The sequence below is a fragment of the Phragmites australis genome, chromosome 24 (genome assembly GCF_958298935.1).
Source record: "Phragmites australis chromosome 24, lpPhrAust1.1, whole genome shotgun sequence".
Taxonomy (NCBI): domain Eukaryota; kingdom Viridiplantae; phylum Streptophyta; class Magnoliopsida; order Poales; family Poaceae; genus Phragmites; species Phragmites australis.
Window position 1 is genome coordinate 13,051,051 of NC_084944.1, and position 72,089 is coordinate 13,123,139.

At 48.1% G+C, this 72,089-nt stretch overlaps 1 protein-coding gene and 1 non-coding gene across 2 annotated transcripts; both read right to left on the reverse strand.

Moving 5' to 3' along the window:
- Nucleotides 1–21,384: 21,384 nt before the first annotated feature.
- LOC133907194 (uncharacterized) lies at nt 21,385–22,239 on the reverse strand. The gene is made up of 2 exons (XM_062349214.1): nt 21,967–22,239; nt 21,385–21,903 (listed from the first exon to the last, which is right to left on the reverse strand). The coding sequence occupies exons 1-2, from the start codon at nt 22,237–22,239 to the stop codon at nt 21,385–21,387; spliced, it is 792 nt and encodes a 263-aa protein (XP_062205198.1).
- LOC133908120 (small nucleolar RNA Z247) lies at nt 21,642–21,780 on the reverse strand. The gene has a single exon (XR_009908091.1). It is a non-coding gene; the product is annotated as a small nucleolar RNA Z247 (small nucleolar RNA).
- Nucleotides 22,240–72,089: the final 49,850 nt, after the last annotated feature.

Consider the following 72,089-nt stretch of genomic DNA (forward strand, 5'->3'; position numbering starts at 1 on the left):
CTCACTGCCCTCGCCGAGCAGGTGAAGAAGCAAGCCGAAGTCTCGGCGCCCGGCGTCGTCCCGACCAGCACGGCCGAGGGACTGAGCTTTGGAGAGCGGCTGCAGATCTTGAAGGATGAGCTCGAGACCGTTAACGCCGAGCAGACCAATGTGAAGCTAATGATGGGAGACATCCTTCGACAGGCACGGAGGTCCGTGAGGTTGGCCGGGCTCGGGCGAGTCTATGTGGGCGAGAAGGGGATGGAGCAAGCGACCATCGGCCACATCGCCCTCGGCTTCAAGGAGATCAGCCAGTGACTCAAGGCTCTTCCCCAGGACGTGCAGGAGTTAGCCGCCTGGGAAGGGTGTGGTCTGGCCCAGGCGGTGGCCGAGCACGTCCTGGCCTGCTACCAGAGCCGGGACCCAAACTTCTCGCTGGAGCCAGCTTGGGAAGGGGTGGTCGAGGCTGAGGAGGAGGCCGCCCGGGAAGCTGTCCGGGGCGTCACCACCGAGGTGGTGGCTTGTTTCATGTGGGAGCCGCCGCCGGAAGCTGGCAGCAGCGGCGAGGAGTCCCCGCCACCTTCTGAGCCCGCTGATTCAGACTCAGATTAGGCTTTTGTAGTTTTCTTTTTCTTTGACTTGATGTTAATATGGGAGTGATCCATCAGAATAGCTGTCCCTCTTTTTGAATATAATGGAAGCCTTTCTTTGGGGTCGCAACTCCAGTGTTCTTTCAGATGCTTGATGAAGTCTCTGTTCTTTTCACTTGATGTCCCGAGGAGTACTTAGTCGGACCGAGCCCGACCTTTCCCTCCCCGAGAACGTAGTCGCCCCGACCACTCATCGCCCGAGTAGTGAGGCCTTCTCACGCGTTCAGCCCCCAAGCCCTCACGAGTCCGCAGTGGCTAAGTCAATTGACAAAGGCACGAACTTCCTTGCTCGGGAGATAGATCGATCCAGCACAGAACACGCCACGACCAGTGAGCACCTTCCCATTTTGCGACCACTCAAACAAGTAGACCGGAGACACGTGTGGGCGGAAATGCGACCAAGAGTTCCCACGGTTTGGTGGTGCCTGGGCTAGTACGGACCGAGCCGAGCATCGACAGCCCGCCCCTAGGGTCTAGGCTCCCAACCGCTCTTTGCTCGAGCGGTGGGATTACCCGAGAACCCCAGAGGCTCGGTAGTGCCCGGGGTACTTTTAAGCGGACCAAGCACCACGACCACCATGAAGGACTTTGGTCAGACAATGCGGTTCGTACGGTACACCTTTCTACTGTCCGTTCTGTCGTTCCAGGAAAAGCGGACACGTGGGTAGGGTTTTTTGCGTGAGGAGACCATCTCGCCGAACGGATTAGAATACGAGGGCCCCGAGGATAACTCGGGAACAGTAGATTACTGAATGTAAATTCGTATGACTTTAACCACTCACCGGACAGCTGTCAGCTTTTCGGCCGACCGATCCAGGAGAGGCATACGCTTTGAGCTCAGGGTGCCCAGGAACTTGGTTCCTTCGGTTGGAGCGCCCGAGCACTGGGGAGCGTGATGGGGAGCCCGGGGCCAGGTGATCCCGACCACTCATGCTCGAGCGGTAGGACCACCCGAGGACCCCTAGGCTCGAGCAGCGACCTGGGCACTGAGGCCCTCGCGGTCGAGCTGCTTTTGCTCTTGATTGTTGATCTGTGATTTGAGAAAATAGAAAGATTCTTTGTTTGGTGTGCTCTGTTAGTACGGTACTCATTATAGACTGCTCTCATTTTTAGCCCGAGACCTCTCGAATACCCAGACCGATAGACTGTACAGGCAGAGGCATAACCCAGAGGTCCTATGGTTCGGTGACGCCCAGGAATGACAGACCAGACCGAGCACCGACAGCCCGCCCCAGGGGCCTAGGCTCCAGACTACTCTTTGCTCGAGCGATAGGATTACCCGAGAACCCAAGGGACTCGGTGATGCCCGGGGTACTACCACGACACCGAACACCACAGCCTACCACGACAGACATAGGTCTGCGAAAACTGCCTGCGCGCATACCGATCGGGATTCTTTTATCAACAGGGAAAATGAGAGGGCAAGTTTTTCTCGCACAATCGAGCATCTCATTAGATAGATTAATCATATGGATTCCAGAAAAAATAAAATTTGAAATAAGAACTGGACATTGATAACATATATATTGACAATTTTTACAAGACTGGGTGACTTACCCGGTTAGTGGTAGCCCCCGGCCAACTTGGGTGGGGGGGAGCCCTAGGCCTGGTTGGCCCGAGCACATACATGCCATCTACGGAAAGAACTTGCGCAGATGCTCGATGTTCCACGCATTGGGGAGCGTCTGCCCGTCCTCTGCAGCCAGCCGAAAGGAGCCTTCTCGCGGGACACCGATCACGGTAAAGGGACCTTCCCACATAGGGGATAGTTTATTCCTTCCTTCGCACGATTGGACGCGTCGGAGAACTAGATCCCCCACCTCGAAAGACCGGGCCCGGATGTGATGCTGATGATAGCGCCGCAGGCTTTGCTGGTAGCGGGCTGCTCGGACGGCGACACGCCGCCGGCGCTCTTCCAAGTAGTTGACATCGTCGCGCCTTCGCTGTTCCTGTTCGCCTTCAATGTAGGCATGCACTTGAGGGGAGCCAAGAGTGAGCTCGGAGTGGTGGACCACCTCAGCGCCGTACACGAGGAAGAAATGAGTCTCCCCGGTAGCACGACTTGGCGTGTTCCGATTAGCCCATAGCACAGCAGGAAGCTCGTCTATCCACCCTTTCCCGTGCTTTGCGAGCACGTTGTAGGTCCGGATTTTGAGCCCCTTCAATATCTCCGCATTGGCGTGCTCGACTTGCCCATTGCTCCGAGGATGAGCGACAGAGGCGAAGCAGAGCTTGATGGCGAGGTCCTTGCAGTAGTCCTCGAACAGGGCACTTGTGAACTAAGTGCCGTTGTCGGTGATGATCCGGTTCGGGACGCCGAAGCGACTGGTGATACCACGGATGAACTGAAGTGCCGTGTTCTTGGTCACCTTGACAACTGGAACCGCCTCCGGCCACTTGGTAAACTTGTCGATGACGACATAGAGCTACTCATAGCCCCCGATTGCTCGGGGGAATGGACCCAAAATGTCCAGCCCCCAGACCACGAAGGGTCATGACAGGGGGATGGTTTGAAGAGCCTGAGCCGGCTGGTGAATCTGCTTTGCGTGGAACTGGCACGCCTTGCAGCGCCAAATCAACTCGGAAGCATCCTGGAGAGCTGTAGGCCAGTAGAAACCTTACCGGAAGGCCTTCCCGACCACCGCACTCGCCCTTGTGGACCTCAGCGAGAAGCTCGCCGCCTTCTGCCCGGGTGATGCATTTCAGGAGGACGCCACCTGCGTCGCGCCGGTAGAGATCCCCATCTACTATGGCATAGCGTTTGGACTGCCGAGCAATTCTTTCGGCAGAGGCATCATCCCCGGGGAGGAACTTTTCTTTCAAGTACCCTCGGATCTCGTCCATCCACGAGGCATCTTGAGAACAGCCAGCAAGCGCAGCGCACTCGTCGGGCGGCGGCACCCTGTCGGGGCTTCCCACTGAGGGCACCGCCGGGGTCCCCTGAACTAAGCTCGGGGTTTCTCCTTCATCCTGTTCGGCAGGCAGGATGGAAGGACTTGTGAGCCTTTCTTCAAGGACTCCGGTAGGGACGTGCGCACGGGAAGAGGCCAGGCAAGAAAGGTCTTCGGCCAGAGCGTTGTCGCGGCGAGAGATGTACCGCAGCTCCAGGCCGTCGAAGTGCCTCTCCAGCTTCCTGACTTCTGCCACGTACACCGCCATTTGAGAATCCGTGCACTGGTATTCTTTCGACACTTGGTTGACCACCAGCTGGGAGTCTCCCTTGACCAGGAGGCGACGAATCCCGAGGCCCACCGCGGCCCGGAGGCCAGCTGTTGTTGCTCCATGTTGTTGGTTGCTCGAAACTGCAGCTGCACGATGTACCGGAGTTCTTCACCCGTTGGGAAGGTGAGAACCACTCCGGCCCCCATGCCTTTCAGCGTGAGGGAACCGTCGAAGTGCACAATCCAGTACCCGGGCGCATCGTGCCCGGGATATGCGGAAATCTCTTCTTGGTCGATCTCGGGAACGGGCGTCCACTCTGCCACGAAGTCAGAGAGCGCCTAGCTTTTGATCGCCTGGTGGCTGACAAAGTGCAGGTCGAACTCCGCCAGCTCCACCGCCCACTTGACGACGCGCCCGGTGCCTTCTCGGTTCCGGAGGATGGGCCCCAGTGGGTACGTGGTAACCACCAAGACCTTGTACGCCTGGAAGTAGTAGCGCAGCTTCCGGGAAGCAACGAGCACGGCGTAGAGCAGCTTCTGGGCTTGAATATATCTTGTCTTGGCGTCTCGGATGACTTCACTGACGAAGTACACCGGTCGCTGTATACAGCGAGCCCGGACTGCGGCTTCACCCGAGGGCCTGTCACAGCCCCCGAGCTCGGCGGCGTGGTCGGGGCTGGCCGGGTGCTCGGGCTCGACTCCCTGGTCGGGAGGAGCCAAGTGCTCGGGCTCGACTCCCTGGTCGGGAGGAGTCGCGAAGACTGGGGAGTCCCTGGGGGCAGCCGGGAGATGGGACCCAACACCTTGCCCTGAGCACTCATCATGCTCTACCACCAGTACCATGCTCACGACCTGAGGAGTGGCCAAGACGTAGAGCAGTAGTGGCTCACCCTCGGAGGGAGCCACCAGTACGGGCGGCGAGGTGAGATATTTCTTCAGATCGCGGAAGGCCTGCTCGGCCTCCGGCGTCCAGTCGAAGCAACCGGTCTTCTTTTGGAGCTTGAAGAGGGGGAGTCCTCGCTCCCCGAGTTTGGAGATGAAGCGCCCGAGGGCCGCCATGCAGCCGGCGAGACGCTGAACTTCCTTGAGTCGAGCCGGGGATCGCATCTGCTCGATGGCCCAGATCTTCTCTGGGTTGGCCTCGATTGATCAACCGGAGACTAAGAAACCGAGGAGCTTGCCCGCAGGTACCCCGAAGACGCACTTCTCGGGATTGAGCTTCAAGCGGGTAGTGCGGAGACTGTTGAAAGTTTCGGCAAGATCTTCAAGCAGGGTGGCGCGGTCTCGGGATTTGACCATGAGATCGTCGATGTAAGCCTCGACGTTGCGGCCAACCTGCGAGTCAAGGGTGATGCGGACAGCGCGCTGGAAAGAAGATCCAGCGTTGCGCAAACCAAATAGCATCGATACATAGCAATAAGTCCCCACTGGAGTGGTAAAAGAAGTTTTTTCTTCATCCTCTATGGCCATGCGAATTTGGTGATAACCAGAGTTTGCATCTAGAAAACATAAAAGATCACATCCCGGGGTTGCATCTACAATCTGGTCTATGCGGGGTAAAGGAAAAGGATCTTTTGGGCAAGCCTTATTTAGGTCGGTGTCGTCCACGCACATGCGCAGCTTGCCGTTGGCCTTCGGGACGATGATTGGGTTCGCCAGCCACTCGGGGTGGAGGACTTCTCGGATGAATCTGGCGTCAAGGAGCTTACTGACTTGCTCCCTGATGAACTCCTGGCGCTCGGGCGCCTGCCACCGGACTTTTTGCTTCACCGGCCGTGCGTCTGGGCGCACAGCTAGGTGGTGCTCGATCACCTCCCTAGGGATCCCGGGCATATCGGATGGCTGCCATTCAAACACATCGACGTTAGCCCAGAGGAAGGCGATGAGCGCGCTTTCCTATTTGCCGCCCAGGTCACCGTCGATTCGGACGACCTGGGAAGCGTCTTCGCCCACCACGACCTCCTTTATAGGAACAGAGGCGTCGGCAGTGAGTCGGGGTTTGAATGAAGAGGGTCCCGGGCCCCCTGGATGACCTTCGACCTCAGCCCGAGCTGAGACCAAGGCCGAGTATAACTGCTCGGCGCAGGAGACGGCGCTGCTGGTCTTGGCGGACACGGAGATGGGGCACGCAGGGCCCGGCATCTTAACCGTGAGGTACGCGTAGTGAGTGGCCACCATGAACCGAGCGAGTGCCGGGCGCCCGAGGATGGCGTTGTAGGGGAGGGGAAGCTCCACGACGTCGAAGATGACGTTCTCCGTCCGGAAGTTATCCCGGCTCCCGAATGTCACGGGCAGCTCGACCTGCCCGAGGGGCAGGGAGTGCCCGGGTGTCACCCCGTAAAAGGGGAGCGACGGCTTTAGGCACCTGGAGGGCACCTGCAGCTTCTCAAAAGCCTCCCTGGAGAGAAGGTTCAGGCCTGCGCCCCCGTCGATTAGCACCCTGCTGACCTTCATGTTGCATATGGTGAGGGACACTACGAGGGGTAGTCGCCCCACGCCTACAGTACTAGCGGGGTGGTCAGCCAGGCTGAACGTGATCGGGGCGTCCGACCACTTCAGGGGCGTTGCGGCCTCTTCGCTCGGGCTCGCCGAGCACACCTCATGCCGCATGGTCTTGATGCAGCGGCGGGAGGAGGGCGTGTACGCGCCTCCGTCGATGAAGGCGACGGTGTGCTCGGGCTCCTGGAAGCCGAGCTCTTGGTTGTCGGGGGCGGTTCTGTCGTCGCCACCCCTGCGGGGCTCCTCGCGGTCCCTCTGGCGCTGCTCCATGAGGCCTTTGACCGTGCGGCACTCCGTGAGGTCATGCCACTTGGTCTGGTGGATCTGGCACCACTTCCCCGGCTCGGGCCTCGCGGGAGCGGGGGTCCTTGCAGGAGCGGGAGCCGGAGAGCCCTCGCGGGCGCGGGCCGTCTGTCGGCGGCCGCCTGGCGTGCTTGCCGGTGGTCGGCTTCCTGGGGCGGCCCATGGGCGGGGCCCTGTGCTGGCTCGACGGGGACAACCTCGTGCCTCCTTCTTTTTTTCTTTTCCCGCCTGTCGGAGCGGGAAGGACCTGGTTGATCGGCGACGGGATGCTCAGGGCGCGGAACATGCCATGTCCGAGCCTCCGCCGCCTTGGCACACTTGTCGGCCAGTGCGAAGAGTTTCGCGGTGGTTTCGACCTCATGCGTGCCCAGCTTCTCGAGCATCCGCTCGTCGCGGACGCCCTGCCGGAACGCGAGAATAATAGCGTGGGGGGTTATCCGCGGGATGGTGTCACGGACCTGGCTGAAAAGTTGTATGAAGCGCCGCAGCGTCTCCCCCTCCTGCTGCTTGACGGCGTGGAGGTCGCACTCCAGGCCGGAGCGCGTGAACGTGCCCTGAATGTTTGCCACAAACTGGTGGCAGAGATCATCCCAGGAGCCGATGGATCCTGGGGGTAAGTTCATAAGCCAAGAGCGGGCAGAGCCCCTCAAGGCGATATGGAAATAGTTGGCCATCACCTTTTCACTGCCGCCAGCCGCTTGGACAGCAGTGGTGTAGATTTGGAGGAACTCGACGGGGTCGATGGACCCATCGTACTTCTCCGGCAGTTCTGGCCGGAACTTGGTGGGCCATTTGACCCGACGGAGCTTGCTGGTGAAGGCACGGCAGCCTGTGCCGTACCCTGCGGCGCGGGCAGCGCCCTTAGGCTGTGAACGCCAGCGAGCCGCGGAGCCCCGTAGGTCGTGGGCCGGCAGGGAGGAGGCCTGGTCCTCGGCTTCGGCCTCATGCCGGGTCTTCCGCTGGCGCTCGAGGGTAACGCGCGCGTCTTCGACGGCCCTCCGCTCGTTGAGGTGTAAACGGAGGTCGTGAGCTCCGGTAGTGGCAAGGGGTGCAGCGCTCCGCTTGGAGGCCCCCCGGCCTACGCGACTGCCACCTGATGATGGGCCAGTCTTGGCTGCGCCGTGGTGGGAGGTAGGCGCGGGAACTCTCGGCCAGCACCTGGCGGTGAGCCGTGCCGACCAAGGTGGCCACCTCCTGGAGCCGGTGGCCTTCCAGGGTTTCCCCGCCGCCTGGACTGGCGGGTGCCTGAGGAGAGCTTGCACCGCAAGCAGCGCGCTCCCAGGACCCCTGGCCTCGCCGAAGGCGAGCCTACGCCGCAACGGCGCCCGGTGCTGTCCAGACGTGGATCTGGCGGCAGGAGTTTTTGCCGCCTACTGTGGGTTAGACGGTGCGCCAGGGACGGCGGCGGCAGCCCTGCTGGGCCCAGCGCCATGGTTCCCCTGGGAGGGGAACGCCGTGCGTGCGGACCGCGGCTGTTGCTGGGAAGCAGCAGCGACTAGGGCCTCCTGCGCGAGGGGCTCCATTTCCTCACTGGAGCTGGAACCGGTGCGCCAGAGACAATGGCCACCCGCCATTTTTTCTGCAGGAGAAAACAAACAAACAAATTGAAGGATGCAACCCCCCTACCTGGCGCGCCAGCTGTCGGAGGGTTAGCTCCTGTAGCAGGGATCCTGAGGGACCCCTTTTTAGAGATTCGGCCGGGGGGATGATTCTGAATATGTTTGCTGGAGAAATAAATGGATATAAATGCGATGGCAGGTGGGATGGAATGATCTAATGCGGAAAAGAGTAAATGCGCTGGGGGGATTTTTAGACAGGTTCGGGCCGCACTGCGCGTTACACCCTACTCCTGTGTGGATGCTATAAATGCCCTGAGAATGTTTCTCAGGAATGTGCTGGTTACAAGAATGTTTGTCTATCCTAGGGCCTCGGGCTTCTTGTTCTTCGGTGGTCACAGCTTCTATGCCTGTACGAAGGTGTTCTTCGATCTCTGAGCAGACGCCAGAGAGTTCGAGCGCTCATCTGTACCAACTCAGACTCAGTCTCGATCTCTGCCTCCTTCTTCTTTTTCTTCGCGCCCGTCGGCTTCTTAAATATCCGCCGGCGGTGGCGTGCTCCGAATGGGAGGGCACGAGTTCCAAGGCGCCATAAATGGAAAAGGCAGTCATTATGGTCTCTGCGCGAAGTGACAGGGGTTGAAAACGCACCCCCCGCCCGGTCTTCAGTCGTCATGATGGCGCTGGCAACGGGCGCCGTGGAGAGGGCCCACCGGGCAGCCGCAGAGCGGCCCGGCGTGCCCGCCCAGTCTTGTTCACCTGCCACAGCAGCACGGTAGACGGAACGCCTCGGGCCTCGTGATGCTATCCCGAGGCACGCCGGATGGTGCGGGATGGGACCCGTGCATTAAATGTCCCCACGCCCTTCTGCCAGAGGATGGCAGGGACTGACACCGAGCGTGGCGGGAGCAATTGGAGGTGACAGGCCACGCGCGCCCTTAAATGCAGCATCGGGCCTTCCACTGGCTGACGCCTCATCGTTGGACCTCTGTGGGGGCCACTGACGGGGGCTTCCTGGGCCGTCGGGGAACCGAGTGCTCGGGGGTCACTGTTCACCTCCCCGGGCACTCTTTCCCGAAAACGCCCTCTCTTGGTCCTCGGGGAACCGAGTGCTCGAGAGTCACTGTTCACCTCCCCGAGCACTCTCTCCCGGATTTGACTGTTCGGGTCCTCGGGGAACCGAGTGCTCGGGGGCCACTGTTTACCTCCCCGAGCACTCTCTTCCCGGTACTCGGCTTTCTTGGTCATCGGGGGGCTTAGGTGCTTGGGGGTCACTGTTCACCTCCCCGAGCACCCCCTTCCTGGTTACTTGGTCTTCGCAGATCATCGGGGAACTTGGGTACTCGGGGACCACTGTTTGTGGCCCCGAGCGCCCTCTCCCGGAACTTAGTCCTTTTTACCTTTGCGGAGATGACCCCCGCGGGAGGGCGCCACGTGGCGGATTGCTGGCCTGGCCTCGAGATTCGGGGACCCCTGGTTCCTAATTCACCGACAACATCATTAGTGTCATGGTTAATTTCGGGGCAATTTACTTTGGAATGTTAGTGTAATTCGTTTAAAGTCAATCGGATGAGAGAAGGTAATTCAGGAGAGAAAAGAATATAAATCACATTGAAAATGTCTTGTTTATCTAACACGTGGGCCCCACCAGAGTGAGCCAACCACCCCTCTCTCTCCCTCATGGGCAGAAACTGCCCCACCCACCCCCTCTCTCTCACTCCCATGCTCCCAACCAGCCCAAGGAGCTGAGAACTCCTTCCCTCCCTCCCTCTCTCAAGCACTCTCTCCCTCTCCCCAAAATTCGACCTCAAGAGAAGGATTTGTGGTAAGCATGTGTTACACATGATCATGAGCTTATAGGCTACCCATCCATCCAATTCATTTTTATTTTTCCGGAAGATTCATGCTGGTTTTGACTCGTTTTGGTGTTCTTCATTGAAGAACGAGGAGCACCGGTGTTCTTCCTCTTTCCAAGTGTTTCCTGTCACATCCCAAAATTTTGATTTTGGGTTGTGAGCATTTTAAAACAATAAAATAGCATTTTTCCTAAAATTTGAAATCTTTTCTAAAATTTTGTTTAGAGTTTAAAATAATTTGTTTTCTATGATGAAAAATGTATTTATAAAATATTAGAATAGGTTAAGGAATTTCAAGGTTGGATAAATCATTGTTCTATTTTTTTTCCAATATTATCCAAAATCTCTATATCAATTTCTTCCATTTTTGACACCCTTTCCCCAAAGCTCCTAAGTTTCGTATTTTTATTTCTTCCTGTTTCCTTCCCTTACCAAACCCCTCCCCCCATCCGTAGATTTTTTTCTCTATTTCCTGGAATATCTAATCTTTCTAAAATTTCGTTGACAAATTTTCAAGCCTAGTTGTTGCTTTCTTTTCCTACTTGTTGTTTGCTATATGGGCAAAGCACATGCAAAATCGCAGAGCAGCAGGAACCAGCCTTGACTGTAGCTTTTACTGGCCCTGCTCCTTTGAAAATCCATCAAGCGCATTGCTGCTATTCCTTTCCTTTCTTTTCCCTCACCATTCTGTTTCCTTTCTCTCTTCTTGCCCCTAGTTAGCTTTCTCCTTCACGACCAAGCAGCAGACTACTTCAGCACGCGAATCAACCATGCCCGAGTTACACAATACTCCTCCAGATGGAAACTCCAACGTACGCTTTCCTGCCCCTCCGTTTCCTTTCCATGCACAATGCCATGCATGGGCATGCGCATGCAATCATGCACCATTGTGATATGGTAGACCAGCACAATGACATCCTTCAATCCCACCCGACACAATGTGCACCCGTGCCATTTAATTGCCAAATTTGAGCATGCTGTTGTCCTCATTCAATTCCCCCATCAATCCCCTCCTTATTCCTCCTCAATTCAAAGTCAAAATTGATGTTTTAATTGCCTTTAATAGCAATTACTCCTGTTACTCGTTACTCCTCGCCAGCCCAGCGCGCGACCTGGCTCCCTTCTCTGGGCCGAAACCAACATCTTGCGTGTGCAGCCCTCTTCTCCCTGTCTCACTGCCACCTGACCCCACCTATCCATCTCTCTCTCTCTCTCTCGGTTTGGTTCGAATCCAAACCGGCTGAGCCGGCTCTGCGTGTGGGCCTGGCTCAAGCCCAGCCAACCCGCGCTGAGCTGCCCAAGTGTTGGCGCTAATCCACACGATTAGCACCTCTCTATCAAACTCTTGACATGGGAATCACTCGAGGTTAGCACACAAACACATACGCACAAGCTCTCTTGCTTTCCTCTGGTGGTCGACACACACTCGAACACATGAACACATGCATACAAAGGAAGAAGCTAGCAAACCACGAAGAACTTGCTCTGGACACACACTAGCACTTGCTACTCACACAAGAACACGTAAGGAAAGATACGCGCGCAGGGACTACATTTTGCTCTACGGCTTCTCTTCCGCTGCGCTGATCACACTGGCATAAATAAGCACTCACACACAAGATAGCTAAGCCCCTGCCGCACGACTCGGCCATCTCTCCAGGACTCCAGGCTCCAGGCCACCGTGCAAATGTGCACATGCATGCATCTACTCCCTACATGCAAGCTTTTGCTCGTTGCCTGCTCCGAACCGAACGGACGTCACCTAACCACACTCACTAAACACTAGTCTAATGACAAGATTATTTCCAACACGTAGCCACCCCGCCTAATCCGCTGCAATTAAAAGGGAGTTGTTGCTAGGATGTCAACCGACGATCATGCACTAAAGCTCGGCATCAATTATACGAAGAAACTGAAGCACGAAGATGGAAACCGACGGCTTGTTTGAGCACCGTGCTTTTTCCCTAAGTTATCCTCGCGAAATCGCCGCCCAGGAATGCTGGCACCAAGCTCACGGTGCCGTCGGAGCACATCGCCATCGCCACTCTTCTGCACAGCTCCCCATCACCCGAGAAGCCGTCAAACGAGGTCGTCGTCCTTCCCCGGTGCTGATCTGCCAATCACCGGAGTCCCACGCCCACTGCAGCGACAAGCCGACAACTCCGTCTCCTCCGACCATGCGCTGCCGCACCCGATCTACGCCACCAACGTCGCTCCGTATCCGATCAAGCTGAGGCCACCTTCGACTACACGCGCTGCTGCAAGCTGAGGGTGAGGCCGCACCTAGGCGTGTCGCGTCCCTGCCGTGCCGCTGCCCCACTGCCGTGCGTCCCCAGCAGCCGCGCGCAGACCTTGGCCCCGTGCCGCTGCGTGTTGCACGCCCTGCCGTCCGATGCTGCCCTTCGGAGGAGATGGCCGAGAAAGTCACCGCCGAGCCCCCCTCCTCTCTGCCGGCTGGCTGATGCACCGCTGGCCGGAGCTCATCGCTGCAGCCATGGCAGCATACATGCTATGCGTGCATGTGTAATATGAAGGTAGAAGAAAGGTATTTTCCAGCATAACCCCCTGCAAGTTTTTATGTATACAAAATAGCCCTCCCACCTCATGAAGTTTCTTAGAAACCCCCTCTCTTTTCTTTCTTTCTTAGTTCCTTTGATTATTCCTTAGAATTCTTTTAAGCTAGCCCCTATATTGTAGCTTTAATTCTGTTTCAGTCCAATCAGCACAAATACAACTTCACCTATCAGATTATTTTCATCGAATTTTGATCCAAATTGCCGTCTCATTTGTTCATGCCACATCTATAGCTATCCACTCAAATATTTATACTCCTAGTCGGTAGTTTGTGGCTATGCAATTGATAGGCATTGTTTAAATAAATAACTTCATATTTGATTGCCTTGACAGATAGGTCCACGTCTAAACCAAGCGGACCCACATGTCATTGCACAATATGAAATTATTGTATTAAAACATTGTATTAGGTTGCATCCTAGCATTTCTTTAGTTGATATCCTTTTGCGGAATTTAGATCTCGCAAATGCTATGTATTGTTTTAGTAGTTAGACTCATGAGCATTGCCATGTAAGATAATAGCTCATGCTTTGAACCCACCTGCTCGTACTTGGGTCCTACGCGTCATGTCTCAATATGGGTCTAAAATACTAAAATAAATAGTATCATGCAGATCATAGGTGTCATCAGTCAACCAGTCCTCCGTCGTTTCCCGTACAAGGATCCAAATCAACCCCGTTTGTCATGATTGATCCATCTTACCGGCATTTCGTGTGATCGATTAATCCTTTTCACTAGGTTCTTCTCCATGCAAACTCATCTACATTTATGCTATCCGTAATATCTAGTCCTATATGTTCATTATCATTTAGGACCCTATAAAATTAAGATATTATTTAACAATTGAATTCACATTAGCATACGATGACATGTGGGCCCCATGTCATCGCATAGCAAATTATGGATTCGATATATTGAACAATATTTTAGCTTTTGGATCTCATTCAACAGTCGATCTGTTAATCTTTTTATCATTGTATACGAACCCTAATTTCTATCGCTTCATTCTTCCCTGTACGATTTCCAATCATTTCAATTCAAATACAAGTTATCATTTCAAATCTTGTTCAGCGAATTTCATTCAATTCCAAGCAGCACTACGTAAATTCGTCTAATCTCGTATCCTATCCAACCATAGAGTTTTTATGATGTGATACCTCTGTTTGATGTATGTTCTTAGTTGTTTGTGTTTTCTCTTTTGTCAATTGTTCCTGCGAGTAGACAACTACGTTCTGAAGTAGTAGGTGGATCTCCAAGAGCAACAATTCAAGGTTCAGTGAGCTACAAGGTCGAGACTTCGAGATATGCCAGAACCGAGTTTACGAAGATAACTGAGCAGCAGCCAGGCAAGTGTCCTTGAACATTTTGCCCTTGTTTTAGGATTCATGTGTAGTTTTATCCTTCAATTGCATGCTTGTCTAAACGGAATCCCACTTTAGGGTTTACTAGTTTTGTATAACAATTCCTTGTCGATGTTGATGGATCATGGGGTAAAATGGGTAGTTTTTGCTAGTGCAATCATAAGTTGGGGAAATGTCAATATTGACTAATGAACTATGTAAGAAGAAATCGGGTAATGATGATCTGGTAGCAACATGGTATAGGGATCCTACAAGATGGTTGGTTCGAGATGGTGCTTTACAACAAGTTTGTGATTGTTCCTGTGTGGGGTCTTAAGGACCGGTTTTTGAACATGTAACCAAGCTAAAACGGTAACCATCCACAGGGCCTATATGGGTACGGCCTGGCCAATTAATTAGCTACCCTCTGATTCTGTGAGCACTATTTGGACGGTTGAGTGGCACAAGAGGGGGCTTCTGCAGCGATGTAATCGTCTGTTAGCGGTGAAATCTCAGTGGGTGCTTACAGGTCGGCGGGAGCTTTGTAAAAGTCTTGTAGTGATCTCCTGGCGCATACCTTAGGAGTTTGTAAGTGCCTGATCAACACGGCAACATGGAGACTGTCACCTGGTAATGCGGGTGATGAAATCACGACCCGTGGGGAAAGATGGGCAAACTCTGCAGAGTATCAAACTGATTGATCAGCCGTGCTCACGGTCAAGAGTGGCTTGGACTTCTTCTTGATTAGTTGGGATCAGGGTTCTGGTATGGATGGTCGGGTAACCAGGTAATGGGATTACCTAGTGGGTTTTGGTAGCCGGATATAGAATATCTGGTGAGTTTGGTAGTCAGATGGAATCTGATGAGCTGTTTCTCTTATTTAAGTTGTGTCTTCACACTTAGTAAATAGGATGCCTGTTTCTTGGCATTATAGGTTAAGGTTGCTTAGTGCAGTAAACCACTGTGTAACCTTTTCTTGACTTAAGCCCCATGTCATGCCTTCCTACACTTGCAGAGTACAAGATGACTCACACTTGCTATTTTCAATAATAAATGTTGCTCAGTTAGAGAAGACCTCATCAAGATCAAGGAAGCTAAAGGCTATATGACGATAGAGCGTCTAAGGTCGCGTTGCCCCCAGTCGATTGCCTGTGGTGTGCCCTGAAGCTATCGTTGGAGTTTCCTCTTGTTCTTCCGCTGCTGTTTAAAAACTCTGGTATATATTTCAATAAAGTTGTTTTGTTCGATATAGAACTATATATCGCTTATTATGTCACCGCATGTATGATGAAATTGATCCTGGCATACATGTAGATTGCACCTGGTGATTCTTTTGAATAACTGGGTGTGACATTTCCTCCATCCCCCGATGGTCACCAATCTCCACAAGCACCGTGGGTAAGTCCATTAAGCTTCTCATGGCAAGAATGCATGATTTGGTTGGTCGATTTTGAGTTTGGAGCTAAAGTTGTGAGTTCTTGAATTCTTGAGCTTTGGAGCTAAAATAAGGATTTAAGTGAGATTTGGGTTAGAAATCGTGTTGCTAGGTTGGTGAGTGAGTTCTAGACTCTATAAACTATCTCAAATATGTCCCCTTTTTGTTTGGAGAGGCTCGTAAATCAAATCGGTCGAGAAATTCCCTTGAAGTAGCCTCTCTAGACAACCCGAATAATTCGGATTAACCCGGAAAGTTCGGGTAAATCCGAAGAAACCCCATTGAATTGTCCTCGGGAACCATGGCAGTTTAGGATCCAAATTGAGTCTAGAACCACTTGTGCAGTACATATGCATGATTATGTAGGATGGATTTAACATGCGAGTAGACTTGGCCGAGGAAAATCATCGCGAAACTCTAAGTCTGCCTAACTCGGATATTCTGGGTACCATCCGAAAGTTCCCGGTTAGTCAAGCTGAATTGGCCGAGGACCCTCGCCTGGAACCTAAACCGGATAATACGCCCAAGCCGGATAGTTCGGATTAACCCAGAGGGTCTGGGTAGTTCGTGGTGCTTTTAATCGAGCGCCTTACTCGGAGCCTCGTCCGAAGTGTCCAGCCCAACCCAGAGTATCCAGACTCGACTCGAAGGTTCTGAGTTAATTAGAAAATGGCTAACCGAGAACCCAACCCGGAGGATAGCTCGGAGGTTCCAGAAACCGGAGTCTTCGACCTCCTGTTACTTTTTTGGCATTGTTTAGATCGTAAGTTTCGTTATTCCTATGTATGTCTATGTTGGGGGTCGTTATTAAGGACCTCCGATGGCCCCTTGGTTTAATTAGCTCATCCTCCCAAAGGTTGAGCATGTTCCCGCCTTCCGAAGCACCGGCCTTCCGGAGCTCAGCCTACCGAAGGTTCGGTCTCCGAGGCTTCGGCCTCCTGGAGCCTCCCCCTTCCGAAGCCTTGGCCTTCCGGAGCTTTGCCTTCTGAAGGCCCGGTCCCCGAGGCTTCGACCTCCCACTGCTCGGGCTAGCTTCCCAGAGGTTCCTGGGTGACGCATCAGTCCTCAGGAAAGATCTGCCAAAAAGCAAGAACCAGTCGTACTTTGCCTGCGAGGAAGTAACCGACATTTAATGCCTAGGCTAGTGGATGCCACTCTGACACCCCAGCATGATGGTACCTATCCTGACATCCCTGGAGGTGCGCCGCTGGGCCGCAATTGGCGATCGGCTTGTCCCCTTCAGGGGGCAGGCACCACGATAATTACCACGGTGGATATTTTTCTCCCGACAGGATAGAAGGTAGTCTTCCGGGATAAGACTCAGTAATTTGGCCAGATCCTGGATATTTATACAGTATGATAACTTGTACGCCAAGCTACGCATGGCCCTATAAATAGGAGGCCATGGTCCTCTGGGCAAGGGGACGGACACAGAGCACGAATCACAGCAAACATGTGATTCTCTCCCCAGATCGATCCATTTTCCTACCATCAATATACTCGTGGTGTTCTTTCCTCTCAAACTTCGTCTCCAAGCTTGAGTCTCCTCCTTAGAAAAAATTCTCGCCGTATTTGCTGGAGCAAGACGAACTCTTGCTCAAGAGTTCATCTTGCTCCAGCAGTCTACACCTTTAGATTGTTGTTATGCGTGTTGTAGCATACATTGTGCATTTCATACCATCAATATACTCGTGATGTTCCTTTCTCTCAAACTTCATCTCCAAGCTTGAGTGTCCTCCTTAGAAAAAATTCTCGCCGTATTTGCTGGAGCAAGATGAACTCTTGCAGCAGTCTTACACCTTTAGGTTGTTATTATGCATGTTGTAGCATACATTGTGCATTTCATTCATGCTCATCATTGCACACGTACTTTTTTAGTGAATGAAAAACCGGAACGTGTCACAACCGTGGTTGAAGACGACGCCGATCTATTGGAATTCTATGAGTGTTGTGCGGGTAGCATTAGGCGGTCACCTGAGCAGCAAGACAAGCATCTAAGCATACTTCTCACAATAATTTAGATCTCGTATGATATAAATTGATAAATATTATTTGTGTATGTTGTGCATAAGTTCGAGTTGTTGTTGGGTTTGGTATGGGTAGAACCTATATTTATGCATTACTTTCCCCATCTTGAGTATTGGAATTCCATATCCTTGTACCCGGGCTTTAACTTGATGATGTCTAATTCAAAGGTTAACTAAATTTCTTAGCCATGCTTAGGTTCTTCGGTAGAAGTCGAGCGGTGAAATGTTTCATCATTCATGAGCATATACCTAATTACTTACACTATGATCACAATGATGGGTTGATGGTGTTGGATGGATGAGTGGTGAGGATGAGTCGAGATGTGGACGATGTTAGGGGTGTTTCTCCTGCCCGGATGTGGAGTTCCCCTAGGTAGGTCGGGAGAGGAACCCAGACACCGTAGACCACTTGCATCGTTTAAGCACTGATCATTGTTGCAGTTGGCTTTAGCACTTTCCGTGCTTACTATATGTCACATATAGGAACGATAAGCTGATTACCCTTATGTTGTGGCTTTTTGATGTGCGGGTCGATGGTGTCGGGTATGTGGCCGGTTGGGTATCCAGTTTGCTTTGAGAGTAATTATGGATGGCCCCCGCACCTATCGGCGTATAATCAAACGGCAAGGGCTTATTGGAAAAGGTTGACATGAGTACCCCTTGTATGGACCTGTGTGGTCATGCAGGTCGTATGGTCCTCAAGTCGTGTAGGTAAAGTAGTACCCCCTGCAGGGCGTAAAAACATTTTGATGCCGTGCTCTCGATCGTAAGCATGCTTTTGTCCATTTGCAGCCATCGTAGAGTTACGAATGTGGATTGATATGGTTGAGATGTTTAGATGGTTCATCACAGATGTTACTACCATGGTTTCCATTTCCGTTATGTTCAGTCGACGTTTATGGACTAGTTTATTACTTTGATCTAGTATTGTTGCTCACACATGTTTATGTCAAATTTCACTTTTGCACGTAAATTTACTTAACCATGTGGTCGTATTCTTGCTAACATCCAAATTCATAATCCTTGGAGTCGGCTATTTATGCGTGCCTATTATGGAGTAAGTCTTGCGAGTACCTTCGTACTTATGTTGCTTTTCGGGTGTTACCGTCGAGGAGGAGTTGGTCTTTGGTTACTTCATGCCCGTCAATGTGAGTGGCGGGAATGAGTAGTGCATCCTTCTCTCAGAGTTCGTGTTTTTGTGATGGAGCCTAAGAGTATATGGCTCCATCCTTCTTTTATTGTATAGTTTTTAGTCTTTCGCTGCGTAGTTTCTTTTGTTGGTTAGAAATTGAGCATGTTTTAGTCTCCTCCTATCTCTCTTTTGCCATAATCTGTAATAACTTTGTGCATGCTTAAGAACTTGTAATATAATGTTAATTACTCGCTCTTTTTTAATTTTTGTTGTGATGTTCCATGTTGGAATGCATGCTTTCCGATCTTGGGCACAAAACACGTGCCGGGACTACTGGAGCAGTGTTCTGATTAATCATTGAGGTCGTGATTAAGAAAATAATCGACTTAATGATTAATTAGAATATTGTTTGGATTGTTCCTCATAGTTCGTTGATGTTGTAATAGCGTAGTTTCTGACGACAAACTGAATTTCTCGTGTGTCTGTTGAGAAAAGGAGTAACAAAGAACGGATTTGAATGCTGCAACTCAATTGTTGCTTTGGTCGTACCCTTTATAGATCACGGTTGCCATACAATTTTTCCTTGATTATAGGGATCACAGTAGTTTGGTACCAACTATACAACTCATACTCTCCTTGATGTACACACTATCTCTAACGTCTAGATCAGCTACGTTAACATCCCCCTCAATCACAACTTCCCTGGAACCAAGTTGAGATTGAACCATAGCTTTCTGAACAAGTCAACGGTAGAGCTTTTGTAAATATATCTTCTAGTTGATCTTTGGATGTGATGAACCTGATGTCTAACGCCTTGCGAGCCACTCGCTCCTGGACAAAATGAAAGTCTACCTCGATGTGTTTTTTCTACCATGGAACACTGGGTTTGCCGACAATTATGTTGCTCCCAGATTATCACACCAAAGTGAAGGCGCACGAGGCATCGATACTCCATGTTCACCAAGGATTGATTGCACCCATACTATCTCAGCAGTAGCATTGGTGAGTGCCTTGTATTCTGATTCAATGCTAGAGCGAGAGACAGTGGCTTGTTTTTTTGCGCTCCATGATATCAGATTGACACCAAGAAAGAATGCAAACCCTCTACTGGATCATCGATCATCAACACATCCAGCCCAGTCTGCGTCAGATAAGCCACTGATCAACATCGAGCCTGAACGATGTATCTTAAGACCATCTACCCGGATATGCTGAAGATAGCAAAGTCTTCGCTTCATCGCACTCCAATGACAATCTATCAATTCCTGAAGATATTGACACACCTTGTTAACTATAAAGGCAATGTCTGGACATGTGATGGTGAGGTGCTGCAAAGCACCAACAACACTACGATATCTTGTAACGTCCGATGGTGACAAAGGATTTCCCAGGTGCTTGGATAGCTTTTTTGAACTGCTCATTGGTGTAGTTGCATGTTTTTGCGTTGAAGCAAATCTTGAACATACTTTTGTTGAGAGAGAGTGACCCCTCTGGATCCGGTCAGACTTCAATGCCAAGGAAATAATGAAGGTAGCCGAGGTGGAGAATGGGAAGACAGTCTCATCAAAGACAACATCTCAAGAGATATACACATGTCCAGTGGGTACATGCAAGCATTTGAAACCCTTGTGCATGTTGCTATAGCTCAAGAAAACACATTGTTGGGATTCGTATGATAGTTTACGGGCATTGTATGAGACGTAAATTGGGCCAACATGCACAACCGAATGCTTTCAGGGATTGATAATCAGGATCTGTGTTAAAGAGTCGTTTGATGGGAGTGTTATTTGAAATGGTTCACGACGGAAGACAATTTAAAAGATAACAAGTTGTAAGAAAGGCCGCATCCCAAAACTGAAGGGGGACACTAGAATGAGCAAGGAGGGCGAGACCATTTTCCACGATATGATGATGTTTTCTTTTAGCCACCCCATTCTGCTGATAGGTGTGAGGACATGACACCCGATGTCGAATGCCAAGGTCCTTGAACATGAATTAAGCTTCTGATACTCACCTCCCGAGTCACTTTGAAAGCAAAGAATTTTCTTGTCAAGTGACTGCTCAACTTGAATACATGTGCAACATCAGATTTTTGTTTGAGGAGATAAAGCCATGTGTAGTGACTATATGAATCAATGAAACTAAAATAATACTTAAAGCCTTGTGCAGATGGAATTGCTGGACCCCAAACATCCGAATAAATCAGTTCAAGAGGAGCAGTAGAAAAAAACTTGAATCGTAAAAACACAATTGACGGCTTTTGGCCAATTGACAAGCATCACACACGGTGGAGCTAATGAGTTTACTTGAGCAAGGCAAATTATTTGATTGAAGAATCTGACTAACAATGGTAAAAGATGGGTGTCGTGAGCGGCGATGCCACTAATTAGCTGAAGGCTTCACGGTGGCGAGAACATGTTTGCATGTGATGGAGTTCTGGATAGGCCGGTTTCACATCTACCGTGTAGAAGAGGGATCCTCGTGGCCCGATCCTTGACAACAACAAAAAAAAGTTAGGATCAAATTCAAAAGAGACATCATTATCATGAGTAAATCGATGAACAGACAAGAGATGTTTGGTGGCTTCTGGAGCATGAAGAATGTTGTTAATCTTGAGTGGCTTATGTGATGTATGTAGCTAAGAATTACCAATATGAATTATAGACATACCAGATCTGTTGGCCGTATGGATTTTCTCCTTTCCTTGGTACCTCTCCCGCACAGTGATATGATCAAGATCATTGGTGATGTGATCTGTCGCTCCTGTGTTGTTGTACCAATTGGTGTCCACGTGGCAGTTGAGATTGTTGCTATAGTTCGCCTTATGATAATCCACCTTGAAAGAATGGTCAAAAATGGTGCCAACACTTGACTACATCATGGCCGACCTTCTTTCAAAGCTAGCACACCTGATGCTCACTCTTTGACTGGTTGGTGTTGAAGCCACGCAAGTTTCCGGAGATGTTTCCATTGGTATGGTGTGTGGGGGCTCGTCCACCACGTCCATGGCCCCTACCCCAGAATTTCTGCAGTTGCCTCCTTGATCGCGGTTCTGGTTGATGCCGCCACGTGCAAAATTGGCCGAGGCTCCATCTCCTAGCGTGAACTTGTTGCACGCGGTCAGTCGTGCTTCAAAGTTGAGGAAGTGCACATAGAAATCACTGAGCACTATGGGATCATTGCGAAGAGTGACCGTCGCCATCAGAGGATCATAGTCACCCTCGAGTCCAGCAAGGAAGTAAGCAATCACCTCTTGATCGATGAGTGGCTTGCTGATAGAAGCCATCATGTCCGCCAGGTTCTGCACCTTCGGGAAATACTCGGCACCCGTCATGTCTCCTTTTTCAAGGTTGGCCAATTGCATGCTGATTTGCATTAACTTGGCATGCAGCTATGAGGAAAACAACTGCTAAAGGGTGCTCTACACTTCATGGGAGGTATGGAGCGGCATCACCTGGGAGAGCACCTCCCTTGTGAGGGACGATAGAAGGAAGCCCAACACAGTTCGATCCCGTTGCACCCACTGGAGATACAAGGGATTAGGCACTTGCGACGTCACGGTGAGCAAGCCGTCAGGACATGGCTCTGTCCCTTCGATGAGGCTAATGTAGCCGCCGGCATAAAGGAAGGGCATGACTTGCGCCTTACAGAGAAGATAATTCTCACGAGTCAGCTTCTCGTTGATGTACTGGCCAAAGTTGAGGGGTGGCAACGGCGAGGAAGCCATTGGTCCGATGGAGATGGCTCCAATGTTGCCGGATGTTACGGCTTCTGAGGTTCCAGATTGTTGTGGCATAGAGGAAGACATGGATAAGATATATGGCTCTGTTACCATGAGAAAAAGAGTAACAAAGAAAGGATTAGAATGCCGCAACTCAATCGTTGCTTTGGTCGGTCCCTTTATAGATCAGGGCTACCGTATCTTTTCTCCTTGATTATAGGGATTACAATAGTTTGTTACCAACTATACAACTCATACGCTCCTTGATGTATGCGTTATCTCTAATGTCCAGATCAGCTACGTTAACATATGTTCATGTCTGAACAAAATTGATGTGGTGAAAAGTGTAAGGAAGATGCAATGGTTTAGAACAGCAGATAGGATAGGCCAATGAATCTGGACGTGAAGTAGCTTAAGTTGATCTCTCCTTTTGCTTTCAGAACAAGTAAATTTCAGTTCTGCCATTTTGACACAGTTACACACAAATTTCCTCAACAAACAAAATGTCTGACAACAACCTGATGTCTGACATCAAAATTTTCTCTCTTTGCTTTCACTTTTACGATGTATGAGCTATTTATTGTATGAATTTTTATGATGTATGAACTATTTGTTGTATGAATTTTTATAATGTATGAACTATTTGTTGTATAAATTTTTATTATGTATAAATTATTTGTTGTATAAAAGCAGTGACCCAAAATTAAAACACTTCACTTCTCCATGACATGGAGCATTCAATTGCTAATATTTATTGTCTGCTACGAATGTTGTAGCAATAATGAGTTCATAATCGTCAGATCAGGACGACGACAAATCTAAGAGCATTTGCTGGACGGGTTGTGATGACTCATTGCGATGCGGTAGAGGAGACACGGATATATGGATAAGGAGATATAAATAGGAATATCAAATAGACTTGCATATATAGGTGTTGGAACTATTGTCGTTACAAATATATAGTTAGTTACAAGATATTATTAAAAGATAGGAGAGTAAAATATAAATGGTAAAATATAGATAGTCTCTTGAAGTGTGAATATATAGAGAAGTAATTTTTTATATGACACTTCATATAAAAATATAAAGGGTACAATTTGGCTGCACCCGTGAAGATGCTCTAAGTTAGTTTATCCCTGCTAGCAGTTACATCGCCGGCTGCTTCTCGGAAAAGCTAACAGCCACGATGCTCCGCCCCTACGAAGACACCAAAAATAGTATAAAAAACACGAAGCTTGCATAGAGCAGAATGCCATCTTATATTCATAAAAACATGTACATTACTCAAAAGATCCTGACGTCTTGCTTTAAACTCGTCGATAAGGGCATTTCTAACTGGTTACTCATATTTGGTCCTTTATTTTTTTTATTTAGGGTTTTTCATTCAGATTTCACTTTTATTTCTCAGTGCATTCCAACTAACCCCTCATATTTGACCCCTATCTTGGAACTCTCTCCCCCCCCAGCTCCTCTCTCTCCAGAGCATCTCTCCCCACGTCAGCCCGACCTCACTCTCTCTCCCCGCTCCTTCTCTCTCCCTGACCTCCCTCTCCCCAAGCTCCCTCTCTCCACGCCTCCACGGCATGGGTGGGCAGGTGCGGGGGCAACGGCGCAGCGCAGGCGGGTGGGTGCGGGGACAACGGTGCAGCACAGGCGGGTGGGTGCGGGGCAGCGCAACAGCGCAGGAGGGGGCCATGCGTGGGCGCGGTGAGCCAGCCGCGGATGAGGGGTCGATAGATGTGAGGGGTGAGGGAGGAGATTTGGGGCTCCTCAAAGAAAAGGGGCCAGATGAGGAGTCGGTTGAAAACAATTTTTGATCCGCAAAGGCAAAGGCATGACCTCGGGGATCCTAGAACTTTTCATAGAAAGTTGGGATGTCCGGCCAGATCTTCGAGTTGATGCGTCGAACTCCGGAGCATCTTCAGGGATGGCGAAGTCATCTTTGACAAAGGTATTGAAATATGTACAAATAGCCCTCTTCCGAAAGCCAAAAGCACCTCTCCAAGCGGCTTGCACACAGAAATCTCGAAAAACGCATGTGCTCTGGTTGAGGGTTGTCCCAGCTTCGCTCCACCAAGAAAGATTACTTGCAACATTGTCGGCGGAGGTAGGTTGATCTGACACCTTCACACCAAGATCCTCTAATGTCCCGGGGAGTCTAGCGACATCCCTTAACATGGTCAAGGTTTCCTTCATGATCTAAATTTCCGTTGTAAAGGGATTTTTATTTTTTTCAACGTTCCAACGGTTTCTCTTCACGATTCTCATCACGAAGGGATTCCCAGGATCATTCCCTTTAGAACGGGATTATCTCTCATTTCCCTTCGCGATTCCACTCGAAGTGAAGCTATTGGAGATGAGAGAAAATAAAGAGAATAGAAACGGGGAAGGGAATCGAGAAAGGAACAAAATGAAGGGAATATAATGGTTTCCCTTCAGGGTCCAGAATCCCTTCACGATGGGATTTTCGTTCCCTTCAGCGCTCTAACGATTTCCCTTCACGGTTCTCATCACAAAGGGATTCCCAAGGTCATTCCCTCCCAAACAGGATTCTCTCTCCTTTCCCTTCACGATTCCCCTCGAAGGGAAGCTGTTGGAGATGAGAGGAAATAAAGGGAATGAGAATGGGGAAGAGAATCGGGAAGGGAACGAAATGAAGGGAATATGGTTGGAGATGGTCGAGCGCTCGGCTAGGTCGTGCGGATGCAACTCCGCGTGTTCAGTTGTCTGGTCGAGCGCTTGAGTCCGACTTTGATCATGCAGCCGGAGCGCTCTGGCCAGGCTCACTAGTAACATATTTTAATTGGTTTGATAAAAAAACCTAAGCCGATATTTAATTAAAATTCTCTAAAAAATCTACTTTTATAAATTCTAGCAATTTTTTATACTCAAATAAATTATTAAAAATTAGGGAAATTTCACTAATATTATTATCATATGATATACTAATTTATAAAAAAATTCAACTCTAGGTTATTTGGTGAAAACGTGAGTTTTTTAATACTCTATTTATATGTATTTGACCATTTCATATGATATTTTCTTTTTAATTCAGTTTAAATTAAAATAAATTCAAACATGCACAAATTCATCCAAAATGCTGCATAATTAATTTTTGTATATTTTAATTTATTTGAATCACATGCAACATATACTCATACGTACAACCAAACACAATCTCTTTTCAACCAAGCTAAACCCATACAACCAACCAAACAAATCCTATTACATATCCCCAGTCTAACTAAACTCAGCCTGACTCACTTGATACGAACCAAACTGAGCCATACAGATAACTAAATGGGCCCTTAGTGCATTCTCTAACTTGAACCCTCTCCAGGGTCCTCTATAGCTCTTCGAGTTTTATTTTTATTTTTATATTTTTTGTCATTAATATTTAAATAAATAGACTCTTGATAGCAATATTTATATAAATAGACGTTTACCGTCCTCTTAAAGGGTTGCAGCCCTTTCAGAGGGTGGTAAGAATGGTAACATAGCACCGGAGGCCTTTACCGCCCTCTCAGTGGGCGGGTAGGCCCCACCCCGAGCGTCCGCCGTGCAGCGCCCCTTACCGTCCTCTGAGAGAGCGGTTAGCCCCACCACGTGGAATTTTTTTAATTTAATTTTTGTGTACGCCAATTTGAAATATCGTGCATATTCATTCGGTGAAAAATGTTAGTTGCGAAAAAAGTGGTCAAAACAGCATCGCAGAGTAGTTTTTTTTTGGAAATTTTGGATCGATGTAAATTTGTCGATATTTGTTTATTTATTTGATGTAAACTTGTATGAGTAATTTTTTTAGTTACGTAATTTTGGGAGGATACAAAATATAATATTTTGAACAATTATAGTTGTGAAGCACTATTAGCATAAAACCCGGCACAAAGGTTATCTACGTTGACAAACATTACATGGGATACGGGGTTTGTCATTGCTGCGCGAATAGATCCTAACCATAAAGACACGACGACAACAAATATTGGCATGTACGGTACGCCTAAATACTAACCTAATAGCGTGCCGCTGCTAATCCTAACATGCTTTAGTGAATAAAAATATGCCAGGTTACAGTAGATGCTCTCTACTAAGTGCACCTAGGATATTTGCCCTTTCTCAGGGTATTGGGGCCACCCGCATTAGCACGACGAACCCTCTCCCGCTTCCTTGCCCTCTCTGCTTCACGTGCTTGAGCCACGGCGAGCGCCTCTGTTGCCTTCATTATGCGCTCATCATTCTGCCACTTCAGTTGTAGTTCGTCTTGTTGTTGCTTGTACTCTCGGCGTTCGTACGCTTCTATCCTCCACCGCATGATCATAACGACCCACCACTTCTGATCTTTATTTTGCTCCATGTCGAGCCATTCCATGAAGTCACAGATAGGTGAAGGAAGCTGGACCAATGAAATAAGATGTGATATTAGTAAAACAGTGCATGAAATCGTATGGAAAGTGCCACATTAGTGATCTATGTCACTATACCGGTGGGTACTTATACGGTCCATATTGAGACTTACCATATTGGTAGTTGACACACATAAATAAGTATAGGCCATAGGTGTAGGGGATGTTCTAGGACTCATGAAGCCTATAAGAGTCACCACAGAAGCACATCGATAGTTCGTCCCCCTGGGATGAAAATCCCTCAATGTTTCTTGGGTGAGCTTGGTGGAGCTGAGAAAGATATTACAGTTGAGAGAGTTGAGGAAGGAGTGGTCTATCCATAAATGAGGGTGGGGTTATTTATGATGGCTGAGGGCTAGTGCATAGACTAAGTGCATGGGCTTGGCTGGGGGATAGAGCATAGGATTCCCTGTGAAAGATAGAAAAGTTGTGGCATTGATGCTAGGTAGAAATTTCCTGTGTCAAGGTAGAGGTTTTGTCATTTAATTTATAATTAAAGTTCTGCTATATGGTCACTTCATGCCTACAGCCTGTGTCAGGATATGCTGTCATTTTATGGTTAAAGTTGAGTCGTGTGGTCACTTCATGTCTAAATCCAGACTCACGACAGAGGTGTTGTCATTTCATGTTTAAAGCTCTGTTGTGATTGGATAGTACATTAATATAATAAACTTACCATCACATTGATTAGACATAAAGTTCATAAATAGTTCATAACATAGTATGTTAATATAAGACAGTAACCATATACCCATCGAACTAAACTAATGAAATGGAAATGTAAACAAAAGAAATAGTCGTGGCTAGCAATTACATAGTTATTAGTAGATAGATATTGAATACCTAGATCATCTCAAGATGGCAGAGGAAAATGGCGACGCAAATTAGCGGAAGATTGTTAGCTGTGCCAGTCAATGCTATCAGGATAAGATGGTTGTCATCTCCGAGGTGGTGAGGCAAAGTTGTAAGGATGGGTACCAGCAAATTCACCATCATTTTTAGGGTTATCAATGTCCTCCGAGGATGAAGGCCTCGAAGGGAGGGGTCGTTGTGGCATGGAATCATCGTCATCATCGTTATCTTGAGCTATCACGGTAGTAGCACGTTGAAGCACCCCTGGTTACCTCTGGTGCTTAAAACTATTATTACCAGTCTCCGGATCAGTCGCTGGTAAACAAGAGTCTTACAATAGATAATACCACAGTCATACAATACAGAGAGTGGTGAGAAGGATCCACCATACCAAAAATACATAAAGGATTCCTGCGATCAATAGAATCCATGTTATTAGAGTGCACAGTAGGAATAGCATGAAGGCATGCCACTCCACAGGCAACTCGGGGGCGGACGCAACCGAGACCTACTTGTCAGCCTCATCGTCTACTTCAGTGAAGTCCATATTGTTCTCTGAAAGCACAAGCAAGAGTGAGGACAAACTTACTCAGCAAGTTCCAACCCTTGCCCTACGGTAGGGGTATAAATACATGCATATGATATCGACAAGGAATAAGATGTAAGGTTAATCTTTGCGGCAATGCTAAGTTTACACATGCAAGGGGGTAGTTTTCATGAAGCATTTTTGTGAAAGCGTCATATCAATATTCTTAAATGAAGAGGGGTTCATTCGTGGTGCAAAGTCATCAAGGCACAAGTTTTAATGTTGCTGGACACCCCGTCCACAACAACCCATGGCACACTGCCAGACCTATTTTTCAAAAACAGGCACACCTTGCCCACACGCTCACTAAGAAAACACATGCAAACCAAACTAGTTACCGTGACCGAACCATAGTTCATCCATGACTGTGGACACGGCTATTCAAATAGTTTAACCTCTACAGAGTGATACACTTTACCCACAAGCTGAGTTTAGCACATACCACCGTTGTGGTAATGCGACTCAACAAAGCCATTTCTCACAACAACATCATCTCACTAGCCGCCTACGGGAGCTAACAAGGGGTTCCTAACCTTTAACTAGGCCTCCTACCGGGTCACCAAGCATGCACCTACTTGCACCTGCTCCATAGTATCCCATTGCACAACTGCCTCTGGACAACAAGTTGACTAGTTGGCAGGGTTTAGACTAAGCCCTGCCACATACAGGGTCGAGTGGCTACACTATGAAAACTAGGTAGGATGTCACATCAACTCAGTCCTTAAACATGACAAGGCAAAATCTCCTCATGGAGTGTGCCACACAAGCAGCTCTCCTCACGAAGACTGCCACACAGGCAGAGCTTCAACTCCTAAGGCGTTCCCAACGGAACCTTAATTTGCCTCAGCTCTAACCAGTTCTCGATTGTTATCAATTTCCAACAAGTTTTCCCATCCCACAACTCAAAGCACTAAGTTTCGTCCATTTCACAAAACTAACAGTGATTACACATGAAGTAACATCAAAGTATACAGTCCTAAGCATAATATTATCAAGGTAATTGTCTTAGCGTAATTAAAGTAGCTGAGACGAATATCCTAAGTTTATCAAGATTATATTCAGGATAGTAACAAAGAGGCTGGCTAATGTATAGTAGGTCATAACTAGATCAACAGTTTAAATTATGCCATTACGTAATACTTTATGCAATTAATCTGTGAAAAACGACTGCTATAGGTTGTGGTGATAAAACGGGGTTCAATATGATCAAAAGGGAAATATATTGAGACTTACCTTTGCTGAAGTTCTCGAGAGGGTCTTGCTTGAAATCTTGCGTTCTCGGCTCCTCCTCCTCCTCGAACTCTTCGATTTCTAGAACACGGCACACATACAACAGTACAACACACAAATAAATATAAATAAACTATAAATAAATTTGAAATAAATAGAAATTGGTATGAATAGATAGAGCTTGAATTTATATGAATATCAATGGAAGAATTGTTGGAATCGGAGTTGAGACGGAGGAGATATGGGCTTCGGAAGTTGGTCGGGAGTTAAATTCAAGAAAAAGAAAAAGGGGGAATATTTCCTAGAATATTCCTTGGAAATTGGATTTTAGGGAAAAAGAGAAATGGCATTGTGCTATGGAACTGTTCATTCAGGCTGAAACTATGTTGGGCTGGGCTCCTTAGGCCACTGGGCTGGCTGATGCTGGGATGTTGTTGGGCCGAGGTAGCCCAACTCGGCCTAGGAGGGGGGTGAAGGCCGGTGGAGACGGCGTTACAGCCGGGCCCATTTTTCGGATTACACACACAAAGAGAGAGGGGATGGTGAGAGATGGCAAGGAGACGGCGGAGGACGACGCCTTGGCTGGGCAGCATGAGCTGCCCACGGCGGTAGCTCTCTGGAGAGCTCACCGACGGCGGCTACAGGCCTCGGATTGGAACAAGATATGGGCCAGGGTGTTTGCCTCGGTACAAAAGAGCTGGTGAGGGGGCATTTCATCGATGTCAATGGCTGGGTCAGTATTAATGCCTCACCGTTGTTGGGAGTGCCGACGATTGATAGGGGAAACACACGGAGAGTGGATGGCTCAAGATTATGGGTTTTGGGAGCATGTGTGTGGTGTGGGGAAGGGGTATCCGTTCTTGGTTTGGCCGATGAGACATTGACAGCGGCCAACGATGGGAGAGGAGGTGCAGCGGCCATGGCAGCATGGTGCAAGCTCAGGAGAGGGGCGAAGACGCTAGACAGAGGGGCTATAGAGGTGGAGTTAGGCTCGGTGAAGCTCTCCATGGGTTCATTTAGTTGGTGGCAGCTCGTGGTCGGCAGATCGATGGTGGTACCATCGGAAGGGAAGCACAGAGAGAATGCGAGAGAGAGAAAGGGAGAGAGAGGAGTATTGCTTGCCTCAGTGAGCTCAGTGAGCAGTGGTGAGCTACGAGGGAGTGCGAGGTGGGGCTTTTATAGCTAGGCGAGGGAGAGTGGCAGCGCCGGCAATCAGGGTCCATGATGGAGCTCGAGTGCGTGCTTGTCAATGGTGATACAGAGCCGGTGGTGTAGCGGTTTAGACTTCACGCTGTGTGAAAAGGACGGGCTCAGAAGTCGAGGAAGCGACAAAGCATTTACTCCATACGTGCTCAACCGGTGGTGCTCTCTGGCACGATCGTTGCGTGTGGTGGTGGTGGCAGAGGAGGGCAGCAAACGATGGTGTGAACCAGCAACTCCGATGGAGGTACGAGGTGGCAGAGTTAAGCGTGCGGTTGGTAGGCGGTGGTTGGAAGGCGGCGCGACTCACCTCAGAGCGCGAGCACAGACTTGGGCACCAGAGGAAGACGAAGGAGAGGGGGATGGGCCGGCTGCACGCATGGCCTATGAGAGAAGAAAACAAAAAGGATGTGGGCCGGAGGGAAAAAGTAAATGGGCTGGCCAAGGGATAAGGAAAAAGGAAAGAGATGCGATGGCTGGGTTTGGGCCCAAGAAGAGAAGAAAAGAAAGGGTTTTAGAATTTTGGTTTGGTATTGATTTGAAAATAATTTTGGAAAGATTTCCTTTTGCAAAGATTTTTCGAAAATGAATTTTGGCTAAAAATTTGGATGTTACAAACTTACCCTACTTAAAAAGAATCTCATCCTCGAGATTTGGGATCTTCCTCGAACAGAAAGGGAAACTTTTTCTTCAGGGCATCCTCTCATTTCCACTTGGCTTCTGCTTCTGTGTGCCTGCTCCATTGTACACGGCACATACGTACTGTCGATCCTTGGGTATGACGGGTGACTATATCCAAGATCTACACCGAAACTTCTTGATACCGGAGATCATCTTGTAGATCCAGCGTTTCCATTGTGACATGCTCTTCTGGTATCCTCAAACACGTCTTCAGCTGGGAGAAATAGAAGACATTGTGTACATCTACCGATTCCTGTGGTAGCTATATTTGGTAGGCTACCGTGCAAATTTTTCTCAGAACTTGGTATGATCCAATATACCGAGGAGCTAACTTTCCACAAACTCGAAACCTCCGTGTTCCTCGTATTGGTGAGACCTTAAGGTACACATACTCTCCAACCTTGAAGTCTAGGTTTCTTCTTCTTTTGTCTGCATAAATCTTCTTACGAGATTGAGCTACCTTCAACTTTTCTCTTATTTCTGCAAGACGGTCTTCTTCTTCCTTGATGAGGGCTGGTCCAAGTAGGGTACGTTCTCGAACTTCTGACCACATTAAAGGCATTCTGCACTTTCTGCTATAAAGAGCTTCAAAAGGGGACATATTTAAGCTGGCTTGATAGCTGTTGTTGTGAGAACTCCGCATAGGACAAGCTTTGCTCCCAATCCTTTCCATAGGTAAGGGCACAAGCTCTCAACATGTCTTCTAGGATCTGATTAACTCTTTATGTTTGGCCATCAGTCTGCGGGTGATAAGCAATGTTGAAGTCTAGCTTACTTCCCATTGCTGCGTGCAAACTCTTCCAAAACCTTGAGGTGAACTGGGTACCTCTATCAGAGACAATCCTGCTAGGGACTCCATGTAACTTTACTAAGTTGTCAATGTATAGCTGAGCTAACTGATCTCCACCATAGTTGGTCCGTACAGGTATGAAGTGAGAAACCTTGGTGAGGCGGTCCACTATTACCCATACTAAGTCATTTCTCTTCTTTGTATTGGGAAACACGACTATGATGTCCATGCCTACTTCGTCCCATTTCCATACAGGAATTAGTAGGGGTTGAAGTAATCGAGTGGGTTTCTAGTGCTCTACCTTGACTCTCTGGCAGGTGTCGCACTGGGCAACAAAATTGGCTATGTATGCCTTCATCCCATTCCACCAGTATTTTCCTCTCAGGTCCATGTACATCTTTGTAGCACCTAGGTGGATGGAATAAGCTGAGTTATGGGCTTCAATCCAGGATTAGTTCCCGGAAATTCCCTTCCTGGGGCACACAAAACCTATCTTTATACCATAAGATTCTTTTTTCATCTACTTTGAAGTTTGGAGCTTTGTCTTCACTGGTGTGTTTACGGATCTTAATCAACTCTTGATCCTTGTGCTGGGCCTATTTGATTTGCTTTCCCAGATCAGGTTGTATGCTCAAGTTATGGAGGAAAGCTTGAGGTACTATCTGCAGGTTTAGCCTTTGAATTTTTTACTGCAGTGGGGCACTCTGGGCCTCTAAGTGATGATAGTAAGCTTTTTGTCTTAAAGCACCTGCCACCACATTAGCTTTGCCTGGATGATAGTGAATTTTCAGGTCATAATCCTTAATCAACTCCAACCATCTTCTTTGCCTTAGGTTCAAGTCTAGTTGAGTGAAAATATATTTCAGACTCTTATGGTCCGTATAGATTTTACACTTGTTCCCAATCAAGTAGTGCCTCCAAATCTTGAGGGCATGCACTACTGCTGCTAGCTCCAGGTCATGGGTCGGGTAGTTCTGCTCTTGGGGTTTGAGCTACTGAGAGGAATAGGCTACTACCCTACCATCCTGCATTAGGACACATCCCAGACCTCGCCTTGATGCATCACAGTACACCACAAAGTCCTAATGGATGTTGGGTAAGACAAGCACTGGGGCAATTGTCATCTTATCCTATAACTCTTGAAAACTCTTATCACATTACTGTGTCCATTCAAACTTGTTTTCTTTCTTCAGAAGCTCAGTCATAGGTCTAGCTATCTTGGAGAACCCTTCAATGAATTGGCGGTAATAACCCGCCAATCCAAGGAAGCTTTTGATCTCAGATACATTGGTTGGTTGTTGCTAGTGGGCGACCGCATCAACCTTCTCAGGGTCTACAACAACTCCTTCTACTATCAGGATATGACCAAAGAAGGCGGCCTTTTCTAACCAGAACTCACATTTACTAATCTTGGCATACAGCTTATGGGCTCTAAGCTTTACCAAAATTACTCTCAGATGTTGTTCATGCTCTTAGGCACTTTTAGAATAGATTAGTATATCATCAATAAATACTACGACAAATCGATCCAACTCTTCCATGAAAACCTTATTCATGAGGTTCATGAAGTATGCTGGTGCATTGGTTAAACCAAAATACATCACTGCGAAGTCATAATGCCCATAACGGGTCACAAAAGCTGTTTTTGGAACATCTAATTCCCTTATCTTCAGCTAGTAATAACCTGATCTTAAGTCTATCTTGGAGAAAAACTTGGCTCCTTTCAGCTTATCAAAGAGATCATCTATTCTCAACAGAGGGTACTTGTTCTTAATGGTCACTTCATTCAAGGATCTGTAGTCCACACACATCCTCATACTTCCATCTTTCTTCTTGTCGAAAAGAACTGGTGATCCCCAGGGTGATGAACTGGGTCTGATGTATCCCTTCTGCTGAAGTTCCCTTAACTGTTCCTTGAGCTCGGCTAGCTCTTCGGCTGCCATACGATAGGACCTTTTGGCTATGGGAGCTGTTCCAGGGATGAGATCAATAATGAACTCAATATCCCGGTTTGGTGGCATACCAGGTAATTCCTTTGGAAAGACATCTAGATATTCGTTTACCACTGGTAGATCCTCTAGGGTCTTAGCCTCCAGGTTATACACTATAGGGTCTGGTTTATACCCTAGTGTATGACAGGTTACTCGTGTCCCTTCATGATTGGTTAGGGTCATTGTCTTAGCTGCACAGTCTATGGTGCCATCATGCTGGGTTCACCAGTACATTCTAAGGATTACGTCTATCCCTTTGGACTTAAGCACCACTAGGTCTGCTAGGAATACTACCCCACTTAGAGTGATCCTTACCTGAGAGCATCCCAACTGACACTTAATGTCTACTCCATGCGATCTAGTTACTAGGGGGTTGCTAAGTAGCACTGCAGATATATTATACGTTGCCACAAAACTTGATGATATGAAAGAGTGTAATGCTCTAGAATCAAACAGTACTATTGCAAGTACAAATTAAACTAAAAACTCACCAAGCACAACTCCAAGTGCATCCTGAGCTTTCTGTGCGTGGATGTGGTTGACGCGCGCTCTTCTGAAGGACTGTTGCCACCTTGCTGGTTGGTTAGGGGCATGGGAGGCTCCACGGCTAGCCCCGAACATTGAAGGTCATGGTCCATTCACAGTGTTGGACTGAACAGATGTTGTCTGCTTGGCCTTGCGGCGGCAGTTGGCGATGAAGTGCCTGGTCTCGCCATAGTTGAAACATGCCTTGCTTGTGTGGGCCACTTGGCCACTATTATTCTACTGAGATCTAACATTGCTCTAACTGCGGTAGGAAGGGTTGGGTTGATCTGATGTAGAGGCTTGAGTCTTGTACTGCATGGTGGACTAAGCCTTTTGGCCGGAGTAAGCAGGACACTTGAACCTCTTAGACATTTTCTGTTGCTGAGCCATGTGAGCAGTGAACTTGCACTTCTTGTCTTTGTACAGTTTCGATCTAGCTTTTTCTAGCAGAATGGTCATGTTCATCAGGGTGTTGAAGTCTGGATAGATGTAGGGAGTCAGTTGTGCCTTTAGGTTAATTCCAGCCCTTTCTTGAACTTGTTTTGCTTCTTCTTGTCGGTGGATACTTCTTTTGGTGCATAAGCTGAGAGCAGAGAGACTAGGTTTGTTGTGTTTAAAACTCTTTTAGAAAGGTTCACAAAGCCTCAGACCTTGCTAGCACACAAGGGAAAACACACTCAAGGGAAAACAAGCACACCACAAGCTTGATTACTTAAGAGAAAAAGGGGTACAATACTGGTGGGTACTATGAGTGACTACGATACATAGGTGGGTGTACATATGTCTACTCATACTAGGATCGAACTAATGTGCTTCATCCCACTTCTTCCGGAGCTATAGGCTTCTAAGGGACCGGTGGGATCTTTGCTCTCGCGTGGGGTAAGGGGAGTGTACTCCTCATCTTCCTCCATGTCGAGGGATTTCTGCGTCAGAAGTAGAGGTTCTTCCTCATCGGTACCTTCATGAGGGGTGGGTGGTGGTGGAAACTTCCCCTTGCTGCTCCCCATGGGATAGAGGGGGGACTCCTTCAAGCACGGGGTATCCTTAATTCCATGCCACGGAGGTGGAGGATTCTTCCACTGGTACGACCAGTGAGGTAGGCCTCACTGATCAGCTTGTTGTGGCACTCTTCTGCTACCTTCGCTGCTTCTTCGACTGCTACGATGTGGCTTCTTTAAATCTTTTTCTTCAAGTATCGAGTGCAGTTAGCCACAGGGCACTCGACCAGACTGAGCTTCCACTTGATACTCGAGGAAGAATCCGTCCACAATCAATTCTTTTGACTATGAGCTAGATCCACTTTACTTGACCGAGCTTAAAACTTGGCAGTACTCGAGTGGGTGCTTATGGAAACCTCTCATACGGGGTAGAGTTAGGGGGCTACTATTGAATATCTAACTATAGGTATATGCTTATAAGGAGTACATCATATACAGATAGGGTATATACGATGCATATTCGGCTACTCCAGATATCATGGAACCGAATCAGCGGTACCTGATACACCCGGAATCAAGGAAGTACATACTAAGAAGGTTACCCAACCTGATACAACCTCTATTCAAAACAGATCTATCTACTTGGACAACAAAGATGACAACTTCCTGTTGACTACGGCTGGATAGGAGTCGGTGCCTCACCCCTATAAAAGGCGAAAAGCTGGGGCATGAAAGACAACAATATAGGAGTTACTCGACAACTTTAGCCCTATGATAGATTAGATCTGTTGGAGCAAGAGATCATTTTGCCCCAGCAAGTACGGTGAGAGTTTCTTCTAAGGAGTAGACTCAAGCTTGGTGACAAAGTTTGAGAGCAAGGAACACCACAAATGTATTGATAGTAGAAAAATAGATCAATCTAGGGGGAGTATCACAGCGTGACTTTATGTTTGTGCACTTCTGTGTCCTGTGTGTTGCCCCTTGTGTTATATTGAACATTCTCCTTGTGACCTGTCCCTGCCCAGATGACCACGATCCCCTATTTATAGGGTGGTACGTAGCTTAGTGTACAAGTTATCATGATGTACAAATATTTAGGACGAAACCGAATTACTGGATCTTATCCTGGATAACTACTTTTTATCCTACATAGAAGATAAATATCTACCATAGTAACTATTATGGTGCCTACCCCATGAGGGGTGAGCCAGTCGCCAATTGTGGCCTGGCGCTGCTCTACCGGGGGTGTCAGGACAAATTTCATCGCATTGGGATGTCAGGATAAGCACCACTTGCACGGGCATTAATCACCCATCACCTCGCGATAGGTCAGTTGCAGGGGGGTGTCCTTTCTTCCCTGATATTATCTCTGGAGACCTACTGCATCTTTAGGCTTCGAAAGGCCGCACAGGCACCAGAGGGGTGGCTCGAAGGGGTCCACAGTCTCCGGGGGTCAGGCCTCTTGCTGAGAGTCCAGAGGCCAAAGGCTCCGAAGGGGCTTGCTGTAGCTCCGAGTTTTGGGAAGGCTACGTACGTACTATAGAGGTGGCCAGAAGGGGCCCGCAGCCTCCGGATGTCGGGCCTCCTGCTGAGGGTCCGGAGACCAAAGACTCTAGAGGGACCTTTGATAGCAATCTTCAACCATTGTCCTTAGGCTGGTCTACTTTCCCCTCAACAGTACCACCAATGTAGAGGAAACTAACTCCATCTTGGTATAGTAACAACAATGCCCGAAGGCAATTCCCTGTCCCTGAGAAGTTTTTTGGCAGGAACCATGGGCGTTGATGGCGAAGCTCAAGGCTGATGGTGCATTGGTGGTGGTGACACGCCCTAGGGTTTATGCTGAGGTCGGAGGTGCAGCCGGCGTCAAAGATCAAAGACGTAATTGCAGAGGAAGCATGCTCCGGAGCCTGTTGAAGTTGGTATATGCGGTATCAGGACCCGAGGCTGTAGGGGCATTGGTGGAGGTGATGCACTCTGGGGTCCATGCCGAGGCTAATTTAGATTCTTCCGATTTCTTTGTTGATGGGTCTTCTTGCCATTTGAGTTTGTCAGAGTAGAGATTACGTGTGGGAACGGGGGACTCCCCACATTTGCATGTTTGAGGACGGCAAGATGGGATGTGTCACTGGTGCGTTTTGACTGGATAATGTGTGGGTTCATTTAGGGTCTTGTGCCCACGCCCCTGGCATACATCAAAAGGAGTCTAGGTCATTAATGTGATGGGACGTTCATGCGAGAAAACGAGGCGTTTCCGTGGGATGTTGCCACATGTCAGCGGAATGACCAGGATATGGCCACGAGCCCCCAGGGATTAATGGGGGACGCCATGGAGTGACACCATGGTTGTTCTGCTTTATGTCCCAGGCGTATGTGGCTACTTGGCCCAGATATAAAGTTGGGGTCATCAGGTTGGATTCACCACTGCCCCACGAGCAAGAACATAACCTTGACTTGAATATGGCATCATCTTCCTCCTCATCCTCTTCAGAGATGTCGATGATCTGGACTACTTCTACTGGGGCTGGGCCATCTCGGTTGCCGACGATGGCGCCGGTGGCCATCTTACTTCCATCCCTGCAAGGTGGACAGCTGCCTGCCACTCCTGCTCAACCCCAGGTTTAGGAGACCGCACCTGTTGAGATCATCGATATTTCCGACGATGATGAGGAGACTGACAGGGATCTCCTGCAGAGGGAGAGCGATGAGGAGGAGCAGGCGTCTGCAGAGAAGCCGGTGGCTTCGGCGGCGAGGGAGGAGGCCCCAATGGTGGCTCCTTTAGTTTCTTCTTTGTCTTCTGATAGCTCGAGGGCCGACTATTGCATCAGCTTCCGCGATGGTAGGCCGCAGATGAGGTGCATACGCCACTCCATGCGCGGCCCCTGTTAGGACCCGTAGGATGCAAAGGCGGCTTTCGGGGGAGCTTCCAGTGAAGTCGTGGGACATCCCCGTCTTGCCATTCGACTATAGCCTTACTGCGGGCCATAGTGGCTTTTGCCACCTTGTACTCTTTCTCCACCTGGTTTGCTCTTTCGAGGTCTATCTCCTCCGTAGCGGCCTTTGTACTGTTGCTTCTTTGTACGCGTTCTCCGGATGCACAAGTTGTTAATAATATAATTTGGACCTTTTGGGGCGATTGTATCTCTTTTTGGGCCGAAGTGTAAGGGGATCCTTCGAACAGGTGACCGCATGTCTCTGTGCCTTCGTGCTGCGCTTCTTCATCCCCTTTGTAGGCGATTTTTGGTTTTTCAGATGACCGAGGTACCAAGACTTCACATAGATCGTAGTCGGCTTTGTTCCTTCCTAGGGAGAGGTGGCCTCGGGAATCTGGTAGCGGTAGACACGTAGGGTAACTAAGGAGGGCTAGGCGAAGCAGTGGTGACCTCATCGTACCCGGCCGTCGCATACTCCTTGGGTTCAGCGTTGGTAAGGCCTTCTTCCAAATTTGTTCCAGATTTTTGACCCAACAATGTCCATCTAGAACCTTTGGAGACAAGCTCCGTAGGTGGTCCGTGACCCTTCGGGTTCTTAGCTGTTGCCTGTCTCCGGAGGCAACCCGTCTAAAGCCTGGCAACAGTGTGTCAGAGGCGAGGCCGAAGGATAGACGGAAGAGGTAGTCCTCGACCCCCTCGGCCCTTAGCCGCTGCCTGGCTCCGGAGGTAATTCGTCTAGAGCCTGGCGATGGCGTGCCAGAAGCTACTACCTCTGCAATGAACAGTTGGGGATTCCATACTATTTCCCTTGCCATGCAGAGTGGGCTTTTACTTAATATTAGCATAATGTTCATAAACGACGTATGAATCCTATCTTAGATGAGACTGTAGGGTAATGATTTTATCTTTTACCATACGTGTTTGAGTCACATGGGCCATACCTCTTCTTGCGGGGAGGGGGATTTATACCCCTTTGGTCTATTGGTTGTGCCTCTCGGAGGCTAGTGGGTCTCGCACCCCACCGGCACGAAGGCATTTGCCTTCAAGATGCCAGAGGATTTTGTCCAATAGGTTTTTTAGAACCTCTCCGTCTGGCGGAGGTTTTTGGAAGACATCCTCATTTGCGGGGTTTTTTTAAGACTCTACATCTTGTGGGGGTTTTTGCAAGGCTCTCCGTCCTGCGGAGGTTTTGTAAGACTCTCTGTCTTGCGGAGGTTTTGGAAGTCTCTCCATTTTTGGCAAAGATTTTGTAAGACTCTCTATCTTGCGGAGGTTTTGGAAGTCTCTCCGATTTGGCAAAGGTTTTGTAAGACTCCCCATTTTTGCCGGAGGTTTTGTAGGACTCTCCATTTTTACCGGAAGTTTTGTAGGACTCTCCGTTTTGGCGGAGGTTTTGTAGGACTCTTTGTTTTTACCGGAGGTTTTGTAAGTCTCTCGATTTTGGCAGACATTTTGTAAGATGTTCTGTTTTGCGGAGGTTTTTGGAAGGCACTCCGTTTTTTGTGGAAGTTTGTATCCCCTTCGGTATGTATTAATGTTGAAGGCCCTACACACTATCGGGGCTACGCAATACATTTCAGGAAACCTAGGCAGTCTTGTCTTCCAGGTGACCTAGGCATACTATGCTTGCGGTGTGTAGGCTTGTCGTGCTCCCGAGAAAACACCCAGGGTGCATCGCAACACTGTCCACTAAGGGTGTGCCCTGGCGCATGGCATTTATAAAACCGAAGCTATGCAATACCTTCCAAGAAACCTAGGCTTGATACCTTCACGGTGACCTAGGCATGCTGCACTCGCGGTGTACAAGCATGTCATGCAATGAGGATTCCTTGCGACAGCATTCCTCAGAGCACCGCATCCTCACATAAGGGTCATCCCTTGATATGCGACGTTTGCACTACCGCGGCTATGCAATGCCTCCCAGGACACCTTGGAATAATCTGCCTTTCAGGTGACCTAGACATGCTACGCTGCTGCAGGTGTGTGGGCTCCACTGCCTACCAGGGCAAAGCCTACCCGTCAGGAAACCATTTTAGGTGACCTTAGGTTTAGGCAAGCAATGCTTATAGGTTCATGGGCGTGTCACGCCTCTCGAAGAAATCCTTCGGGGCACCCCAACTACATTACCAAGGAAGTTCCTTGGTAACCGGCATCTACACACTATCGAGGCTATGCAACGCCTTCCAGAAAATCTAGGCTTGATGCCTTCATGGTAACCTAGGCTTATTGTGCCTGCGGTGTGTAGGCATGTCATAGAATGAGGATTCCTTGCGACAACATTACTCAGAGCACCGCATCTCCACCTCTGAGGATATCCCTCGGGACGTGGCTTCGACACTACTGAGGCTATGCAATGTCTACCAGGAATACCTTGGCAAAATCTGCCTTTTGGGTGACCTAGGCATGTGGCACAACTGTAGGTGTGTGTGCCTCACTGTCTATCAAGACTACACGATACCTTCCGGGAAATCTAGGCAGTCTTGCCTTCCAGGTGACCTAGGTTGCTGTGTCCGCGGTACGTGGGCTTGTCATGCCTCCCGAAGAAGTCCTTTGGGTGGTGCCATAACACTGTCTATCAAGGAAGTCCCTTGATACGTGGCAACTACACTGCCGAGGCTACACAATACCTTCCAGGATACCTAGGTAGTTTTGCCTTCCAGGTGACCTAGGCATGTTGCGTCTGTAGGAGTGTAGGCATTTGCATGGTTATGTACTAGTTAAGTTTTGCAGTCTACTATTAGCAATAAGCAGCTAACTGCAATATAAGACATAACTAGGTCAGATGACTATTCATAACTCGTGACAAATGAAGATGTAACTTAAGTTCTACTACTTACTGCTAAACAGGTGCATAATCTAGATTTACCATTTCTACCTAGTGGCTATATGTTGTAAAAACTTCTAGCAGTAAGGTTGGAGACCTCCAACATGTTTTGATCTTACTGTATGGTAAACTATCCAAAGGTAATAGTGCGTGTATCTTTGCCAGAATAAGACCTCTATTATAAGGCTTGAAGGCCTCGAAGCCTATGGCTAGGCCGGGAGAGGTGGTCCTCGACCCCCTCGGCCCTTAACTGCTGCCCAACTTCAGAGGTAATCCGTCCGGAGCCTAGCGATGGTGTGTCGGAGGTGAAGCCAAAGGCTAGTTTGGAGAGGTGGTCCTCGGCCCCCTCAGCCCTTAGCCGTTGCCCGGCTCTGGAGGTAATCCATCAGGAGCCTGGCAACAACGTGTCGTAGGAGAATTCGAAGGCTAGTCAGGAGGGGTGGTCCTCGACCCCCTCGGCCCTTAGCCGTTTCCTGGCTCCGATGGTAATCCGTACGGAGCCTAGCAATGGCGTGTCAGAGGTGAAGCCGAAGGCTAGTCGGGAGGGGTGGTCCTCGGCCCCCTTGGCCCTTAGCCGTTGCCCCTCTCCATAGATAATCCGTCTGGAACCTGGCGACAGCATTCTCTGACACAGTCCTCATCGCTGGGATATTGCAACATCGGTGGGGGAGTTGGTGGCGATGGAGCGAGGTCGGAGGGCCATGGAATCGCTTGGGAGCTTGCCATAGGCGTCTGACCCCTGTGTCATCCTTCGCCAGTTCCCTTTCCAGCCAGGTATCCTGCTTGTCTTCTGAGGTATTCCTTCTGGAAGGTCGTGAGGGTTTGGCAGTCATCAGTGTTGTGGTCGTGCCCCGGTCTATGCAGGATGCACATGTATGCCTCCAGGGGTACCAGAGCTTATGGTTGACGATGAGGTCGCTGCTGGGGCTGTGTGCCCCAGAGCTCGTGGTTTCCCCAGGACCTCGTTCCCTTTGGGGAGACCGTCGAGGTCGTCCGGTGAACTAACTTTCGGAGCCAGAGTAGCTCCAACTACGCCTCCCTGAAAAAGGTGGACTTGGGGTTCCATGCGTGCGGTTGGTGTCATGAGGGCTGCGTCGGGGGCGCTGGAGGGGTCTCCGCACTCTGGAGCCCTATGCCTCCTCGGAACCCTCTTTCTCCTGAGGGGCCCGAGGAGGACGCTGGGTGGACAGACTCTCCAAAAATGTTGGCTCGCCCGAGGCATCCCGGGTGCTGTTGAAGGAGATACTTTGGGACCAAGCCTAGGTGGGAACACCCCTGGGTTTGACCGCCCAGAACCACTGGAAAGTGGCCTGCTTGGCTACGGCCTCGGTCGTGACCTCTCCTGGTGTGGCGAAGTCTTCGCCATGTAGATGCTGGAAGGCCTCCGCACTATCTGGAGTTTCCATATCGACCCAAGGTTCTCGGTTGGTTAAGGCCAGAGGAACGCCGTCCCACACGGTAGCGAGGCTGGAGGGTGAATGCAGTATGCATGACTGAGACAGCCACGCATATGGTTGCATGGTTGCAACGGTGGATATGGCGGCTAGGGCTAGCACTTTGGTGGTTTTTCTAATAGATTCCTACCTCTCTTTAGTACTTCTATGTTTGTGTCCCCACGGACGGCATGCTGTTGGAGCAAGAGATCGTCTTACCCCAGCAAGTACGGTGAGAGTTTCTTCTAAGGAGGAGACTCAAGCTTGGAGATAAAGTTTGAGAGCAAGGAACACCACAAATGTATTGATAATAGAAAAATGAATCGGTCTAGGGGGAATATCATAGTGTGACTTTGTGTTTGTGCACCTCTATGTCCTGTGTGTTGCCCCTTGTATTGTATTGAGCGTTCTCCTTGTGACCTATCCCTGCCTAGATGCCCATGACCCCCTATTTATAGGGTGGTACGTATCTTAGTGTACAAGTTATCACGATATACAAATATCTAGGACCTGGCCGAATTACTGGGCCTTATCCTGGATAACTACTTTTTACCCTACATAGAAAATAAATATCTATCGTGGTAACTATTGTGGTGCCTGCCCCTGAGGGGTGAGCCGGTCGCCAATTGCGGCTCGGCGCTGCTCTGGTGGGGGTGTCAGGACGACTTTCGTCGCACTGGGGTGTCAGGATAAGCACCACTTGCACCGGCATTAACCGCCCGTCACCTCGCGTCAGGTCAGTTGCAGGGGGTGTCCTTTCTTCCTTGATATTATCTCCGAAGACCTGCTACATCTTTAGGCTTCGGATGGCAGCACAGGCACCGGAGAGGTGGCCCGAAGGGGTCCGCAGCCTCTCGGGCCAGGCCTCCTGCTAAGAGTCCAGAGGCCGAAGGCTCCGGAGGGGCTTGCTGTAGCTCTGAGTTTTAGGAAGGCCACATACATACCGGAGAGGTGGCCCCAAGGGGCCCGTAGCCTCCGGAAGTCAGGCCTCCTACTGAGGGTCCGGAGACCGAAGGCTCTGGAGGGACCTTTGATAGAAATCTTCAACCATTATCCTCAGGCTGGTCTATTTTCCCCAACAAGATCCAATCAACCCCTTGTAATAGTCTTAGTCACCTTGCTTCTACTCGAGGTCATCAATACAAGGCTACACCCTAACAGGACGTAGGGTATTACTCCAATCGAAGGCCGAACCTGTATACATTATTTGGTCTCGCTTCGTGATTAATCCATACCCTCGAAGGTACCCAGTCAATTTATGGACATATTATTGAAAACTAATATTCGACAAGAGGGTTTTAGAATTTTGGTTTGGTATTGATTTGAAAATGATTTTGGACTGATTTTTGAATTTTGGCTAAAAATTGGGATGTTACACACGTCCTATTTCCTTGTTGATTGTATGCCATCTCGATGTGGTGCTTGAACGTCCTCTTGCAGTGTTCCTTGAACCTTCTACTGTATTGTTGCTAGAACATCGAGGCATTGAGAGCATGAAATTGTCATCCTCATCGTCCTCATCAATTTGTGGGTGAGTAGTAGAGGGCACCCTTGTACCCCTTAGGTTCGTTGAATGTCGTTGTCTTCTACGCGAACTGAGCATCACACCCCCACCGAAGAGCATATACATCACCAAGAAGTTTGTAATTTCTTTGTTGATCAACTGCCCGTCTTCCGGGAACGCCTAACACAAAAGAGGAGCATTTGAATAAATGAAAAAAATATAAGTAGTATGACCAAATAGAAAATGACGAAACTAAATGTTATATTGGTCGGGCAACATCAGTATTGTTCTTTGTCTCCTAGAGAAACCTAGCACAGAAGGATGGTCGGCCAGTTGGCACACCCTGAGATATGTTTGACGCTACTCGTGCAAAATGGCCCTAAGGTCCTCGATGGTTACATGTTGGAGCGGAACGGTTAACGTACAACAGAAAGGTCTTGCAACCAATTTGGCCACGACTTGGATTAGGTTGTTCTCCTTGAAGGGATCATCCTTCCCTTCATGCACAACCTACAAGGAGGCATTAAGTGCTATATGGATCATTGTAGGTATCCATGGAAAGCCTGTACTCGAGGATCCTGCCATAGATTTATTGATCCTTCACTGCAACGTTATGACTCTGCACCAAAGCGCGAGTCCCCGATTATTTAAGAAATATTAAACAAGTACTAAATATCATAATTAATATGTAACAAAGCTTAATAAATAACTAACAAATAAACGCTAAATGGTGAGCTCTGGTATGCCTAAATTTGGTATACCACCGTCTTTGTGCAAGTGCGGAATTGTATGTGAAATGAAGGTATCCTATGAGCTCGAAACCTATGGGAAGATATTCTTCCGGTGCTAAAACATTGATCTTTCATCCGTGTGTCATGGGGTATTCAATTTATGTCATATTTCACGTGATTTATCAACTTTTGTTCTGGATAGTAACTTAATCATATGTACAGTCATCCATTAGGCTTTGTAACTTCATAATGTGGATCGACTTCGACATCAAAGCCAAGGATGAGGAATAGGTCAACTTGTTGAAGAAATGCAACTAGCATGCGGTCACCTGGGATTAAGAAATGCAGTAATGACATGGTAAGTAGTACATATAAATTAGACACGTCCGAATATGTAAGACTAGTTCGCGAATCGAAGATGCATCATGAAACAAATATGTAAGTTACAAAAGCAAAGGTAGAATACTACTGTTGTCTCCCCCACTGTCGTCGGCCATTCCCACCATCATGGTCCTGTAGCCGTTGCCGCTGGTTCACCCTCACATGGCTCCTAGAGTAGGTCAGAGCATTCGGTGGACCAACCTGCATAGTAGGCCTCGTAGCGATCATAGGAAGTCGAGGCCTCCTCCTGGGTCTGCTGCATTGGTAGTGGAGCACTGGACAAGTGAGACAGCGTGATGACGTCGTAGTCCGATGTAGCCCCAAAGAAGTCCCTCACGAGGTCGAACATGGCATCTGGCCCAGGCTCAGCCTCCTGACTCAGGTATGACTACTGCGATGGTGCCGCCGTCGTTCATGTATAATCACTTGAGGGGCTTGCGAACGGATGAATTTATTAAATACGGTAAATATGGAAATGAATGTATTAATATAAAATGCAATGTTGTAACTATATGGTATGCAAGTGTAGCAGTAGACAACCAGGCTTGAGTGCCAAAGTAGGGTGCGAACGGTGGAGGTCCGAATGGTGGACATGTGAACGGTCTAGGTGCAGATGAAGACGTCCCAGCTTCATCACCGTAGTGATCTACAGACAGATGATTATGTTAGATATACTATTGAATATATTGAATGCAGTGGTATATTGGCGCCCATTACCTAAGAGACCTGCGAATAGTGAAGGTGTCGGCACTAGCCATGGTCTAGGTGTCAGCGTCATAAGTATATAGGTGCACCTAATATAATTTTGAAATTAGTGTATCAGTAACAAAAGAATATCGCTAACTGTCGTGCATATAAAAAAATATGTACTTGTTGTGTCCAGCCCTAGAGGTCGTGGTTGAGGTGGCGGTGTGGATGTCGATCCCTGTGAAGGTTGTTACACATCAAACCTCTTGGACGACTCTGCGTGAACCCCATTTAATCTAGATAATCAAAACTATCGTACTCTAAATACTACTATACATCTAATGGCTATCCTATCATGTTAAAATTTATCTTTATAATATACTACAAAAGACAGAAAAACATAATTTTCTAATTATCTTTCTAAACCCTAGGTCTCATATAACGTAACTATTGTTGTGCCGCTAAACTTTAGATCTAGTGGTACTTTAATTACTGATAAAAACATAAGTCTTGAAAAATTACCGAAAATTGAGATCCAAAATCCGCAAATTAAAAACAGTAGAGCTTTTCCACGTTGTCTCCCTCTCCTTTCCTCCCCCTCTCTTTCTTTTTTTCTAGATTTAAATGGTTATTTTGGCTGATTTTCAATCTTTGTATAGCGTGAGGGCGGTAGGAGGGGGGCAGGTGCGGGGGACTAACCGCCTCTTGAGAGGATGGTAAGGGAGCTACCCGTCCTTTTAGTAGGCAATAAGGGGTAGTACGGCCGACGAGCGTAGCGGGTGGGGCCTACCCGCCTTCTTAGAGGGTGGTAAGGAGCGTAACACTCGGGGGTGGGCCATATCCATCCTCTGAGGGGTGGTGCTGCCACCATTTTCTAGAAGGTTGCAGCGCTTTCAGATAGCGGTAGACGTCTATTATATAAATATTGTTATTAGAGATCTATTTATTTAAATATTAATAATAGAAAATATAAAAAACTCTAGCTCTTCACGTGAAACTTTTTCTGTAGCGAGCTCTTGCTTTTAAGAGATCATTCTTAGTCACATCAGCTACATTTCTAGCTCCTTGTCTTTCTATGCTGAGGTAACGCGCCCAGATTACTGAGCAATTTGCGTGGACGCTAGGCAATTTTTAGGCCGAAGACGGTCGAACGCCAAGCTTGCCATGCGGGCTAGGCACACAACCTACAGAAACAAAATGAGCTAGGTCAAGAAGATTTTGTTGAAAAGATAAATCAATGCGGAGCGTAAATAATCCGAACATCAAATGCGGACAAAGATTCAGAAATGCGAAGGGGATCGACATGGTCCAAAATTTTATCAACCTCTGGAGCATGAAGAACGCTGGCAGCGGTATGGAAAGGTACGCACGCAGGACCATGAACGATGATGTCCTCATCCTCAACCCTTCGCCGCCCTTCATGATATTGCCTAGGATCGCGGGTGAACATCCCCTTACGTATTCTCGAGCCCAGTTGAGTACTTTGCCACGACGGTGAAACTGAGGGGTGGAGTGCATTCCCCAAAACCTTCATCTTCCCTCGCTTCTCTTCGCTTTGCCTCTTCTTTGTCTTTTGCTCCTGCCAAAGGCAAAAAAATATACGAATCATGTTAATGACAATCAAATTAATGCCACTCAAAACTTTTCAAAGCATAAGAGGAAAATCTTTTCATAGCTTTGGCCAAACTATCCTCCGATGAAGAAACCACCTCCATGATTCGGAGAGAAGGCACGACAAATCTTTTCAGGCGGAAAAGAGTGGAGGTCATGGATGCAGAGGCCGAAGCGCGGGCCATGTCAGAGGGAGTGGGATGTCTTGCAGTTGCTTCGGGTGAAGCCACCTTCTCCCGAACAGGTGATGTGTGCCCAAACCGAAGTCGTGCACCTCACGTTCTACTGTGACGGAAGCCAAGTCCGTGGCAACAGCGAGGCTCGAGACGTCATGCTCTTCATCCTTGAGCGCCACCTCTGCTGAATCCAAAGGTGATTACCATGAGGTTTGCTTCCTTGCCCGCTTCGCAACTCCAGTTGGCCTCTCGGGCGGCACCCCTCTTAGCGCCCTTCACGGCTTGTGTCGAATAGCCTTTGCCCATGTCACCTCCGCGGACGACAACTTTGTCCTCGACAGCATCCTTTGGGACTGGACGCTCCCCGTATTTCAACTTCTGCGCATCAAGAATGTGATTGATGCATGGACCCTTCACCAAAGCTTTTCGGTCCTCGTACTCCTCCTTGACGAAAGGCCCAAGAAATCGTGCGACCACGGCTTCAACACGAGCAAACTTTGGCACTAAAGAAACATAACATTAAAGTTGTAAGATGAAAAATAACGACTGGAAGTGGTGAATAGGTGTCTCATAATTTCTTTTAAAACTAATGGTATTTTTCTATTATAGTCACCCAACGCACTTTAAAATTAAAACAAAAGTAAAATTAAAGAGAAACAAGTTACAATAAAAATCACAAAGAAAACATGACTCTCGTAGTTTGAACTGGACACTAGATTCTATTGAAATCCAATCCATATGTCATCGTGCACAAAAGCTTGCCACTTGAAAAAAGAACACTTAGATTCAAACAGATAGACTCCGGGTGAAAAAACTCTCCAAGTTGATGATTTTGAGCCAAAAGAATTTAAGACTTACTTGTATACTTTTGTATGTAAATTTTATGCATCTAGTAATAAGAAGACCAACTTCAACAAAAGACAAAAATTCAGCCCTTGAGAAAAACGAAAATTGCAACGAAAACCGAAAAACTCACAATGAAGTAACGAAGCCAATAAAAAAAGACTAGAAGGAGATAAACACAAGCATGAGAGCAAACTTAATCTTCATTACTTGCATAGGTCAGCCATATTTTCGACATATTACAAAGTATTTTACTCAAAAAAAACTCCTACCTAATACATAAGCTAAGCCCCTCTCCCTCTGCTCTAAAACCCTAGCATTAAAACTCAAATAGCTGACTCTCGCTCTCCCAACAGCCCTACCCCTCTATTTATAGACCTTTATAACTTCTTTGGATGTTAAATTTTCTTGTTCCTAAAATACTTATAGTACGCTCCTACCTATCATCGAGAGCATTTTACTCTATTTTCTCCTCCATCCATCGGACGATCATGGCACCTTCACGCCTTAGCTTCGCCTCAACGTAAGCTTCGCGATGATGCCACGTGCACTCTTTCATTCTACGGTTTTGAGGTCAAATCGCGAAACTACCTTGCACGCTTCTCAAAGCGAGACTCACTGTCGCTTGCTTTCACCTCAAGCAAGCATCCCGATGTCAACATGTGTACTCCGTCTTATGATATTGTCCACCGGCAAGTCTCTCACGCTCCCGATTCCTCGAGTCACCTTGTCATTTGCACCGGCATCCCCTTCACTTGACTTTGTCAACACATCGCCTTCATCCATCTTCTCATGCTTTGCTTGACCTTCATGTGCAAAGCTATAAGAAATGTAGATTTGTCCCTTGTATGAACTTTATCGTACGAGGGATAATAGCTATAAAGTTCACACCGATAAGAAATGTAGATCAATGCGCCCGTTATCCAGTACACCTCAGATTCATTGTCAGAGATTATCCCCTAATAGTTGGCGTGCCAAGTAGGGCGTATTTTTCATGTTTCTGCAAGTGTTGATACTATGGCTGGGCTACCCATGTCCAAATCCATGGCGGCCGCGGAGTCCCGTACTGAGGACCCTAGTTGTCGTGAAGTGTTCGTCATGAGGTACGACCCAGAAGAGCCCGATGTGCTCCAAGTATGAGAAACCAAGATAGACCCTGAGGATTCTGAGACCGAACGTGGAGTTTGCATGGCGGACCATGCAACAGAGGGCAACAAAGACCCTCATGTTCCAAGTAGTGATGGTGAACCCCGGGCCATTCACCCATAGGGAAACCAACCAGACGCTGGACATGGAGGCGGTCCAATACTTCCCCAGCAACTACAATGCTACCTGGAGGAGTGCCCGCCTAGGGTACATCCCTTAGAGGCGTTGTTGTCTATGTCATCACGCCATGCCACGAGCTCCCCCCTCATGGCATCTCATTACTCTGCAATCAGTGGCTCGATTACGAGGCCATGATGCCTGCATAGAATCTACAAATTGCGCGAGTGCTTCTTAGACACTCGTTGGTGGCAGTACCGAAGGGTTTGCCAGTAGCGCCATGGCTGTGCAACCTTGCTCTCTTGGTAGAGACCATCCGACGCCAAACCATGGCGGCAACCACCTTGTATGTCACAAGGACCGATGAAGGTCGCGTTCGCTAGGGTTTGTAGTGGGCCCCACGGTAGGATTAGCCTATTCTCCCTTGGTAACAGGGAGTACGGGGAGATCCCCACTGTGTTGGTACAGCCAACCCGTGGACCTGCGCGACTCTCTTTGCACCCGTGACCTTTGTGACGAAATACGGGGCCAGAGGGCCACCCGAGAGTCGTGAGGCATCTGACTCCTCCATCCCATCGTTAGGGCCGTGAGACTGTCGGCTCTGTCCTCGGTCGCGTGCTGCTGCCATTAGTGAATGGCACCCCATTATGGGATGGGGTGCAATGCTTTCTCAGCCCGGCTACAAGAGGTGCTCTAGCCTGACAAGTTCCGACCGGTCTTAACTAAAAAATACGACAACTCGACCAGCCCAAAGAGTTCCTGTAGATCTAAACCACTATGGTGCATACCACAGGAGGTGACGAGAAGATCATGGTGAACTATTTCCCGACCGCCTTGACAGGTTTTGCCCGGTCCTAGCTTATGAACCTCCCCATGTGAGTCGGTTCAGTCCTGGGAGGACTTGTGCGACCAGTTTGTCGCCAACTTCCAAGGAACCTACGCCCGACCAAGGGTCAAGGATGACTTGTATCATGTTAGGTAGCGACGTGGCGAGCTGTTACAAGACTACATCCGGCATTTCACCTGTCAAAATACCATTCCAAAGATCACGAGTAAGTTTGTGGTCATAGCATTCCGAAGGGGGGTCAGAGGCTAGAAGATGGTCGAAAAGCTGGCCACCAAGGAAGTCCAGAGCACCATCGAGCTCTTTGAGCTCACAGATAAATGCGCACAGGCCACCGAAGCCCAAGAGCACCAGATTAGCGTGAAGCCACAGCCGACCTCTAACTAGTCCGCCTCTTCCAAAGGGGTTGGTCGGAAGGAGAAAAAGAAGAACAAACATAAGGCTAGACCGCATGACATCATGGCTATCAAGCAAGCTGGCTAACCACGTCGATGCTTCGAGAAGAAGGATGGGAAGAAGGGCATAGACTACTGCCCGATTCACTGTACTGATGCCCACATCTTGACTGAATGCAAGGTCGTGTGAGGCATAATCGACAAAGAGCTTGGGGAACGCAAACCCAGGCACGAAGACAATGGTGAGGACAGGGCCAACCCTGACCAGCTGGCTCTGGGTTTTCAGCAGGCTGAGCACATGGTCCACCATATCTTTGGGGGGTGCCGCAACATATTCCTCAAATAGGGAGTACATGTAGGTGGTACGTGAGGTATGTGCGACCATGCCGGACCCGAGTCCACGCCTAAAGTGGTCAGAGGTGCCCCTTACCTTCAGCCAGGTGGACCACCTTGCATACATCAAGCATCCCAGTCATTACCCCATCATGGTCAAGCCAACAGTGCATAATATCTGAATGAGACACGTGCTGGTCGATGGAGGGAGCTCCATCAACTTTCTCTTCACTGACGCGCTTGATGCCCTGCAGATCTTGAGGAGTGCATTGAAACTATTTCCTCCCTTCTTCGGAATCACCCCTAGCTCTTCGGCCAAGCCGTTGGGTTAGATCGAGTTGCCTATCACTTTTGGTTCACCGAGTAACTTCAGGACTGAGAAGGTCACGTTCGATGTAGTGGACTTTAGGACCGCTTACAATGCGATCTTGGGGTTACCAGTGATGTCCCAGTTCATGGTCGTCGCCCATTGTGCATACCAGGCGATTAAGATCCCTAGTCCTAAGAGAGCCATCACTATTTTGGGCAATCAAAAGATGGCTCTACACTACAACAAGAGGAGCATATGCATGGTTGAGCTAACTCACGGGTTGTAGCCCGAGAACGTCGGGCCCAGTGGTCGCACGATGAAGGTCCACATTGTCGCAAATCCCGAGGATCAGCTCAAGATAGTTTGTCTAGATGATGCCGACCCATCCAGGATGATCCAGATAGAGGCCAGCTTGGATCCCAAATAAGAACTCGTGCTCATCATTTTCCTCCAAGCAAACACGGATATCTTTTCTCAGAGTCCGTATGATATGCCCATTGTCCCTAGGGACATGATCGAGCATAAGTTGTCTGTGCGACCTGACGCACGACCAGTAAAAAAAAAGGTGCGTTGGTTCACACCCGACCAAAAGGAGGCATTTTATGAGGGGAACGGCAAGCTCCTGGAAGCAGGCTTCATCCGAGAGGTGCAGTACCCGAAATGGCGGCTAACCCCGTCATGGTCCGAAGCCTAATAGTAAGTGTAGGATGTGTGTCGACTTCACCGACCTCAACAAGGCATGCCCAAAGATCTCTTCCATCTACCCCAGATCGACTAGCTTGTTGACTCAACTGCCGATAGTGATCTACTACGATTTTTAGATGCCCATTCGGGGTACCATCAGATTAGTATGAATAGGGTAGATGAGGAGAAAATTGCTTTTGTAATGCCCTTCAGGGTCTTTTGCTATGTAAAGATGCCTTTTGGTTTCAAAGCACCGGTGCCACTTATCAACAATGTATTCAGCTCATCCTTCGACCACAACTCGGTAGAAATATCGAGGCATATATTGATGATGTGGTCATGAATAGAAGGATCAAGGATGACCTCGTTGCGGACCAATAGGAAACGTCCAACAACCTTCACGCATGGAGCTGAACTCGTAGAAATGCACATTCGGAGCCCTATCTAGAAAGTTTCTTAGTTTCCTTTTGTCTAGTCGAGGGATAGAAGCAAACCCTAACAAGATCAGAGCCATCGACCAGATGGGATCCCCGACCAAGTTAAAGTAAGTACAGAAACTAACTAGGTGCGTGGAAGCTTTGAGCAGGTTCATCTCGAGGTCGGGAGAGAAGGGGTTGTCACTCTTCAGGCTCCTGAAGAAAAGCGACCATTTCCTGTGAACGCTAGAAGCGGAGGCAGCCTTCCAAGATCTCAAAAGGTACCTCTCTTTCCCTCCTATACTAACCGCTCCTCAGCCAAACGAGGAGCTCCTGCTCTTTGTTGCAGCTACCCCACAGGTTGCGAGTGAGGTCCTGGTCATCAAGCATAAATGTCTTCAATGACCAGTGTACTACATTAGTGAAGTCATGCACGATGCGAAGGCTCGGTACCCACATGCACAAAAGATTCTATACGCCATGCTGATGGCCTCTCGCAAGCTCAGGCACTACTTATAGGCTCATAAAATCAAGGAAATCTCCTCGCTCCGAATTAGGGAAATCCTCCACAATAGGGATGCAGCAAAAAGAACAACAAAGTAGGCAGTAGAGCTCGAGGAGTTCGATACTTAGTTCATCCTCTGAACAACTATCAAGTCCTAGGCATTGGTCGATTTTGTGACTGAGTGGTCATCCTTACAGCCTGAGCAGGAATAGCAATCAGAGGTGGAAGAGTACTGGACCATGCACTTTGATGGGTTGTCTTGACATCACCTACTGGCGATACCCTCAGGTATGTAGTTTGATTATATTTTTGTACCACTAACAATGTAACAGAATATTAGGTCCTCTTGTCAGGAATGAGAGCAGCCTCCGCACTTGGTATAAAATGCCTACTAGCAAAAGGGGACTCGCTACTGGTCGTAAACCAAGTGAAAAAGGAGTTTCAGTGCTCTAACCTGATAATGGCAACATACCTCGCTGAAGTGAGAAAGCTAGAGCGACGCTTTACCGGTTTCGAGGTTAAGCATGTCCTCTGAAAGGATAATTTCCTCGCCAATGAGCTAACCCGTCTAGCTTCTTCCTGCGAACCTATCCCGCTCAGAATCTTTGAAGAAAGACTCACATGATCCTCCACTACGGTCTCGGGCCAATGTGAAGGGGATGCTTCGCTTGGAAATGGATCACCTGAGGTACCACCTTTGGAGGTAATGCCTCCCTTGGTGCAGTCCTTGAGTGGCCATCATGTGGTCACTCAGCTTGATTCGGGTACGACCTAGATAGATCAGATCTTAGCATACCTTCAAAATCAAGCAATCCCTGATGATGATACGTCAGTGGAAAAGATCATGCGGTAAGCTCACAGATACTCCCAGGTAGAGGCACTCGTCTATCGTAGGAGCAACAACCTTTTACTAAAATGCATTACTTAGTAAAAGGGGAGCATAGTGCTCTCTGATATCCACGGAGGCATATGTGGTAGCCACGCTCTAGTCAGAAAAACATTCTGACAATGATTCTATTAGCCAATGGACCTCCAGGATGCTTGTGAGCTGCTGAAATGGTGCAAGCCGTGTCAGTACCATGACTAACAGACCAACTGTCACACTCGGTTTTAACGAACCAAACCAGATGCGGCTTATGTGTGCCTAGGATGTTCAACGCACATAAGAATGTCACAGGTGATGTAACAAAAGTAATACTTTTATTAAATAACGTTAAACTCTTACAGCAATTGACATATATTGTCTTCTATGAAGATATCTGCAGCAGAACAGAAGCATTAGTGCCCAACAACACCGCAGGCAACCGACTGGGAGACACACGCCTAGAACATCACAACCTCGTCTTGATAGTCTTCAACATCTTCACTCACTGAGCAGCAGCATAAATGTCGCATGGTATAGGGAAAATAGCAAGTGTGAGCACATAGAGTACTCAGCAAGTGTGGGAAAGATAATGATATGCAGGCTTATATCAAGAATAGGCTAACGCATGGTATATTTGCGTAAATTCGAGTAATGAAAACATATTTGGACTCAAAAGCATTAAGAAATTATTAAGTGAATGTAACTCATATAGTGCAACACCCAGCATACAAGGCTCCCCACCTTGCATACCATAATCATCTAGTACTCCATGTACTATAACCAAAACCACAACCATCTAGTACTCCCTATACCAGAACCATAACCACAACCATCTAGTACTCCCTGTACCAGAACTATAACCATAACCAAATCCATAACCACAACCCATAATCACAACCCACTAATCAAGTGAGGATCTAAGTCTCTCATAACCGTGAGCACGGGTGTTATAACAGTTTTATACTCTGCAGAGGTTGTCCAGCTTTTCCCACGAGTCAGTGAATTTCATGTTGCCGTGTTGCGCAAACACTTAACACACGCTAGTGGTGTGCCGCCAAGAATCACTGTATGACACTTTCCACTAACCAGAGACTAATCCAGTATGTGTCTACCCACTAGGTTTCACCGCCAGGTTTTACGCGAGTTCAACTCCTACCCAGAAACCCCCTTTTGTGCTGACACAACACACACTGGATAGACTCTAACTAGCATGTCACGCCTTACCCATATCAGCCTCGTGGTTGGTACGTTACTTCTTGGGTTGTTACTCCACGAACCGGTCCTCACTTAGGTTACTTGAGCAAACACTAAACCAACATCATAACCATGATAACCATCAAAACCACTTTGCTAAAGGCCTAAGGTTTCATGTTGCTAGACCATTAACAAACTAATCACCATCATTGCATATGTTCATTAGTCAAGATTATGACACTTCTCAACATCCCAAAAGTATGACTAAGCAATCTAACCATGAAAGACACCTAACCATAAACCATCTAGGTTCCAAGGGATGTTAAGGGAAAAATCTAGGAAAAATCCTAACATAGGTGACTACCCATCATATTAACACTGCATGCAATTTGTAAAACAAAACATTTAAAAACATAGGTTCAAGATGATCAAGGACACTTGCCTTTTACCCAATGCTGCTCAGTGTTGTCGAAATCTTGATCTTGAAGTCCCTCGAACTGCTTCGGAACGTTATCGACTAATCGCGAGAACTACCGACAAACAACACAAAGCAAACACTAAGAACAATATACCAAATATCATCAAAACACTTTAAAAATACTATGGTTGGATAGGGATGATTTTAGAAATATTTAGACACAAGAATCGCCTAAATCGGAGATAAGATGAAAAGAGAACAACTTTCGGGAGATGGATTAGACTGAAAAGGAAATGCTGATTTTCCGGAACTATCTTCCTATGGGAAAGACTTTATTGCACGATCACTATGTCAGGCTTGACAACAATATTACGCAATATTCAAGAAGTGTAGGGCAGATCAGACTTCACTGACTAGACTAAGGAGAATGATGGGGCGTTGACTTGGCATGCTATGCAAGTACCATCTTGGATTAAAGAAGGGATACGCTGAGATCTAGTATCGATCACCTATGATGGATCAAAAAGGCCTAAGGTTATGCTTCTAGGTTAAGGATACTACTGGTGACTATATATAGCGGTGGTGGTTCGGTTTTCATCGGAGATGGCAATCGGGCACGTGGCCCTGATGTCAGGCTTCAGTGGTGTTTCAGTGAAATGAGGGAAGCATGGCGTAGAACATGGAAAGACTAACTCAGCGGTATGGTTGGTTTTGGAAGGGGTCATTCAAGGTAGCGGCAAAACAGCGATGACTGCTTCTAGGTTTGGTGGGGACTGCGAACAAATGCAAGAACGAAGACGCTCGCGTTCCAGGAGATTGGCTATGAAATTTGAGAAACCGTTTGAACAAAGATGTTCATATAGCCCGGGAACACAATGCTATGGCATAGTTTTGGGTAGATCATCCACTGAGAAGAAGAACGATCAACGGAGATGAGACGGGTAATGGATGTGATTTGCTATGGTTGGCAATGGCATTCTGGTCGTGTCGCTGCATAAACGGGGATGGGCTCCTGGGGTCACGTACAAGACTCCATGGGACATGCTGTAACGTGGTTGGTGCATCCATATGGCTTTCGGATTGATGGAGAACGCGAATGCAAATCTGGTGCGCGCGTAGAACGCATTCAGAAACTGGACAGCGGGTATGTCGACCTTCATTGCGGTGGTTTGGCTGCTCTATTGGCCGACCTGGTTGGTGAGGGTGTGGGGAACATCATGGGACATGCACCAGTGAAAGGGCTTGGTGATTTCACCTCTGGTCGGTCGGGAACATCGATGCCAATCAGCTACAGCGCGGCTGTCCCACTGCTGTCCGCGACGGCGACGACCGTGGCGGTGTAGATCGGGCTTTGTCCAGGTCTAGGGCTTGGCTAGAGAGTTAGTATGATGCTAAAATAGTAGTAAGGGAGGAGAATAAGGGGTCCTCACCTTGCTTTGATGGTCAAGGAAGGAGGATTCGCGGAGAAGATGACGTAGCGCATCACAGGCGGTGGTGGCTCCAGCAAACGGCAGCACTCCGGAGACGCACGGACAGGACAGCAGCGACTTCTAGGGTTTGGGGGCGTAGAATAGGGGTAGAAGAGGGCGTGCAACTCATATTTATAGGGCTAGGGGTGGCTGGTTGTGGTGGAGTCCAAACCGAACACGAATCAGATTCGAGATCAAGTCGGTTACGGTTTCCTTTTTCGCAGCTCTCTGCATTCCGAGGATGATATCTCCATCGTCCAGACTCCAAATTGGGTGTTTCTTGATTCTAAATTATAGTACTCGAAAAGATCTACAACTTTGGTAGTAATTGGAACTTCTGAAAACACCATCTTGATTTCCAAAAATACACCACAAGATAAACTGTTTGAACTCGGACTTATCTGCACAGCACTGATTTCGGGGGTCATAACTCCTAGCTCCATTATCCAAAAGAGGATTTTTCATAGGTTCAAATCGAAGCTCTCGACGAGACCTACAACTTTGGTTTTGAAAAGATTTGCATTTGAGGCCGTTTTGAACTCCGGAATGTCATGCGAAGATGAGGTTGTCCAGGACTCCGCAAAAATTTACAGATTTCGTGGATCCTTTGTTGAGCCATCTAGAAAACTTGGTTAAGGGTTTAGACTTGAGAAAGATTGAGCTCAAATACACTTTAGGTATATCTAGGGTTTAGAAAACAAACTTTTGCAGAGAAATTTGAATAGGGTTTGAATTTGAATTGAGCTTGGAGTGAATTTAGATAAACGAAAAAGATGAGGTTGAACAAGAATAGGAGTAGATAAGGAATTTGAATTTAGATTTGGGTAGAATTTGAGAAAGAGGAGAGATTGACTTTAAACAATGATTTGGATAAGATTTGAATTGAACTAGAGAAGGATCAAGTATGATCAAGGATTGAATAGATGATGAATTCAAAGATTTTGAATTCCAACGATTAAGATCTTTAACTTATTCACTACTGAGTTTTGTAAAAACCTTTTCAAAATCTTTTTCACTCAAAATACCAAAGAGAAAGAAAAGGAAAAAAGTACTCTAATGCATTTACCTGGCTCCTAACAAAACTCAGCATGTAATGCATAAGAAATAGTAACATATATTGATTGATTAAGAAAATAGGTTTTAAACCTATTCTACTGGTGAAGCTATTCAATAATCTTGAAAAAATTTAGAAATTTGAGAAATCTGAAAATCAGGGTGTTACACCAACTTACCAGCCCAAGTACCGCGAACCATACCATTCTCTTGGCCTTTCATTGTCTAGAGGCTCACTATTGTGGAACTGTTCCTAAGGCCCCTGGCGGTTTTGAATTCCTATCCGTGTCAGTCGACAAATTCATCAAGTGGATCGAAGTCGAGCCTGTCAGGAAGATCCCTGCAGCAGCAGCGATAAAGTTCATACAAAGATTTATCCTGGTTTGGTCTCCCAAAGGATAATAGCCATACGTCATATGTATTTTCTTATAGGTTCAGTGAACTTGTTGCAGAGTGTCCTCCCTCCTTTTTTTCTCAAACTCCCCTCCTCCCTTTATATAGCAAGGAAAAGAGGAGTATATACAAACAGATCATGCCAAACCCCGCGATACACCTACCTCTGATGAAGCCTACTACTACCCCTAGCCCACGTCGGATAGGCATGCTCGCACTGCTCTGGTTGTCCTGCACGTCCTGTCCTATCACCGAACACCGTCACACTGACTAGCCAGGCCATCCCATAGAATCAAATGCTACGGGATTGGTCACTACTCCATCACGCATGCCAATGATCTCGCTCGCTGAAAGGGAGTTCCTAGAGAAGGAAAATAGTCGAGTGGATGGTATTAAATGTGTCCTGATAGGTTAGGTGTATACATGTTCTGTGACCAGCCCAGGGTTTCCATCTGTGACCAGGAGCTAGTCACACAAGCCTCAACCTGGTCGCGCAATTAGCCCATGGCATTGAAAATATCTACTACCGGATGATTACATTTGGTGGTGTGGGGCCTGTATTGTGGGGCACCCCCCATATGTATTACACCGACAATGAGGAACAAGAGAAACAGGCGGCCCCTATAGTCATAAGAAGGAAGATAGAGAGGGGAAAATTATTTTAGTTGCCTATGGGCTTGACGATGAGTAGTATAAACCAACCATATACGACTGCCATATACATATACGAATCCCCTAGGGTTTCCTGGATTCTCGGAGCGCACAACTGTATTAGGGAAATGAATCAATAGACGTATGGAAATTGCCCGTAGGTGGCAGGATATCCCTTAAACAAGAAAATCTACCACTAAGTTTAATGATGTCATAATCCTACTCTAAAAAGAATTCAGAGGCTACACGACAGCCCCAATATATATACGAAGCAAAAGGACCCTGCAGAGGGCAAGTCCCAACACACAAACAATCCCAATCAGAGCCATACAAAAGCCAAGCCTTCTATAATCGTGATCTACATTGATATCCCGCTGAGACTACAAACAAGGAGCCTTTGACTAGGTTTATATGCCATCTACGCTATCTAACCCCCTTTGAATCTTTCTTGAAGATAAATACAAGAACACAGGATCTTGGGCTATTATCCTCCCGAAGCTTGACTCGTTCAGGGGCAGATAGAGGTGAGGGTATGGTGGGCTTTATATGCCAACCTCGCGCTAGTCACTAGAGTTAGGGAGGATAGGGCAGGTAAGTATCAGGATAGTTAGCCCGATTAGGTGTAACTAGTTGGCTTGTAACCTATCCTCCTTATGAATGGAAATCGCCAGGGTCATACGGTGTTCGTCTTCATGCCGGCCTCCTCCCAGGCCCTTGCCGATGGTCAGAGGAAAAAAACGGAGTCCCGCGGTTTTGTCGGATGGAGTGGCCTGGACCACTGCTGGGAGTTTTTCGGGAAAACTTTCCCAGTGTTGATGCGAAGAATTGGCTCAGCTTGTCCCATCCTGCTCGCTAGTGAGGTTTTTGGTGGGTTGAACGGCCATAGCTCGACAAGTCCGTCGGTGGTGACCAGCGCTCGGCCCGAGTGAGAACCTGTGGCCTTGTCGTTGTATTTTCGGCCTCCCGTACCCATGTTATCGCGTGAGCATACAGGACGAGACTGCACCCTATTCGGGAGTCTGTGGCCGCTTTGTTGTTTGTCACCCTGGTCTCCAGGTTTGGTACTGGTCGTCAAGTGTGGTCATGCGCGTCGTTCGACTTCTATAGAAAGACGTAAGCATGGCTAAGCATATAAGTCGAACTTGTACCTAGACATAACATCATCTCAAAGCTACAAGGAACGTGGATGAACAAGTCATCGAGGTAGAAGAATGCAATTGGCGTAGGTTCCACCCATTTGTTCCCGACATCGACTCCCTATATATGCAAACCTATACATAAGCATAATTTATTAATATTTAGACTTCATTCAATTCAACTGACAGGGTGCAATATGATAGATGCTTGCCTTGCTGTTCAGGTGGCTGCCCAAAGTTTCCCTCGCTATCCTGGATCACCGGCTCGACGTTCTCTAAAAAGAATATCGCGTATAATGCCATGAGTATGAATAAAGTGCAACAATGCATGCCACAATGCTTAACAACATGCTACAGTATAAGACATACGAATCAATGCAATACTAAACGATCTAAACGAAAACCGGAAAATAACAGCCATCCGGAGTATCCGAACTGGTTTGGAGTATCCGGGCTCGAACCCTCCAAGTGACCCTTTCGAAGAGGTGCTCGGTTACTGCTTTTTATTTGATTGGCATGGAGTATCCGAGTGAATCTGGATTATCCGGGTTCCAGAGTATCTGGGCCATCCTCCGAGAAAGGCTCTCGGTTAGCATTATTTTAACTTGACTCAGAACCTCCAGGTTGGTCTGGACTATCCGGGATATATAGAACACTCCGAGTGAGGTTCCGAACGAAGCTCTCAGCTACACGATTACATAACTACCCGGAGCCTCTGGGTTTCTCCGGATAATCCGAGCGATACAGACTCGGTTTCTTCACAATTTTTCCACTTGGGTGATTTGACTCATTTTACAAATCTGTGCTACACAAACGTGTACATGCCCTATCCAAAGGATCCTAAACCAAACTCGCACCCTAAACCCTAACCAATTTTGATCACAATTCATCGGACAAATTCTGCTAAACCTGGAGTATCCGGGTGAGTCCGGAGTATCCGAGTCAACCCAGAAAACTGTTCTTGAGTGGATTTTTGGTTGATTCGAGTTCCGATCTTTTCCAAGCCTAAAGGGAACATGTTAGGGATATTCTAAGGGTACTAGGACTTGCTCATCAACTACCAACACGACTCTAGAGCTTAGATTCAACCAAAACTCTATTTTTGCTCCAAAAAGCTCAAGAATGCCAAGAACTTCAAGAACTACTCGATTCTTCCACGAAAATGAAAATGGATTGGATAGATGAGTAGGTTATGAACTAGAGAATGCAATGGTACCACATGCATACCATGAATCCTCCACTTGAGCTTGGATTTTGGAGGAAAAGAGAGAGTGCTTGAGTGGGTGAGGGAGAGAGGAAGGGGGCTGCTGCTGCAGCAGCTGGGGGGAATGTGGGGAGTGAGTAGAGGAGAGAGAGAGGGCAGGTGGGCTGCCCCTTTTGAGTGGAGGAGGTGTGGGGCCGGGTGGGTCCCACATGTTAGAGAGAAAGAGGTACTTCCAACGAATTTCCATTATTTTCTCCCCCAACTTTCTCTCTTATCCAAATGATTATTAATGAAGTGCATTAGCGCACTGGATTACCATTACGCAAAATTTAAGCATAATGCTTAAGAAGCATAATTTTGCTTAAATGCGTGATTAAGAAATTGGGACGTGACATTCACCTTGGCTTGAGACTGCGGTGGATGGCCGTGAGAGTCTTTCTTCAAAAACTTCGATTGGGATAGATTCTCGAGAAGAAGCTAGACAGGCCAGCACATCAGCTAGGAAGTTGTCCTTGTGAGGGACGTGCTTGACCTCAAAGCCGATGAAGTGTCGCTCTAGTTTTCTCACTTCGGTGAGGTATGCCACCATTGTCGATCAAAACACTGAAACTCCTTTTGCACCTAGTTTACGACTAGTAACGAGTCCCCTATTACTAACAGTCGTTTAATCCCAAGTGTGAAGGCTGCTTGCATTCTGGACAAGAGGCCCTCATATTCAACAATGTTATTAATGGCTGGAAAATACAATTAAACGACGTACCTGGGGATGTCACCAGTGGGTGAGGTCAGAACCACCCCAGCTCCGACTCCCTTTAGCGTGAATGACCCGTCAAAATGCATGGTCCAGTGCTCATCCGCCTCCGGTCGCTGTACCTGCTCAGGCTCGAAGGACGACCATTCGGCTACAATATCAGCTAGCACCTAGGATTTGATAGAAGTTCGGGGGACGAACTGGAGGTCGAATCCCCCAAGCTCTACTGCCCACTTTGCTGTTCTCCCTGTTGCGTCTCTATTATGAAGAATTTTCCTAATTGGGAATGAGGAGATCACCTTGATTTTGTGAGTCTAGAAGTAGTGTCTGAGCTTGCGAGAGGCTATCATGATGGCGTACAGCAGTTTCTAAGCCTGTGGGTACCGAGCCTTGGCGTCGCGTAAGACCTCGCTGATGTGGTATACTGGTCATTGGAGGCCTTCTCGCTCAGCGATCAGGACCGCGCTTGCGACCTGTGGTGTCACGGCAACATAGAGCAAGAGCTCCTCGTTGGGCCGAGGTGCAGTTAGCATAGGAGGGGTGGAAAGGTACCTTTTAAGTTCTTGGAATGTTGTTTCCGCCTCCGGTGTCCACAGAAAGCGGTCGTTTTCTTTAGGAGTTTGAAGAGTGGCAATCCCTTTTCCCCCAGCCTTGAGATGAACCTGTTCAGAGCAGCAATGCATCCCGTTAGTTTCTAAACTTCCTTTAACCTGGTCGGTGGCCGCATCTAGTCAATGGCTTTGATCTTGTTTGGGGTTTGCCTCAATCCCCCAATGATATACGAGGAACCCCAACAGCTTTCCTGACGGAACCCCTAATGTACACTTCTCCGGGTTCAGCTTCATGAGGTACTTTCGGAGATTATCAAATGTTTCTTAGAGATCGGCGACCAAGTCCGTCTTGATCTGACTTTTTACGACCACATCGTCCACGTATGCCTCAACGTTTCTCCCAAGCTGTGGTCAAAGGATGAGTTGAATGCACCATTGGTAAGTGGCTCCGGCGCTTTTCAGACCAAAAGGTATTTTTACATAACAAAAGACCCCGAAGGGTGTAACAAAAGCCGTTTTTTCTTCATCCCCCTTACACATGCTAATCTGATGGTACCCCGACCGAGCATCTAAGAAGCATAATAGGTCGCTGTCAGTAGTTGAGTCAACTAGCTAGTCTATTCGGGGAAGGAGGAAAAGATCTTTTAGGCATGCCTTGTTCAGGTCAGTGAAGTCGACGTACATCTTTCACTTACCATTGTGTTTTCGGACCATGACTGGGTTAGCCAGCCATTCTGGGTACTGTACCTCCCGGATGAAGCCTGCCTCCAAGAGATTGTCGATCTCCTATCGAAGTGCTTCCTTCCGGTCGACCGCGAACCGATGTGCCTTCTACATGATGGGTCATGCGTCCGGCCGTATAGACAGCTTGTGCTCGATCACATACGTGGGGACTCCGGGCATATCAGACAGACCCCATGAAAAGACATCCGCGTTTGCCCGGAGGAATGTGATGAAAAGACTTTTATTTAGGGTCCAGTGAGACCCCAATCTGAACTATCTTAGTCGGGTTGGTGTCGTCCAGGCTTACTGCTTTGAGTCGATCGTTTGGGCTGGCGATAATCTGGACTTTTACTGGTCGTCCACTGGGTTCAGCAGTCTCAGGCTGTGACACGGGAGTTAGCTTGACCATGTCGAGGCTCCACTTATCGCAGTGCAAGGCCATCTTGGTGTTGCCAGCAACGGGGATGGCCTCTGTTGGCCTAGGGATCTTGATTGCCTAGTACGCGTAGTGAGCGACAGCCATGAACTGGGCCATTGCCGGTCGCCCAAGGATCGTGTTATACGCAGTCCCGAAGTTGGCCACATAGAAGAGGATCATTTTGGTCCTGAAGTTGTCCGACGAGCCGAAGGTGACCAGTAGCTCGATTTGTCCTAGCGGCTTGGCCGAGGAGCCCGGGGTGATCCTGAAGAAAGGTGGGGATGGCTTTAATGAGCTTCTCGGAATTTGCAGGGCATCCAGTGCATTGGTGAAGAGAAGGTTGATCGAGCTCCCACCGTCAACGAGCACGCGGCCTAGCCGGATGTTCTGTACCATGGGTTCGACGATGATAGGGTAGCGACCAGGGCATCTGACGCATGCTGGATGGTCGGCCTAGCTGAAGGTGAGCGGGACTTCTGACCACTTGAGGCGCGGGCCCGGGTCTGATGCAGTTGCCCACACTTCCCGGACCACCAACTTGTATTCCCTATTAGAGGAATATGTCGCGGCCCCTCTGAAGATGTGATGGACCATGTGATCGGCTTGCTGGTACCCTAGCGCCGACTGGTCGGGGGCAGCCTGGTCTTCATTGTTGTTGCCGCGTTTGTGCTTGCTGTAACACCTTGAATTTTAGCATATAAAAATATAGCAAAATTCGCTCTAAATTAAAACTTTTTCTAGTTATTAAACCAGTATAAAATCAAGGAAATATATATTTGATGTATATATACTCGTATGTATATATTCAACTATATTATTTTGGGCAAAGTATTCCAGAAAGCACCAAGTTAATTTCTAAATAAATCGTTGCAATGGATTGATCATATGCATTTTGGTTTATTGGTTCTTATGGTTCTTTGCATGGTGATTCGAATTGAATACTTCTCAATTCGAATCCATTTTAGTTTTCTCGGCAATTCCCTAATCCAAATGTAGATCCGAATTCAAATACTCCTATTTGAATTCAATCCCAAATATCCCAAATCCAGTTCAATCGCTTCATCAATTAATTCCAGTTCGTTTCCGTTCGATTCAATTTCTAAATTCGAGTTTGAATCTCTTAGGTCGAATTCCCATTCTAAGGTAATTTCAACTTCTATTCGAAACCTCATTCTAAATCAATTCGAATCCAAGCCATTCATTTGATTTATTCATTCCAAGATCAATTCCTAATTCAAATCATTCAATTTGAATCATTGCAAATCCAATCTAATTCAATTCAAATCATTCCTTCAATGACCATTCATCTGTTTTCGAATTCGAATGCGTTTATTCAATCAACAGGCAATTTGAGTCCTCGTTCCAAAATCAAATTGATTTCAAATTCAATTTGAATTACCCAATTCAAATCAATTCCATTAATTCAAATTGAATTATTATACATCTTTTTGCAATTCAAATATCAATATCTCTCTATCCTCTCTAATCTCTCTGCACCTCTCTCTCCTCGATCCTCTCACCATGGGCAGCAAAAGATCACACCAGCCACCTCCCTATGCCCATGCTATGGCTTGATCTTTACACCGGTTGGCAAAATCCATTTGCCTTCTTCTCCTCTCTTCCTCCCACTGCAAGCAATAGCAAGCACCATTCTCATACATACACACATGCATACACAATCACAAAGCAAACACAAGCAGCACACCACACCATCCTCTGCTCCACTGAACACCTTGCAGCACCACAACCACCACCAACAACGCCGGCCTTCTCCTCCTCCCCACCAGCACATCGCCGAACAGCCCCACAGCACACACATAAGCAGCACAGTCGTGCCCGCACGTCCTCTTGCGTCGTCGGCGGTGGCGGCGGCCTTCCGCTGTCGATCGTACCCGCGCCACAATTTCGCTGCTCAGCCGTGTGCAGCCACCGCTGAGCGTGCCATCGTGCAGCAGCAACCGTGCGCGCCCTTCGACCGTGCCTGTTGTCAGCAAGCTCCACACGAGCCCTCCGGGCTCAGTCGCGCCACCGTCGCGCGTGCTGTCACTCGTGTTGTGCGCTATCCACATGGTGAGCACCCCTTTCCCTCTCTGCTTCTTCACGTGCTGCAGCCGGTCCACACCGCCCCTTACACCGCTGGTCCACGCTGCCGCTCGACAACGCCACCGCGACGCGCCGCACTACGTCTTTCTGTCGCGCCATTGCACACGCGCCAACGCCCGCACCATGCCGCCTCCTGCCGCACCGACCTGCACCTCCCGCGCGTGCCACGCCGCTGGCTGTTGCACGCGCTAAGCCGGCTCACCGCCAGGTCGCCGCGCTATGCTTCGCCCCCCCCCCCCCCCCAAGAGCACGTCGTCCCTCTGGCCCCACCACTTCTCCCTCCGGGCAGTCGCCGCCCGCCACTCGGCCGAGAAGCCAGGCTGGCCTCTCTTTCTGCCGCCGGGCCCTCTCTCCATCGTCGAGCTCTCTCTCGGCACGCCACCCCTTTTCCCTCCGGCTTCCTCCTCCCCCTCCAGCTCCCTCTCTCTCTGGCTCCCCCAGATCCGGCGCAGCCACCTTTCTTCTCTCTGGCGCCACCCCCCCCCCCCCCTCTCTGTGAATCTCACGCTCGCACAACCCGAAGACCCAGTCGGCCTTATCCTTTAAGCCCCTTTGCCATGTGGGCCCACAGGCTGGTCCACGGGCCACGATCCAACCGCCTACCGTAAGCCCCCCAGTCCACAGCCCCATGAGCCGAGTCCACCTGAGCTGGTCCACGGTGCACCCACCTCACAACCTCTCTCCGATCCACAGTCCCGCGGACCGAGTTCACGGAATAGTTCTCCTTTTCAATTTTCTAGAATTATCCTTCCAGCAAATCTTCCGAGCGCTATAACTCCGCCGTTTTAACTCCGATCTCAACGATTCTTTCGCCAATATTCCTCTAAAATCGTAATCTAGCGTCTGGCCAAATCTTGTAAATTTTGGAGTTGTTTATTTTCTCATCCGGTAATTATTTCGTGTCGCGGCGTTTAATCTAGATTTAGATCTCGTCTTTTAATAAATAAAGTGAGTTAGATAATTTCATGAATATGTTTAGAATCTAATCATGTATAAGTTGCTTATATTAATCTAGCTTAAATGTAGATTAATCATCATATGATTTAAAGGGTAGTTTTTAGATTGATTTTTAATTAATGTTGCAGTATATTGTTATTTCATGTGATGGGTTACAAATTAATCTTAGATCAATTAAGGTAATCAATTAACCCGTGTAAATGATAGATAAATAGATATTAGTCATTAGAATGTGATAGAATAATTTAACATTGGTAAATAATTAATTGAACACTCTTTTAGTAATTAATTAATTACATTCAAAGAATAGATTAATATAATTAATTGATTACCTGTATGCTTTTATGATAGCAATAAATATAACTTAATTAGTGTGGCAATTAATAATACTAGGTAATTAAGATTAGTTGCTAAATAACCATATTTAGTGCAAGGTTAGAATATTTAATCTCTACACTTAAGCACATATAATTGTCTAGAGTTATACTTACGTATATATGTATACATGCTCACATACATACAGACGTAAGTATTACACATACGTTTATGTCAGTACACGTGCACTCACCTACACATAGAATCTCTAATTGTTGTCTCCGATAGTTAATCTAATAAGCACTCATCTAGTTAATCATGTTTTGTTTAGGCTTTCTCTTAAGTTGATAAAACAACTAGGTTAATAGCTTAATCTAGCTTCGCTAGATGATCCCGTTATTCTTTATGTGTTAGCTTCGTATTGCTTAGAGTTGTCGATCATCTTCCGCTAGGTTTAGCTTTCGTCGTTTTCCTCGGTCACTCTTCTTTGCTTTGGTATTTCTTGGTTTTATTCTGGTGTTCATTTGCTTAGTCGTTGTGCGCTTTTTGTCGTTAATCTGCGTAGGCTCAAAGTCAAGGTTCTAAGCAAGAACGCGAGGAAGGGACTGAAGGTAAGGCCTGATGATGAAGAAGAACCACGGATGACTCAAGCGACAAGACCAATCGTGAATTGACCCTTCAGGAAGGCAAGTTCTATTTCCTTGATCATATTGAACCTATGTTTTCGAATAATATACATGATCAACTAAAACTGGACTTATTATCGCATGTGCTATATATTGCGTTTTCTTTCAAACTACTTGTAGTAGTTAATCCTATCAACACTGCCATGCCATACATGTCATCATCCAGAATACATATCACCCTAGGAATACCTATTGTTAAATATATTAACGATAGACGACGCCTTGATATCTAGCATGCTTAGGATGGAATACGTCTCCTCGGAGACGTCGCTTTTAAAAACACTCCTCTTCGGAGGCAAGAGTTACAGTTATCAATGACAACTCATATACCATGCCTCCTTGATGGTTGTGAATTCCATGATGGTCGTGACATCCTTGATGCCATGTGGGACATGGATGGTGGTATGTAAAAATGGGTGAAAATTGTTTTGGCGCGAGCAGGTAGAGTAGTCCTCCGGGGAGGATGCTCTTGGGAGCTTGAGTTACATGATGGTATTCATTGCCCATGAAGATGCCTAGCCCAGCCTCTTAAGGACCGAGTCATTTCGCCGACATGCCGTAGCGACCCCATGCAACCATGCGTCCTGAATGGGCAGGACTTGACTCTCCTTTCGCCGGATTGGGTTGGGCATAATACTAGGTGGCTGGGGAGTAGCGAGAAATTAAGTGTCCATCTGGCCCTCTGTTGAATATTTCGAGAGACGACATAGCCAATCTGGTATTCTGAACATGGCCTCTGGTGCTTGGGGCTGTCTCGTAGAAAAGCCCGGTAGGAAACGTGTTCGAAGGATCTCGGTATGATTTGCTCCTCCGCATGCAATGGATGGAGGCTGAGTATATCGCATGGGTAAAGTTGTACAACCTCTGCAGAGTGTAAATCTATTCGAATAGTCGTGTCCACGGTCATGGACATGCGAAGGCAGAACCTTTTTGACTAGAATTCGAGAGCGTGTGTCTTGATGAGTGAGTGTGTGGACTAGATGTCCGTGTGATGTGGTTCCTGGCTCGATCCGCCAGAGGCTGTGTGGTACTAGAGGTACACCAGATGTGATAAAAGGGACTGCGGAGTGAGGTATAGCCCCTCCCAGGACCGCAAACCCCCAGATATAACTTGTTACCCTGGTTTTGGTTTTAAAACTATTTCGACAGCTTTGCTATTAGGTCACCTTCTAATACGTTGGGGACTTGAGGTGATACTCAGTACCAACAGAAGATGCTTGAACCGTTTTGACAGCTTTGTTACCAGGTTACCTTCTAATACGTTGGGGATTTGAGGTGATACTCAGTACCAACAGAAGATGGCTGCAGTTATTTTCAAAAGCTTTGTTACATTTATTTCAAAAGGTTAACAGTAGAGAATATAATTGAATACCTGCATCAAACCTACTTCACGCTTAAAACTATGCCGTAAAAGCCTTATCCTTGAAATATCTATTATGCATCTATCAACCCCTTGAAGTAGTATAGGACTTGTTGAGTACCTTCCGTACTCAGTTTTGTTGCTTTTAGATTGTTGAGTTGGAGATCATCCTCAACCTAGATTAAGTTAAAGAGAAGAAGTCTAAGGTCGCGTCCACACCCAAGTTGCCTGTGGTATTGGATTGCAACGTCGTTTCGCTCCGCTGTGCTATAGGCTCTTCTGCCTGGCTAGTCTGCTGTGGATTCTTGTTCACCAGACCATCTTTTCGCTTTTTAGGTATTTATTTTACTTATTTGTATTCTAAGTATGTATTTGATATCATTCTGTTGAATTCTATGTGTATCAGCTACTTGATCCAGGGACTGATACAGGAGGCACAAGGGAACCCGGGTTCGGGGTTCTGACACTTGCTATCTCCGAGCTCCTGGTCGATGATGCCTCGTACGACTTTGCATTCGATTAGATCGTGGACGTCTGTATGGTGGATTAGGCAGTAGCCTCGACCCTTTTTCCTGTCCTTCTCCTCGAAGCATCGGCATGTAAGACCGGCTTGTTCGACTGCCAAGACCTCAGGAGGTCCGGCCTTTCGCTTGCTCTTCTTGTCTTTCCGGTTGGCTCCTTTGGAAGAGGCGGGCCGGTCGGACGCCGGGCGCGACCTGGAGTCGATCTGCCGCTCCCGGGCCTCGGCGGCCTATGCGCATTTGTTCGTGAGCTCGAAGAGCTTGGTGGTGTTCCGAATCACCCGGCTGGCCAACTTCTCGACCATTTTCTGGTCCTTGACCCCCCCCCCCCCTCTTGAACGCTATGACTACGGATTCTCCCGTGATCCTCGGAATGGTGTTCTGGTGCTCAGTGAAGCGTCGGATGTAATCTCGTAGCGACTCACCTTGTCATTGTCGAACCTGATACAGGTCGTCCTCGACCCCTGGTCGGGCTTATGTTCCCTGGAAGTTGGCGACAAACTAGTCACACAGGTTCTCCCAAGAGTGAACCGACCAGCGGGGGAGATTCATCAACCAAGACCAAGCGGAACTGGTCAAGGCAGTAGGGAAGTAGTTGGCCATAACCTTCCCATTTCCTCCTGCGGCCTACACTATGGTGGTGTAGATCTGTACGAACTCTTCCAGGTTAGTCGAGCCGTCATACTTTTCGGCTAGGACCGGCCGGAATTTGTCCAGCCAGCGCACCTCTCGTAGCCTAGTGGAAAGGGCGTTACACCCTGACCTGTAACGGGGCACTGCTCGTTGCTGGGCGGCGCCGCGTGTCTTGGGGGAGAGACGGCGGTCTCTAGGCCCTGGTGACGGGGTGGAGCCATTCGATGCCTCCCTGCAGGGGGGAGGCATACGGTAGGGTTGTTTGCCCTTTTCTAGCACTCGTCGGGCCTTATTCTCCTCCTCTCTGATGGCCACCTGGCTCTGGATTATGCCATGAAGGTCAAGCTGGTGCAGGGAGTCACGTAGGTCGGAGGGTTGGCCATCCCGACTTGGTGGTGGGCCACGAGTACTCCCCGTGGTTGGGGGAGCACGGGACCTATTCCGTCGCAGGCCCGGCTGTGACCCATGGCGACTGCGACCCTCACCGAACCTCACAACAGGCGCAGTGCATATCGACGTGGTCTGGCGCCGAGTTGTCTCAACCAGGAGGGCGAGATCACGTAGCCATGGTGCCACCGGCGAGCCTTCCGGTACAGGCACCGGCGGGTGGCTGAGGAGAACCCGTAGGGTATAGAGGTTCTGCGCTGGCATCATGGTCTCATAGTTGAGACGCTGGGCATGGAGCGGTGATAGGTCACGAGGTGGGGAGCCCCCAGTGTTGGGGTGGCGTGATGGCCTAGGTGAAGATACCACCGTAGAAAACGCCCTGTGCAGGGGCTCCTCGGGATGGTGCTGGGAATGCTAGGGCTGTCTTGAAGCTCCTGCCTATCTGGCGCTAGGCTGGTTTCCCTCTGGGCAAAAAGCCAGGGGTTCACCGCCAGTGTTTGAGGCGCGGGGCCCTCCAGTGCCCCCTGCAGAATGGGCCGCCATGCAGACCTCGCGTTGGGTCTCGGAGCTCCCTGATTCCGGTTCGGTGCCCCATGCCTGGAGTGCACCTGGTTCATCCGAATGGTACCCCATGACGAATACGTCACGGTGGCTGGGGTCCTCGGAAAAGGACCCAGCGGTTGCCATAGATTCGGCCATGGGTAGCCTAATCGAGATTTTTTCAAACTTGCTGAACTGACGGAAACGCGCCCCCCTACCTGGCGCACCAAATGTTGAGGGTAAATCACTGACAGTGATTCCGGGATATGTTAGACAGTGGGTGAGTGAACGGTGTTTCAGGGACTAGATGTGTCTGTGTGTAGATGATGGATTCGGGAACACCAAGGTTTATACAGGTTCGGGTCTCCCAGAGGATAATAACCCTGCGTCATGTGTTTGTGTTATCATAGATCTTACTGGGTTACAGAAGGTGCTCTAGCAGTTTGCCAGAATTGATCT

Coding starts and splice junctions, on each gene's coding strand:
- LOC133907194 (XM_062349214.1), bottom strand. CDS start 22,239: ATGGCTTCCTCGCCGTTGCCACCCCTCAACTTTGGCCAGTACATCAAC. Junction 21,904..21,966: donor CAAGGGAGGTGCTCTCCCAG/GTGATGCCGCTC, acceptor TTTTCCTCATAG/CTGCATGCCAAGTTAATGCA.